The sequence below is a fragment of the Pantherophis guttatus genome, chromosome 1 (genome assembly GCF_059756535.1).
Source record: "Pantherophis guttatus breed Tessera chromosome 1, ASM5975653v1, whole genome shotgun sequence".
Taxonomy (NCBI): domain Eukaryota; kingdom Metazoa; phylum Chordata; class Lepidosauria; order Squamata; family Colubridae; genus Pantherophis; species Pantherophis guttatus.
The window spans coordinates 109966264-110027211 of NC_142063.1; the positions used below are offsets into that span (position 1 = coordinate 109966264).

Sequence of the window (60948 nt, forward strand, 5' to 3'; positions counted from 1 at the left end):
CACTTATTAGTAGAATTGGTGTCCAGTTTATTGGGTTCCATTAATAATTTAGAAAGTCCAAATGAAATTAAAAGCTTGGTTTTCCAATGTATTTTGAACTAATTCACATATACACATTTCAACAACCTTTCCAATTATTGCAGTTATGCATAATAAACCCTTTTCTCCTTTATGACTCTTAAACCTAATTAGTTTTTTGCCTGTATATAGGTAATCCAGTAATTATGATAGAACAAGGCCAATTAAATGGCTTGAAAATAGCTCAGATTCACCATCCCTAACATACGCTAGGTAGATTTCCATTCCATTAAAACTGTTTTTAATAGGTATTGGAGTTTTCCAACTCAGAATGCTGCCCTTTAGCTGTTTTCCAAGGTTGGGTTATCACAGGTCCTTTGGAATAGCAATTAAAATCATGGATGAGAATGAGGGGAAGGGATAATATATTTTAAAGAGAATGTGGGAAAGAAATGGGATCTTGACTGATGTGCTTGTTTTCAAATCCTTCATATTCCTCCTCCTCCACAATGAGTCTGACAGAAGATTTTAAAAGGCAGAACATGATGTCCTGATGATGCTTCATTAACATTCAGTATAAATAAACAAGTGAACCAATACATTGCAGGGGGAAAATACATTGCCAAATTCATACAATTCTAGAGACATGACAAAAAGACAGTAGTTATGCTAATTGCTTAGTGGAATTCTCATCCTGTGTCTACTATTTTAAACCTTGCCAACACTTTAGCCTTTTGCTTTGGTTATCTGAAGTTTGAATCCTACATTATCATACCGGAGAATTTCAATTTAAATCCCTATTTTTGTTCCCATCCAAGTTTGCACGAATATCCTAACTGAACCTTATTTTCTTATTTATGTGTTTATTTTATTTTTACTTGCTTATGGCAAATTGATGGAACTCAGATGGGAAGTTGCATTTCTTCCCCTAAAGAGATATTCTAAGAATTTTACTGATCATACAATGTGAGGTTCAGATGATGATTATTTGAAGGGATCTCATAACAACACGAAACTTTTCCTAGGAAACAGGAGAGAGCCTTGACAGCAGCCTCCTAGATGTCTCTTTAATTTTCCTTCAATAAGGATCAGGACCAAAAAAGACTTATAGACCATTCTAATGCACTTATCTTACCCAGAAGCCAAAAATCACCCCAACATTTCCATCTGTTATTTGCTCATACACAAAATAATTGTCATGATATATGGCTGTGATGGTGAACCTATGGCACGTGTGCCAGAGGTGGCATGCAATACCCTCTCTGATGGCATGCGAACCATCGCCCGAGTTCAGCACTGCTGTGCATGTGCGGATGCCTCCTGCAAGCCAGCTGGTCTTCAGGTCTCTGTCACACATGCACGGAGGGTATGTGCATGCAGGGAGATGCATGCACATGTGTGGGGGGCAGGGGGCATGCTCAGGGGCTGCGCGGCATTGCATTTTGGGGGTTTGGGTGCGTACACCTGCATTTGTGCATGCATGCACATGCATTGTGCGCTCGGTCCGGTAAAGGTTAGCCATCACTGGTATATGGGAATGATCTTGGGAGACGGGAAGAAAAGCCACAGACTAGACCAGGGGTATCAAACTCATGTCATCATGTCGTCATGTGATGTATCGGGACTTTTTTCCCCTTCGCTAAACTGGGCAGGGGTGGGGTCAGCATGTGATGCATCCGGCCTGCGGGCTGCGAGTTTGACATCCCTGGACTAGTCAATGATCCAATAAGAGACAGATGAGTCATCAGAAGGAGTGGTGATATGGCAAGTATCTCAGAAGAGACCCTCCCTCGTTCCCTGTTGACTGTAAAGGCAAGGAGGGAAGAGATACTGTATACTTTCAGATTTGCAAGATTCAGTTAATGTAACCTTGCAATAAAGTTAGAGTTGGTATTTCTGGGTGTGCTTCTTGTCTGAACTACCTCACAAGGCTGACAGTAATTTACTCTTTGTCAGAGGGCTAGTATTTCTTGTGCAACACTGACAGGGCTGGGCAACATTTTGGTAGCTTATTTGTTTTTATTTCACTTATTTATATAATGATTCATATTATTTACATAGCCACTCATAATTTATGTGAGCCACTCAGAGCCACCCCACAAGTGGCTCTGGGTGGCTTGCAAGATTAAAACAGATAGACCCACCAACTATAACCGCCAAGGATGAATGCTTGACCCCGCTCACTATCAAAAGTAAACGAGCCTGGTGGCTCAGGAGACTGATAGCATTGTGATTAACACCAGCTGTCTGCAATTACTGTAAGTTCGAATCTCGCCAAGGCTCAAGGTTGACTCAGCCTTCCATCCTTTCTAAGGTAGGTAAAATGAGGACCCAGTTTGTGGGGGCAATAAGCTGACTTTCTATAAATATACAAAAGTATGAAGGCTATTGCTGAGCACATTGTAAGCCGCCCTGAGTCTCCGGAGAAGGGCGGCATATAAATAAATAAATAAATAAATAAATAAATAAATAAATAAATAAGTAGCAGAATTCATTTACTCCCTCCCCTCCCCCAATCCCCTGTTCAAATGTCTGGGGAAACAGCCAGGTCTGCAATGTTTTGTGAAATACTAACAGTTAAGGATGTTTGAGAAAAAAAGGAGTGGGTCGATCTTGTTCTAGAACAGTGGTCTCCAACCTTTGCGGCTTGGTGGCCTGGCTGGGGGGAGAGGGGAACTGGACTGTGTGAGTGGTGCATGCACGCGCAAGGAGCACAACTCATGTGAGCAGTAGTGGGTTTCAAAACCCATCGCTACCAGTTCACTCATAGATGCATGTGTGTGTGTGTGTGTGTGTGTGTGTGTGTGTGTGTGTGTGTGCACAACGCTTCTGCGCATGCGCAGAAGCATCCAGGTGGGTGGGCAGAGCCTCCTGCCACCGCCACTACCGGTTCGCCCGATCCGGGGCAAACTGGTACCACTGCATGTCAGTGTCAGGCCAGGAAGCATATGCATGTACATGCAGCGCAACTTGTGTGCCACCCTGCCACTCATGTGAGTTGAGCTGCATGTGCATGCACACACATTGTCATGCTGCTCACACAGCCTGGTTGCAAATAAGCCACAGGCCTGGTAGTGGGCGGCAGCCCAGAGACTGGGGTTTCCTGTTCTAGAACACAAATGCGGATTAACATGGAAAAGTTCAAAGCAGGATTTTCAATTAAAGTTCTATATGGATAGGCTAATCTATCAGTGAACTTTCACCCATACTCCTTATTTTAAAAACCAAGTTCCATGCAACTGGTTTAATGAAGAAATGTGAACATTTTGGATAAGTTTTTGGTTTCAAAACTGTCATCTATCCCCAACACCCATGTAATCCTCCCCGCACCTCCCCTTCATGGAAATACCGCTGCCTCTTCTCCTTTCGGTTCCCTGCCAGACTTTCTCCACATAAGGAAAACTGAGAAGAACAATGGACACCCAAGGCAAGTTAGAGCAGATTATTCTTTAAACATTTTCAAAAGAACTTCATAAAAACACCTCCATTCTACTATCAACACTGAAAGTGATACTTGTCCTTAGCAGGATTAGCACTTCACTGCTTTTGACAGTGTGCAGGGAATATAATGTCATTTATGCTCATAACTAGTTGTCCCTGAATATTTCTGCCTTTGCTTTCCTGTTTAATATAAAACGCCTATTTAACATAAAAGTCAATGTACTAAGCCATGATAGCTGTAATTGCTAAACCACACATGGCATGACTGCTCCCTCATAAAATAAATATCCTCCTACAGTGAACTTTGTTATATCAATGAATTGCTTTGATTCACAAATTGTATCACTCCATAGACTGTAACTTTCTCAAGGATACTCGTAAGAGGTGTGTTTACCATTCTTCCTGTTCCTATTAGCCATTGGGGTAATAGTCCACTTGATTGGCATTTATACTTCTCATGGGCTAAGCACTCTGCCCTGCAAAATGTTTTGTTTCTAGACACAGGACATTCAGATTCCCAAGCAACCCTATCAGTGCTTCTTATCAGTTGTACAATAAAATGATTCTTGGTCAATGACCCAATCTCTGTAATACACAAGAACTTGGTTGATCAGTCTTCAAGGCTATTTGCTCTTAACAGCAGGAGATCAGTGATTCACTGTATGTTGCTACTTTTAATAAAATGATTGTTGTATCCTTTCCAACTCTTGGCATGTCCTTAAATGAGTTTTTCCACTACAACAGTCTGTCTAATTACATAATGGAATTATTTTTCCATTTATGTTTTCAGGCTAATAAAACAAGAGAACAATCTTGAGAGATGATGTAATGCAGCAAGGAATGTTTTCTAACCTCCTTTTGCATATCAGAGAAATTATGTCTTCAAATGAAAGACAACGGGAATGTTCTCCTAGTTGCCTATGTCTCTACTTACAATTGAGATGTATGTTTCAAATTGTTGAATGTGTTAAAAGCTTTACCAAATGCCTTGCCATTTGGCTAAATAGGACTAAAAGTATAACTTCATGGCCACCAGTAATTAGCAATAGTTTTTGAGAGGCCATTTATCAGCTTGACAGAACTGCAGCTTTTTGGACCTTTTCCCATCACTCTCACACACTTAGCAGTTTATATAAAATTTGTAAGAATAAATCAAGCATTGCCAACCTGAATTTCTTAGCTTGTAAGATTGTGTAACTATTATAATCAGTTCTATAACTTTCAACTAAGGTATGAAAGCCGGTTTGGTGAGATAGTTAAAGCATCCAGCTAGAAATTGGGAGGCCATGAAGACACCAATAAATAAATAAGATACAATAACATTACAGTTTAACTTGCAAAGAAAATGTCAATAACCACTTAACAGGTGAAAACAAGTCATTGTACATATATTTGGAACTAAGAGCAGGTGATAGATAACATGTTTATGCAACCAAGCTGCAATCAAAATATATTGGACTTTAGATATGGACTGTACAGTCACCAACATTTATGGATCACCTACATATTTCTTGTTTTTATATGTTTTATATTTGTATCCATCTGGAATTAGTGTCGTAATTTCCCTTCTGATTAGATAATACATTTTTGAAAGATCATATTATACCCTACAAATATATATAGATATGTCAACCTGGAGATTGTCACTAAGTCTTTTGAAGTGTGAACATATGAATCACTGTGAGTATGTGGAAGCAAGGATGGTTTGCCAGATTAGAAAGTTATGAAGAGGAATGATGAATCCTGTTGACATAAATGTGATTTAGTAAGAGTTCCTTTTCATCTCCTTCCATTAATTTCTTCTGCTTATTATTTTTTACTCCTTTTCCGCTTTTTGCATAAAGTTGGTTCCCCCAAAATGGAATTGTATCGCGGTTGCACACAAGTACGTATTACATATTTGTTTCTACCTACAAGATTTATGCATTTGCTGACAAGAAAGTGACTTCAACACACACATTCAGATTTAAAGTAATTTTATTTCATATACTAAATGGAGATTGTGTATCCCAGCACTTTCTGGTTTAAGAAGATAATGAACCTCTCTCTCAACCTCCTGATTTAGCAACACCACCTGGTGGAGCACAGAGTTATAGAAGTACCCACCAGTTCTTTTGCAGATTAGTATGAATTGCTCAGAATAGCCTGGGCCATTTGTTAGTATCTTAAAATATTGGGAGTGGGGATTTATTACTAGAATAAAAGTCTGTTTCTTAGCAATTTTACTACAATTTCTATATTAAAAATACCATACAATTGATGCTACCTGAGCATGGTGGGGTAGTTAACTGGAAATGGGGAGTCCACCTCCAACCATAGAAATTCAGTGGGGGATTATGGGGCACTTTTTCACTAACCATCGAATCTACTTCACAGACTTTTTACTGGTGGGGGGGGATGTGAAAGGGAATACAGTGTATAATCAGCCCTTTAAGATAGGCCAGGTAAAGAACAGGCTTACAATGATTTTTAAATTAATTTTTAATTAATTACAAGGGATTACAAGAATGCTCTTTATTATTATAGGACATATTATCAGGAGCCTGAGATTCTGTTCAAAGCCTTCACTGTCCCCTTTTTAAGGAAAACACATTCAAGGCAGATCTGATCTGAGCCTCTTTCTCTTGCTTTTTACTTTGTCAGGACTTACCAGCCACCTCTCTCTTCCTCTTCAAGACTCCAGCTAAATTCCTCCAGACCTTTAGTTCCTCCTGGAAAGACAAGATACAAATTTAACAAACACAAATAGTAACACTTACAGAACATGCAGAATTTAGAACTTCCGGCTGTACTTCTGGCACCTTCAGAAGCAGGAACCGCAAGCTCAACGGTCCCATTCCGAGCTCTCTCCCTTGGAGGGCTCAAATCTGAGTCATAGCCACTCTGGAGGAGTGGTGAAGTAAAGGGGGACCACCTGGCAGGTCGAGGAGAGCCGCATCTCTCCTCCCTGATCAGGAAAGCCTCCTCATCCAAAGAGCAGCAGCAGCAAAAATGGCTGCCACAAAGCTGGGGACAGTCAGAATACCTAAGACTGTGCTGGAGCAGAGAAAGTGAATGGGGAGTGAACTGGATGGGAAATATTTTTAATTGCAATCTGACCCCAAGAAAATCACAGAATATGCAGAATTTGATTGATGCCAGTACAGAAAACTCATTGCTATGACCTGTAACAGATCTGGCAATCAGAGTTGGCATTATTAGGAGACTTCCAGCTGACGTTGCGGCAAGATCAGATGTGAGGAGAGGGTCTCTGCACTCCCGTGCCAAGTTCTCTTCATTGGAGGGCTCTGAAAGGAGCTAAAGCCACCCTGTAGGGGTGCTGAAGTAAAGAGAGGCACCCTGCAGGTTGCGGAGAGCTGCAACTCTCCTGCTTGACCCAGGGCTTCTTCCCTCTCACCCTCCACAAGGAAAAGAGGCAGCCATCATGGTTGCTGTGAAGCTGGGACAACCAAGACAACAAAGAAATGTGCAGGAGCAGGGTAGATGAACACTGGAACTGGGTGAGAAGATTCTTTTTTTATTTAGACCCTAACTTTAAAAGAAAAAAAAATCCAGGAAAAGAGACTCTTAGAACTATTTCTTAAAGAAGCGAACAACCATTGAGAGAAAAAATCCTAGACCTAAAAGAAAGGATCTAAGGGTAGAAAAGCTAAAGACCTTTTAAAACATAGAAAATTGGATTTTTAAACTGGGTAGGTGTTGTTTTGGAAAGGCATTATAAAATGCTGGAACTATCTACTTGAATAGCTGACTTTGTTTCCATAAATTGAACTAAAATTAGATTAATCAATGTATTAGACTCCAAACAATGCTGAAACCTAAGCTGAGGGTGCCATCTACTGGTGAATGAAAAATATGCCATACCCCTACAAGCCTGGGAATAAATAGCATTCATCTGGAGGACTGTGGTGATATTTACTGTTCTATAACTATTTACTTTATGACTACTAGGGACTCTATTGTGAGAATAAAGAAGACTCTTGTAAAGTAAAGTGATTTTGATTTGTGGAAAGCTGCCTGGACTATTTAAATGGAGCTGATTAATAATCCTGAGATGTAAAGAACTATGATTATTGAACTTTCTGAGAAGCAACATTGGACTTGAATATGTTGTTTTTCAACTATTGAGTAAGAGCGGGACTTACTAAAATAACACAAGATGCTCCACCAGGGGGAACTGAGTGAGATTTCAAACGAAATACTGTTGATGTTTCAAAGCATTAGGGGCACTATGACAAAGAATCACAGAGATATAAATTTGCAAGGCATAAATGGGAAAATAGAAAATATCCTACAACTCATAATGAATGAAGATTGGCGGGACAGTCCCGATTTTTAGCAATTTGTCCCGCGTCCCGCGGCGTTTCAAAAAAGTCCCGATTTTTCATTCTGCCTCCTCAGTCCCGCTGCCTCTTGAACCCCAGCTGATGGCTAGAAGAAAAAAAAACTGTTTAAACTCTTGCCCGGGGCTTCAAAGGGCCGCCCTATAGGCAATCAGTGTAAAGAGTTTTTTTTCCCCCTAGCTAAGCTGCAGAAACGAAACCGAAACCAGGATCTTTGGTGGAACGTGACAAAATGAGGCAGAGAGAGATTTATTTTTATTTTTATTTTTCCTCCCCAAAAAAGGTAGGTGAAAAACTGCAAACAATGGGAAATTTAGGAGGAGAGTTCAAGATTTTAAAACACAAAAGAAAAAAAAGCTGTATTTAACTAGGGAATTGTAATAATTGAGATACTATTAATTGTATATTGTGTTGAAAGCAGAAATGGTTAAGTTGTGGTTCAGAGGAATATATGGGGGAAATTATTTGGTTTATTATTATTGGTAAATATAATTAATTGATTTGTAAGAAATTGGATTGCATGGAAATAATTGGAATATTCATGTTCATATTGATTAATATACAAAAAAGATAGTTTTATAACTAATTGATTTATATTAAAATGTTGAATTTGTATTAAACAACTGTATTACATAATTAAACAATGTGAGGATGGATATAAAAATAGATGACAATGGGAAGAGGTATAATATAGAATAGAAGGGAAAAATTGAATTTGATTAAGATTAGAGATGAGGATGAAGGGTAATATTGGTTTTTTTTAAAAAATAGATGAGGAATAAATATGGCAAAAAGGAAATATAGAAATTGTACATTTAATTGAAGTGACTAAACACTGTTTAAATTTGTGAACCGGCCAAATACTCTGTTCAAAGAAAATACATTGTATGTTTGTATGTGTGTTTCTAATTACTGCTATTTATTCATATTTGTTCTGTTTTATTCTTTAAAGTTTAACCATTCATCCTTTATCTTAATATCTTTATATTTGCTTGGGGTTGGCTTTCTTCCCTTTCATCTTTTTTATTGTACAGCAATCTTTCTCCTCAAACCTACCACCTCTCTTTTTTCTTGCCTTCTTACTTTCTCTTCCCCCCTCTTCTTCTCCTCCCTACTTCCTCTTCCTTTCTCCTTCTCCTCCTCTCTTCCTCCCACTCTTACCCTCACTCCTACTCTAATTTCCCTTCCCTTCCTTCATCCCTCTCTATTGCTGTATCCTTTTATGCATATGGACTACTCAGAGGGCTGAAAAAGTTACTTTTGACTGGTCCTCACACTTTTGACCAGTCCTCGAACTTATGACTGTCCTCACATTTTACATTTTTGCCCTATCTTGTCATCATGGTGAAGAGAAGCAGTTGTGAAATGAGTGACATGGTTGTTAAGAATGCTGCACGGGCATAAATATGAGGATGGTCATAAGTGTGAGGACCAGTCAAAAGTGCGAGGACCTGTCAGAAATGACTTTTTTCAGCCCTCTGGTTAGTCCTTTTGTGCATATGGACTACTCAGAGGGCTGAAAAAGTTATCTTTGACTGGTCCTCACACTTTTGACCAGTCCTCGAACTTACGACTGTCCTCACATTTTACGTTTTTGCCCTATCTTGTCACCATGGTGAAGAGAAGCAGTTGTGAAATGAGTGACATGGTTGTTAAGAATACTGCACGGGCATAAATGTGAGGATGGTCATAAGTGTGAGGACCAGTCAAAAGTGTGAGGACCTGTCAGAAATGACTTTTCAGCCCTCTGAGTAGTCCCTATACACATAGCTATGGCCACCCGGTCACATGACCAGCTAGCCACGCCCACCCAGTCACATGGCCTCCAAGCCACGCCCACACAATAAGTCACGCCCACAATGGTGTCCTTCTTACCAATGTTAAAATCTGTTCACCTTACCCTATACACATAGCCATGGCCACCCGGTCACATGACCAGCTAGCCATGCCCACAAAATAAGCCACGCCCACAATGTCCCTCTTTACCAATGTTAAAATCTGGTCACCTTACTCTAGTCCCATCTGGACACAACTTCTGCCTTAAAAAGAAGACGCCTGATCAGAGATGGTGAGAGAAGGTGCCTCAACTTTAAGACTCAACTTTAAGAAAAGGAGATAATTCAGTTAAATTGTCTGTACAGCCTTTAACTCTCTATATGGACACAACTGCTTTTGTATCAGTTGATTTGGGGAAAACTTAAAATAACACAACATTATGCATTATGGTACATAAACTATATAGTGTAGGTAGGTAGGTAGGTAGGTAGGTAGGTAGGTAGGTAGGTAGATAGATAGATAGATAGATAGATAGATAGATAGATAGATAGATAGATAGATAGATAATATTTGCTGCAAAGAGCTTGTTTCTATGGGCAGGGGGTTACTGACACAATCAATAAGGAATGAGCTTCAGAAACTTCTTTTCGTCTCTGAACTTCCCACACATCTAAATGTAACACATTCCAATTTATGTTTACCAAGCCACTGTGCCTGGAATCAAAGGAAGCGTTTGGGTGGGAAAGACAGAGAGGAATTGCAACCCCGTTTAAGTGATTCACCAAAGAGTGGGAGAAGACCATCAGTTCACCCCACCAGTTGCTTCCTGCAAAGCTAAAGCCCAGCTGCTTCTTTCTTTCTAGCCCCCAGAAATGATCCTATCACAACATTTTGTTTTTCAACATTTTTTAGTTTAGGAATAAGGAGAAGCCTAGGATGTGATGCAGGTTCATAAAATTGTTCAAGTTAAAGAGAGACAACTGTTTCTCCCTTCTATGGACAGTTACTGAAATTGGTAAATAGTATAGCCTTTATTGTCATTGTACATCATGTATAAAACGAAATTGGTTTTAGCCTCACTGGTGCAATCCATGACAAAAAATACAAACAACATAAATAGCATAAAGAATAATCCCTATGCAAGTAATTAGGAGGAAAAAAGAAAAAGAAAGAAAAAGAAACATTAGTCATACGTTTCCACGTGTGTGTGGAGTGATTGTGGTTGTGTTTAGAGTCTGACAGCCCAAGGATAGAAACTGTTTTTAAACCTATTTGTTCGGCTGGCTGTGCTTCGATGTCTTCTGCCCAATGGTAGAAGTGTGAAGAGACATTGACCAGGGTGTGAATCATCTCTGAGTATCTTTCTTAGTCTGCTAAAGCAGTGAGAACATCTGCAGAGAACATCCAGTGGTGTTAGAGGGCAACCAATGGTTTCTTGTGCCGAATTGATCACTTGCTATAGTGCCTTTCTATCCGCAGCAGTTAAACCAGTGTACCATACTGTAATGCAGGATGTGAGGACACTTTCTATCATGGACCAATAGAAAGAGGTCATCAGCCGTTGTTCTACCTGATTTTTCCACAGGACTCTAAGGAAATGAAGTCTCTGTTGGGCCAATGTAAGCAATTTAAGTAACATTAATTAATTATTTCACCTCTGCCATTGCCCCTTGGCCCCTTCCTTCCACCATCCACTAAAATAGCTGTTTATATATAATAAAAATATATTAAAATATCTTCGCAATTCTCTGTTGGTTTTCTTCCACACAAGCTGAGATGCATGAAAACCTCAAAAGATTTGATCCTTTGCTTTTGCTCCATGGGGGCATATATCAGACATCCCAAAAAGTAAAAATAATCCTACATTGTACCATTTCTTCTTTTTCCAGATGGGGCAAAAGGCACAGCAGGAGTGCCAGGGGCTGATGTTTGGGATACAAGCCAAGGTTACTATGTTTGATTCTAATTTTCTTATGAGGAACTGAATAGCTGTGCTCTTTTAATACTTCTCTTCAAAGCATCTTTATGCGCACAACAGGTTTTTTTTTTAATGGAATGCATTACACAAGAAGTAACTATGGTTGCAGCCTAAGATGATTTTTAAACAGGATCAGGCAGATAAATCTTTGAAGGACTGACCGATCAATTATTTACAGTGACAGTTAAATGAGACTTCTGGTTCAAAGGTGTTATTCCTTTGAAGGAATGTTGCTGGACGTTGCCAGATGACTCATGGAAGAAAAGATCCATTGCACACATACAGGTTAGTTGAAGAGAGACAGGATGACCTAACTCCTGACTAGGCTTCTTGTGTGGTAAATTTTTATGGACCATAAAGAAACCTAGGACAATGGAGATAGGGCCTAGGGCTAAATGGGCAAATACTTAGCATGGATGTATTTGGAAAATAAATTCTTCTTTTAAATCACCTAGGGCAAAAATAATTTATTTATACCCTACCTGTTATTATTTTTGCAAATAATTCAGGGCAGCAAACATATCTAGTATAGTATAGTTTATTGAATAGCCCGAAGGCCTTTTCAAACAAAACAGAAAAGAAAAAGGGAAAAAGATACAACAGTTACAAAAATAGCAATCTAAAAATATATGATAGATGACATTAAAATTTTACAATATCAAATTTCAATAGCTAAGTTGCCAAGACTAGATAACCCAAATAGGATAGCTCCTCTCTAACTGAGCTCATCTTCCTTACAATCGATAATTTTTTTTTTGATATAACTGGCTCGTATTGCCGTCATTCTTTTAGGGTATCGAGTGATCGCTCTTACCAGGGGAGGAGAGTCAGCCCTAAACAGAAATGCTAATTTTTGGCTTATATTCCAGTGGGGAAATTTATTTATAATTGGGGACAGATATTGTTTTCTTACTTCTTGATAGAGACTACATTCGAATATTATATGCACCGTGTCCTCCATGACATTTACCCCACATATGCATATTCTTTTGTCATACGGGATTTTCCGATAACGGCCGAATCTAACGTTGGTATCTAGAAGTTCGAATCTAAACTTAACAAATAACTGTCTCTCCACTGATGGCATTTCTAAATGTAAATACTTTTCCAGAGTGAAAGTTGTTTTAACTGCTGTCAGCAGTTTAAGGGAATGATTAGTTGAAAGGGTTGCCATGTCCGTTTGCCCATGTATATCTTTAATCCATTGTTTAACTTGGTTCAGTGTGTCACACAACGGGACAAACATATCTAACACACCTTTCTGCTCCTGTTTTCCCCACAACAGCAAACCTGTGAGGTGGGTTGGGCTGAAAGAGAGTGACTGGCCCAAAGTCACCCAACCGGCTTTCGTGGCTAAGGCAGAACCTGAACCCACGGTCTCCCACTTTCTATTCTGGTGCCTTAACCACTAAACCAAAACAGCTAAAATCATGTCTGCCTTTCTAAAATGCTTTATTGATCATGCAAGATCCTCCGCCCCATCACGTAATATCAACCTGCACTTTCTTCAACTGAATTTGCATCACTTTCAGATGATGAAATACCAACTTCTTGTTGGCAGCTTGTATCTTGCAACAAATTTCAAAGCTGAAAATGTCTATTTTTTTAGATGTGCTTGGACAACCACCTCCAGAACTTATAACAAAATTGGAGAAAATCTCAAATGTGTTAGAATAGCTACAGCCAAGGATCCCACTTCAAAGCTTTGAGCAGTTTAGTTTTCTCTAGGGCCAAACCAAGAATATATTATGTACGTATATATGCAAGAATATGTGTATGATACTAGAAATCACCAGGGTACAGATCTAATTTAGTAGCCCTGTTTTGACGTTGCCTAGCAACCTGGAGTAGACAGGAAAGTTTGTATTTGGACTTGAATATCTTAAAAACTTATATTCTTGTTCTCTGGATGCTTTTGCAGATCAGTTCCAAAGATGTGGAAAACTACCCAGTTGCTTTGAATTTGCTTCTTTGTTGAATTGTTGCTCTCTTAACATTTCTACAACTTACTTTGTTTCTAAAAATTCTTGACTTAAGTTATTTATAGTTAGCTTGTTTCTAAGTAAAATTTGCCAAACTTATTTCTTTACTAGATTTATTACACACACACACACACACACACACACACACACACACACACACACACACACACATATACAGTACATACATACATACATATACATATACATATATAATGTAAAGCAAAAGGCCAAAAGTAGGAGTTGTGAGAATGTGAGAATGATCCTACAATATATAAAGTATTGGCAAAAATGTAGGAAATACATAAAACCTTCAAACTTTGTTTGAAAAAACTCTTGCACATTAAGTAGCAAGCCTTTGGGTATCAATGTTTCAGCTTTGTCCCTCTGGAGAGTTTGTGGAACAGCCGAAGAGAGCCTGTTTCCAGGTTACGTCTGTTGCTCTCCTTGGGAGATGTCCAGAGACCTGCCTCATCGATTTGGCATTTTCTCCTTTGCTGATTTTTTCTTCTGTGCTTCTCCTTGGGGATCTTCTGCTTTCAGAGTGGAAGAACTGTGCAGCAGACAAGGTGCAGGTTATATCACTGATAATTCAGTAGGCCAGATTTATTAACATTTTACTCTTCACATCTACGGTATACAGTGTGCAATAAGAAAACTTTATTGTTCCATTCCTTAGGCTGGGTTGACCTTTCACATGAAACAGGCAATTCCCTGGATTAAGAATGAGTTTTGTTCCCTAATTCTGTTTTTAACCTTTTTGTAAAGTTTAAACTGATAACATTAGTTATCAGGGGACATAGTTAGTTATCAGGGGACCAAGTTATAGGGGACATAGACTTTCAGCAAGGAGAACCCAATTTAAGGATAATCCATTGGAATTTAATAATTCACCATCCTGAAGGCAAAGTGTTCCAACTCAGAATAGTAAATGGCGTTCTCCTTCCTTAGCCCATGAACCACTGAAACCATGCAATGCTTTCATGAATCAACTGTTGCTATTAAGATGCAAATGCTACTTTGTGACACTCATGAATTATGGATGAGAAGCAAAACATCTTCAAAGAAAAATCAGAAAATCTAGTTGCCTTTTGGAAAAACAACTTTGGCTCTCTCTTGTAGAATGCAGATGCTTCAAGAAGATCTCTTAGCATCATTCAATGCAAGCCCGTAGTACTAATCTCTGTTTATTTCAGATTGGTAGGTTCATTAGAAGTTTAAGCACTGGAATATGACACTCATGGAAGTATTGATTGTTGGCTCAAGGAAGAATGTTGACCATCAATTTGAGTTGGATCACCTTGCCAGCCAGCCATCCACCATATTAAGCACTTAACAGGACAGCTTTCCCCCATTTTGTAACAGGAAGCCATGTTTGTATCTATGGGTTGTCTTTAAGTTAGATGTTCTTAACCCCTGGGTTGCCTGTAGACCACATTATGCTTGAAGCTAACCACTGCAGTTTATTAACTATGAATTATGACAATATTTTGCGTGAAGCAAGTTTTTGTATGCTTTATAATTCACAGTTTTAAAAAAAATCCATGGCACCATATGATAGGTGAACTTAGTATATCAGTGTTTCTCAATCTTGGCAACTTTTAAGATGCTGGCTAGGGAATTCTGGAAGTTGAAGCCCACACATCTTAAAGTTCCCAAGATTGAGAAACAGTGTAGTTTATGGAAGCCAGTTCCTATGATCTAGGCCAGGGGTCGGCAAACTTAAACACTCGAAGAGCCACTTGGACCCGTTTCCCACAGAAAAAAAACACACCGGAGCCACAAAACCTAGGTGGGCGTGGCCAACTCGATATCACTCACTCACCTCCTAGCCACGCCTACCCAGCCACAAAACCATTCTCTCTCCCCCTCTTCCTATTTCCACCTCCCTCCCCCATGTCTCTCTCCCTCTGTCTCTCTCCCTCTCTTCCCCTCTCTCACCCCTCTCTATGTTTCACTCTGTATGTGTCTCTATGTCTCTCTCTCTCCCCCCATCTCTCTCTCTCTGTGTCTCTCCCGCTCCCTTTGGGTGACCATCCTCCCCCTCCCCCTCCTCTTGTGATGTCCTGGATGGCTGTGGCTGAGCCAGGAGCGTGTGCATGGGCGGGGTGATCCTCCCCAAACGAGCACCAAAGCACAGCAAAGGCACCCGTGGGGTGAGCGGCTGCTTGATTAGGAGGGTCTTAACAGGATGGGGCTTCTTTCCTGCACTAATGCTCTGGCCATCGCCTTGCTGTTTCATCCCCCATCCCAGCAGCTCTTCGGCTGAGTGCAGAGGGTGCGAACTCCAGCCTGAAGCGGCAGGAAGCAAAGGCTGCCTTATGTGCAAATGTGGCGTGAAGGTAGGTACAGGGCAGCTTCTCTCTTGCACTCTCCTCCTCCTCCCACTCTTGTGATGCCATGGCCAGTTGTGGCTGAGCCAGGAGCATGCGCACACGTGGGGAGACCCTCCTTAAGCAAGCTGCTGCCCACCCTGCGTGCACCTTTCCTGAGCTTCGGCGCTCACTTGAGGGGGGTCTCCCTGCACGTGTGCATGCTCCCGGCTCAGCCACAGCCGGCCAGGGCATCACGAGTGTGGAAGAGCCACACTCAAGGGGCCAAAGAGCCGCATGTGGCTCACGAGCCATGGTTTGCCGACCACTGATCTAGGCATAAACAATTTTGGCCCTCACAGGTCTTGTTGGACTGCAGTTGGCCTTAGTGGCTATGACTCCTGTGAATTATTACCAGCAACTCTAGAGTAGGTCACACAGTGTTCATTGCTGTTGTACAGAGTAGTCCCCAAGTTGTCCCCTTTCTTAAATAAGGTAACTACTTGCCTCTTTTAGCATGATCCCCATTACTAAAAATAAGTGGTAAGAAACCGCCAACAAATCAAGAGTTTGTTGCAAAATCTCTGGGTTGTTGATTTTGTTTTTTCAAATGGACAATATTGCTTACAACCACAAGGAAAGGCACAAATAGTACCACAGAAGAGGCTAGCGGAAGAATACAATTGGCTTGTTACAACCTAGTCAGAGCCACAGGATATAGATTAGAACTCAAAGGTATTTAGCTTCAGAGTTTCCTGTGATGGAGAGATCATAATATAAGAAGATTAGAATATTAATAGGTTTAGTAATCTTGCCAGCAAATGCTGATTGACATTTTTCAATACTGCAACTTTGCCTAAGTTAGGGTTTTTTTTTTTTACACTAATTATAGTCAAGAAGGGAACAAATAATCCTTTGACATTTGGAAGAAGCTTGAAAGTTGAACTGGCTTTTAGTTTAAAATGCAGACCACAAAGGACTGTGAAAGACAAAGAACAATGATGACATTTCAGTTTCTTTTCAGAAGATTGTCATCCAGCCAAATGATACTGTGTGTTTGCACATGAGTGAACAGGTATGTTGCCACAGAATGATGGGGTTTACATATTGGACAATGAGGATTATATTCATTTTATAAATAAATACAAAATAATGGGTTGGTTTTTTTTTTTTTTTGAATAATCTGCGATTGGCTGGGTTTTTACATAAATCATAAACCATGGTTAAAAAATCATTATGATTGACTCCTAAGCCAGAAAAAATTGAACTACATTGTAAATTAGCAGTACCATGAAGCCAGTCAGTGTGTGCATGTGTGTAGTAGAAGGTAACATGCCATAATGGAGTCTTGAATTAGTAGATGAACGAAGGCAAAATCTGGAGTTATACAAACCCATGAATCAATGAATGGCATTTGGTGGTCTTGCAATGAATTTGGGGAATGTACTTTTTAGAATTGTTCATGTTGGCCTGAGGAAAGATGGTTGGGCTTACACAATGTCTTTTTTCAGAGTTGAGAGGAACATAAAAAGGAAAAAGATCATCATCAACATTCTTAGCAGCAAATTCTTGTCCTTGAAGTTTGAAAAACAAGGTTGTTGTTCCCTAAGGAATGTATACATATGGCATAATGGTTGTCAACAACAGCAACATTTTTGCGCAATCCAACTTTTGTTTCCTCCAAGGCAGGAGATGATTACAGAAAGATTAGGTGACAGAAGACAAATATGAGCTGTCTCTCTTCAACTTCTTCCTTGGGTCAGAGTGTGACTATAATGTCCTTCCCAAATTGACTGCTACTGAAATTATCATTGTGACTTCACATCTTCTCAGTTGTGTGAATTGCAGTTGAACTCAGCTAGTGACAGTACCATTATGCATAGTTGCCAAAATTTTAATTTTCCTATCATCTTAGCAGAGCAGTAGCTTTCTTTACTGTAGGAAAAGTTTTCCCTTGTAGATGTCTATGGAGATTTCAGTCATCCAGGTCATGGTTGTCCCAAAGGTGTTTTTTCAAGAGGCAACTGGACTTTCTGTTTTTTCTTTGAAGCCATTTCGCTTCTCATCCAAGAAGCTTCTTCAGCTCTGATTGGATGGTGGGGAATGGAAGGGTGAGGAATGGAAGGACCCACCATGCAGTCAGAGCTGAAGAAGCTTCTTGGATGAGAAGTGAAACATCTTCAAAGAAAAATCAGAAAATCTAGTTGCCTCTTGGAAAAGCAACTTTGGGTCTGTCTTGTAGAATGCAGATGCTTCCCAGAAAATATCTTAGCATCATTCAGTACAAGCCCATAGTACTAATCTCTGTCTCGGCCTCCGGTAGTCCGCGCTCACCAAACCACGAGACACACTGGGATTCAGCAAGGTAACTCGGTTTATTAAGTGACAATGGCTTTTCCAGGAAACCGGAATGCAAAAAACAAGTCAAAAACGCAGCTATCAGTTGCTCCCAGTGGCACTTTTTATAGCGCAAGCCAAAGCCGGGCAGCTCGGGCGCGTTTAAAATACCCGCTGCTCACTTCCGGGCGCACACTTCTGATGTCATCTTCGCCTCGTCTCCTCGGCCATCCTTCGCTGGCGTTGCCATTGCTTGCCTGCCGCGCCTTCCAGGTACCCCTCACGAACCCCGCTAAGCACCCGTGCGGCATATGTTCCTAGTCGCAACCTTAAATCCCTTCACCATCACCCTGTACCCCATCCGCGCCCGCACCCCCCCCGGGCGGCTGCTGTCTTTTGCCGTTCAATGGACATGGTGTCGAGTGCTGCTTGACACTCGACAGGCGGCTCCCCCTACCAGGTCTCCGCCTAGGGGAGACAGGAAAAGAAACACATGTTATCGGTTACGTTTTGGTTTCGGTTGTGGTTTTTGAGGGTTATGCCTATGATATTTCTTTAACAACCATGGAGCGTTTATATCGGTTAGGGGAACCCAGGATGCGTCTGAATTGGGATACCCCTTCCACCTAACTAAATACTGCAAACATCCTCTATGGTACCTGGAGTCGACAATGTCATCGATTTTGTAATGCGACCCTTTTACTGGTCCCGGGGCCTCTTGGGATACAGAAGGGTGGCTGACTGGTTTGAGTAGACTGGAATGAAACACTGGGTGGATTTTCCCTAATAAGGGTGGTAGTTTCAACTTGACCGTTACTGGGTTTATGATTTTTAGTATGGGGAAAGGACCTATATATTTGGGGCCTAGCTTTCGGCTTGGTAGGCGTAAACGTAGGTATTTAGTTGAGAGGTATACCTGGTCTCCGGCTCTAAACGGTGGACAGGTAATTTGTTTCTTATCTGCTTGTTGTTTATATTCTTGTGACGCCTTGTCTAGGGCTTCCTTCACTTGTGACCATGTTTTCTGTACATTATAGGACCAGTCCTGAGGGGTCATAGCTATCGAAGTGTGGGGTTCCAACTCGGGGATGGCTGTGAATTCCCGCCCCATAACAACCTGGAAGGGAGTGTACCCTGTACTACGGTGGACTGAATTGGTATTAGCAGCTTCAGCAAAGGGTAACAGATCCGCCCAGTTGTTTTGCTGATACGACACGTAAGAGCGTAGGTAACGCTCCACCATAGCGTTAGCTCTTTCTGCGGCACCATTGGTGCTGGGATGGTAGGCTGAGCTTAATCCTTGAGTGGCTCCGATGTCATGGAGAAAACCCCTCCAAAACCTGGCTGTGAACTGCACCCCTCTATCTGATATAATCCGCCTTGGTACCCCATGTAGACGGTAGACATGTTGTAGAAAGAGTTTCACTAATTGTCGTGCTGAGGGTAGGGTAGTCCCTTACAAGGGACGAAATGCGCTTGTTTTGAAAAAAGATCCAGGACCGTCCATATCACGGTATAGCCTTTGCTGTTTGGGAGATCTACGATGAAGTCCATCGAGATCTCGTCCCATGGTCTAGTGGGTTCAGCTACTGACTGCAGCAGTCCTAAAGGCTTTCCGGGTCCTGGTCTGGAGAGAGCACAAGTATGACACTTGTGAACATAGTCTTCGATCTCCTTTTGCATTTTAGGCCACCAGAATTGTCGTCTGACCAAATGCAATGTTTTTAGGAAACCGAAATGTCCTGCAGTTTTCACATCATGGCATTGTTTCAAAACCTGCTGTCTCAATGCAGCGGGGACATATAACTTAGTTCCCCACCATGCTACCCCATTTCAGTGGGTCAGTATTGACCAATTTTTGAGTAGCCATTCATCGGACGCTGACGCTTTTTGGAACATAGGAAACCAGTCATCAGCTTGCCGGTTTCCGCCGGCACAGGTTTCCGTTTGCACTGACGGTATTAGAGCCTGTAAGGGGCTAACTCTCTTACTTCCATATTGCGGCATTCGGGACAGCGCATCGGCTAGGAACATTTTCCCTGCTGGTTTATACTTCAACGAGAACCGGAAACATTGGAAGTATTGGGCCCATCTCACTTGTTTCGGGGATAATTTTCGTGGTGTTTGGAGTGCTTCTAAGTTTTTGTGGTCTGTCCAGACCTCGAATGGGTGCTTACCATCTTCCAATAAATGTCGCCACAAGCAGAGTCCCCCGTCCTTCTTCTCACGGAAGAGTACTGGAGCAGCCAGACGTGAACGACTGGGGCGTATGAACCCTCGTGCTAGATTCTTGTCGATATATCGTCTTATCTCTTCCAATTCCCTTGGCGTCATCAAGTACATTCGCAGTTTTGGTAGTTTCGCCCCGGGGACTAATTCGATTCCACAATCGGTTCCACAAGCGCTCCATGGCTTAGGGCCAGGGTACTTACGGGACCGCCTTCTGCCACCAATAGCCTCCCACCGGCCGGTTCGCTCCCACAGAGAGGGCCTCCTCAGGGTGCCGTCGGCCAGACAATGCCGGCTGACGACCCCCAGGAGGAGAGCCTTCTCTGTGGTGGCACCTACCCTATGGAACAATCTACCCCCAGAGATACGAGTGATCTCCGACCTTCGGATTTTTCGTCGGGCCCTAAAAACTTATTTTTTCCAGTTAGCCGGTCTGAGTTGATTTTAGGGTTAGTTTTAAAATTTTAATATTGATTTTAAATTGACAAGTTTTAAATTATGGGCCAAATTTATAAATTATTTTAACTTTATTTTTTAACTGTGATGTTTTTGTATAGATGTTTTTATCTTGGCTGTTCACCGCCCTGAGTCCGAAAGGAGAAGGGCGGTATAGAAATTTGAATAAAGTAAAGTAAAGTAAAGTGGCAGTACATCGCTTTATTTCAGATAATCGTTTATTTCAGATTGGTAGGTTCATTAGAAGTTTAAGCACTGGAATATATTTGCATGAACTGTCAGAGCAGGATAATTGTAGAGAATGTACAAGTGCTAAGAATCTAATTGGATTGTTTTAGGTAATTATGGACTCAGTTTAACTATCTATTAATTTCCCTCACCTTTTTGTAATGATACCTGATTTATATTATTTCACTTTCTTCAAAATATAGTAATCCAGTTCTGTTACAATTAGATTCTTCTACTTCTATTCAGTGGATACTTAGATAACTGCCTCAATGACAGCACTTTCTTTCTCTCATAGGTATTTTAAGAAGCAATCTGACAGATGTGTACACACATACACAAATCTAGAGGTTTCCAATCCCTGAGAAAATGACAGGTTTAGTTTTAAGGCCAAGATGGCCTTTTGAGCATGTATCAATATTAAAATGAGTCAATAGCAACCAGGCAGTTTATCAAGGAATTCTCTGCATAGTTTACCAGAAAGGAAGTCACTTGTAAACTTTCTATATTTAAAGGAGTTAGATAAACCCTAATGTCATAAAACAGAACTTGAAAACTGTGATATTCATCCATGTAAAGAAAAGCTGCCTTTCACTAGAGATTTTTGCAATTGAAGTAAAGCAAATTTTGTTTGTTTGAGAGATTGACCCATCTCATCAGACTGTTTTGAACCTTTTCTGCATGAACTTTCAAAATTGCCTACACAGCTCCCTGAAAAATTACCTTGGGTCCATGACATGCGAGATGTTATTTATTTATTTATTTTCTATAGCTGCCCATCTCAACAAATGACTCTGGGCAGCACACAACATAAACTGTAAAAACAATTAAAAACAATTAATACAATTTGTAAGGAGAGCAACAAGCAAGTTTGTGAAATCACATCTCTTTCTATTTTCTCCCTGAATTATGTGCAAAAAATAGAATGGTTCTTCAGCACTCAGTAATATCACAACACTATGGCCTACAGATGAAGCCACCAATTAATAGCATCAAGAATGTGGTGATGAATACACTGGATATGTAATAGAATTCCAGTTGCTACCTGACTCATCCAGAAACTTTAAAGATTAAGGATACTAGAACCTCCAATAATGGGCTTCCTAGATGGTTTTGCACCCAAGCATTTACCAGGGCCAACCTAAATAGGAGAATTAAAGAAAGCCAGGCAGCATACAAATTTAAAAATAAAATAAACTATACAAGAAAGCTACATTTGATATTGCTTACATCGGCCCAATGTCTGATTTTTTCAACATAGACCATCCTGTTCTTGAATGGCTGGGTGGACTGGACATTAACATTTGAACTACTATAAATCCAGGTATTTGCATTACACTAAATAAATAAATTGGTATTGCTGTTATAAAGGTGCATGAAATTATATAGGTCTATTGATCTTTTCCCACTGAATTAAGAAAAACAAATATTTAATAGAACACAAAGTATCAATCAAATGTAATTATTTTTGAATACTCCCTATGCCTAGCAGATTAAAAGAAAATTTTATTGACAGTTTTCTCACATGGAAACAATATCTAAATTAGAATAAACTTGTCTGAGAAAGATAACATTCCCAAATAAGAGGAGAAAACCAATAGCAGACAGTGGTATAATATTATACTGTAGAAAAAACCACTTAAAAGCATATATGATGTTATACATAACACCCAATGGTCCCAGATTACTTTTTTAAACAATGGAATAGTGTTTATCATTATTTTCCAAGTCCTGGGCTGATGATTCATTTGCTATATAAGACTTTCCTCTAAATAATCATTTACAGTATTTCATATTTATCTTTTCTTTGATTACTTTGGAATAAAGGGGAGGAGGAAGCCGACATCACTGTTTCTGAGCTAAAAACTACAGAAGATAAATACAATGCTCACTTTTATTAACTTGGAACAACAATAATAAAAGGGTTTCTTTTACTAATTATCCTATAACATAAGTGAAATAAACTCATAACAGTCCACTATTAATTATTTGCATGTGGATTCACGTAAAATCAGTGTGAAAGATTATTAATAGTTTTTCATACTGATTTCAATGAGATTTAAGTGCACCTTTATTTGTTTTATGAAATGTAGAGATCACCTGATTCCAGATGACTATGGGCAGCTTAGAATTTTAAAAGAAAGAGGAAAAAATAAAAACATAAAACACAGTAAAAGAACTATGCATGTAGAAGGGGAAAAACCAATACAAAGAAAAACAGCCAATAGGCTCAATACCCACTCTTCCTCAAGGTCTGACAGGTTTTCATAGACGTTTCAAATATCATCAGAATGGAGCCATATGCATCCCTAGGATAGTAGTGTTCCAGAGGACAGCCACTGCAATAGAGAAGGACCACTTCTGGGATCCCACCAGATGCTTTTAAATCAACTATTAACTGAGAGCTCCTAGACATGATAACAAAAGCATCCATTCTTTTCCTTCTTTATGTCAGCATCAGGATGGTTTGATAGCATATGACATTTCCTTATTCCCACTGAAGCACCAAAGGATTAGCACGAATGGCATTAGCACTGAAATGGAAAATATCTGGAACTGGAAGATTCTTTCACTCATATGCTGGAAATATTTTTAATGGGAACCATTCAAGAATCTCTGAAATGCATGTTGTGTTGTTGTTACCCACAATTTCTATGCTATTGTGGACATGTCTCAGAGTGGAGGCAGTGAACTTTTGATTATAATAAAAAGTCGTCCATATTAGCTAGTTGTTTTTAAGAATCTGGGTGCTGGAATAGCTATATACTGAACAGCAGAGAATTCTGGCATCTAAGTACTATTTTGATATGGCTGTTTTACTTAATTTCTCATTTATTGATTTATCACATTTTCACTCTCTTTTCATGATCTCTGTAACATTCCCAAAGTGTGTATCTAAAAATACATATGCATATTCCTTCTCCATATGTTAAGTTAATATTTTAGTTAATAGTAAGTGTAATAATTCTACAATGCAAATTGTAACTGTAAAGTCACACGGTGCCAAAACAAAAACATACCCAAAACTTCTGTCTCTAACTTGAGAACTAGCTGGAGTGGATAGTAATCAAGAGCCAGAGAAATTAATACAGACATATTTATTATTTCTAGAAATACAGAGCATCCTTCAAGGTATATGTAAAATATCTGCATGTTTAAGACATAAAACCTTTTGTTTCTGTGTGTTGCATTGCAAAGAAGCCACACAAACCACTGTAAAGAAGTGAGTAGTAGAAGTGAGCAGGCGGCTATTTAAATAGTTTTCCAATGCAAAGAAGCCATGTAGGAGCCTTAGGGAAAAACCTGAACCAACTAATCTGTCATCTCTCCTTCCAGAACAACAAGTGCCTTGGAGTCTGAGCAATATATTGGCCTAGTAGATGAAGCTCCCAGAGGGGGGAGGGGGGGATAGGTTGAAGAGGGGCAGTAGATCTGTGGCAAACCATATATGCTTCAAGCATTTCTCCAGTTATTTTTCTTCAAATAAGGAACATTTTATTTGCTAAAGCATCTCAGGGAACAGTGAAGCTGAGATGTTAAAAAGTTCCTACCTGTCCAAATAGAAACTCATAAGCTAGAAGGAACTTCCCATGAGGCAGCTTCATACATTCACATTTTCAAGCAAAATCTGAAAAGGGGGGAGTCAGGTGGACACATTTTTGTCTCCTATTACCCACACTATCTGAATTATCTGAATTCAAATTACTCTGGTAAAGAGTACCCGGAATTTCCTGGCAGTAGACTTAATGGGCTTTTAAATACTAAATTGTAGGATACTGTAAACTTGCCCAGTTCATCTCTTCCCTCTGGCCACAAAGTCTGATCTCCTTGTACCTTCTTATGCAAATAAAGCACCCTTTTACCCAAGCCTATAGATCAAGCAAACATTTTCAGTGGGCTAAGTATATTTGACTAAATTAAGGGTAGTTTTTACTGCATCCATCAAAAAGAAATGATAACAATGGTCTTAATCGGTCTGTAAAAGATGCACACATATTATGCTTGTTGGAAAAGACAGATCAGTAGTAAGAACCAAAGAGATAACAATATATTTAAGACCTTGTAAACCACTGTTGTAAACCACATAAAAGAGAGATCAACACTTAACAAGGCTCAACCATTGTTGAATTCAGCACCTGAATTCCCATTTGCAAAGACATTTAGTTTTACTGTTTTTCTTGTTGTTGAAGAGAAAATAAAAAGGCCCCAACCCAATGGAGCTTTATAGTGCTCTTAAATCCAAATTTAAAAGACGCTACAGGAGAACACGCTACAACTCACTTACTTTTAGAATTCTCTGCCATTAAGATGGCTACTGGCTTCAATTAGTTTTAAATGAAAGAGAACAAATTCATGGGGAAGGGTATGTGGAATAGTTGTTCTGTTGCCTCACATAGCCTTGTGCTATCAGCTAAGAATCAAACTCAGATACTCCAATTTTGATGGATTTTTTTTTTTAAAAAAAGCTTTCCTAACAATGTGCAGGCTTCTTGCCCTTTGTGCTAGCAATTCTGCAGCCTCTTCCTTGTTATCTTGAACTGGCTCTGTGTGCTTCGAACATCACTGTATAGCGGTTTAGACAAATGTTCACTCTGGGATGTAGTCCCTGAACGAATTGAAGCTGAGACTCCTGCCTGCTGAAGTTAGACTTGAATTGGCATGAATTTTGGGAATTTTTTCCATTAACTTAGATGATGCGCGCCTCTTGAAGGACCCTGGGGAAAAATGCCCTTGCTTCATCAGCTCACCATATAAGGTGTTGAAGACCACAACAGTCTCTTCATAGCTGTCCCTGGTAGAGATCTCATAGAAAGGATGCTTCAAAGCCTTGGAGAGATTTTCTCCATCCTCAAAGGTTACCATTCGGTCAAACTGCAGGTCCTTCTTGTTTCCAACAATCACAACTGGCGGTTCTCCACTGCCACTGTTCCGCTTTGGGCTTGAATGGATATGGTTGATGAGAAAGCACAGCCTCATCACCTCATCAAAGCTACACCTGTCAGTGACAGAATAAACTACAGCAAATCCATCTCCCCACTTTATCTTTTCTTCAATTTGGAGAGAATCTTCCTCCTAGTCCAGAAAGAGAAAACACAGATCAGTATAAAACTGGCACTTTCTCTAAAGGAAAATCAGAAATCCTCTACATCACTGATTGTGACAAATAGTAGTTGTACAAAGAAAGTCAGACAGCTCCCAGAAGGGAAACTGACAAGGTCAGACATTCAGGGATAATAAAAGTTGGAAAGCAGGCGAAGGAAGGGTATCCCTGTAAGAGAGTACCCAACCTTTCCTCCACTTATTGTGACTCTCTTACAAACTGTCTTCCTTCATAGGGTTTAGTACATTTAGGCGCCTACCATTAGCTGCACTCACTTTGCCCCCATCCACCCACCCAGGGTAATTCACAGCCAGCTTTCCTCCTCCGGTGCCTCTGCCCCTGCGATTCTCCACCACGCCTTGGCCCTCCACCCCCAGCCTTTTGTCCTGGCATGGTTTGACCCAGATGTTTGGCTCCATGGGACCAGATGCTTCCAGCCAATCGGACAAGCCTCACACCTGCTTTCACTCCTCCTGTGCAGCGTGTGAGTGGTGGTGGAGGGCAATTATGAGGAGTAGGGGACTAGCAGCCTTTCTGGCAAGCCTTACAGCTGCTTTTCACTCACAAAAAGCAGCTGTGAGGCTTGCCAGAAAGGTTGCTAGCCCCCCCCTCGCAATTTTCCCCCTCCACCACTTGTGTGCTGTGCAGGGGGAGTGAAAAGCAACTGCAAGGCTTGCCTGGTTGACTGGAAGCTTCTTCTCCCTTGGAGCCAAACACCCAGATCAAACCGTGTCTCGGCCAATGGGCCAGGACAAAAGGCTGGGGGAGGAGGGCCAGGGTACCACTGGCAGTGGAGAATGGGGCAGAGGCACTGGAGGAAAGCTGGCTGTGAATTGCTTGAGTGGGTAGATGGGACTGAAGTGGGCATGGCTAATTGTAGGCGCCTAAACATCCCATTCCATCCTTCACAGGCTTCTCCCTCAGTCTACATTGTCTGTGTTTGTCTATTGGGGAAAGCAGGATTGGGTACATACATAGTGGAATATGGACAAGTGCAAGAAAGGGAGTATCACTACTTCCCACTCAATTCTCTAAAGCCGAATGTGTGTTCTCTAAAAATATAGTCTTCATTTAGGCTACTCCCTTTCATTTCCCTCCCAGTTTGAGGTTTTTCAGAAGAGATGGGACAACCATTTGTTTGAAATGGTATAGGTCTTCTGCTTGAGCAGGGGTTTGGACTAGTAGACTTCCAAGGCCCCTTCCAACTCTGTTATTCTGTTTTCCCCTCTAACACTCAGTTTGGAGGAATTACTGAACATATTAGATTGGCCATTTGGTAGAGGACAGTACATTTTTAAAACTTTTTTTTTCAGTTCTCCAGATTTTGCCATTTTCCCTAACCGAGTGATTCCTCATAGTACCATTAGAAGAGGCTTCAAGTGAAGTGGATGAACATTAAACAACAGAGCAAATTTATCCAGCACCCTTCCCATTATACATCCATTATATTCAAAATACCAAACTTCTTTTTGGCATTCGTACAATGCCATTTGGTTAATGCTTAGATTGCTAATACTTTGAAAGTGAGTTTGATTATTAATAAATCGTAGCATTTCCTAAATGTGGTTCATGACTCAGGACCAGTCTTCATTAAATGAATAGAAAAGCCCCCCAGTGCTTGGAAAATATTCAAAACTTGTTTTCTATGTCCTTTACTACATTATTGCCAACACCCTAATCAGAGAGGAAACTGACAATCAATCAGTCTGACCCTTTAAAAGCTTACTTTGCATGTGCAAAGGTGATCTATTTTTTTATGCACAAAGAGGAAAAAAAGGAATAAAAAATGGGCTTCCAGATAAATAAAACTGAGAAATCCGAGTATATACTGAAGGATTCTATTAGAACCTAACTGCTTAACAGTATCTGCTACCTATCATAGAAGTAACTGAATGAATATTTAATTCAAATTACATATATCTGACCTGTTACTTTAAGGGTTACCGTATTTCTGTTGCCAAAATGGTAGGGCTGGCTTAATTCAGAATAAGAAAAAATGTTCCCTTGAAATACAGTACAGCATTAAAAAATGACCACCTAGGAACTAATATTGCATGATTTGATTTGGTTCTTTAGAGCTAATGTCATTCTAAACTGTAGTAATTAATACCCTCAGCACCTGTGCCAGAGGGCCTTTAGGGCATCCTAACAAGGAACTACCAATTGATCAAAGCGCAGAGAGGCAACCTGCGTAGCCACAACAAGCTTCACTGATGTTTACAAATTCTTATTATATTTTGCCTCTCTGTGTATTCCAGATTTGGAAATTGCAGTAAGAACTCAATAAGGCAAGTAGCCTTCATTTTTTCCATTTTCCTTTTCACAGACAGGCATTCTCTAGCTATTCTGGCTAGTTGTTCCATCTTGTTGGAAATCAAAAAATAAAATAAAATTTAAAAATGTGATTTTTTTTTAGTCATATTACTGTTGAAATGTTTGTTTGTTTTATTAAATTTGTATACCGCCCTACTCCCGAAGGACTCAGGGTGGTGAACAGGCACAGGATAAAATATAGAAGTACAAAAGTTAGAAACAATTTAAAACCAAATTAAATAATTTAGCCCACGATAATTTAAAATCCCAATAATTTAAAAACAAATTAAAATTTCAGTTTAAAAATTTAAAAGAAAGGGGAGAAAAATTAGGCCAGGCCGGCTTGCTGAAATAAGAGGGTCTTAAGAGCACGGCGGAAAGTGTGCAGATCTGGGATCCTCCGTATCTCCGGGGGGAGCGCGTTCCAGATAGTTGGTGCCCCCACAGAGAAGGCCCTCCCCCGGGGGCCGCCAGTCGACACTGCTTGGCTGACAGCACCCGGAGGAGCCCCTCTCTATGAGAGCGTACCAGCCGGTGGGAGGCTGTTTGTGGTAGTAGGTGGTCCCGTAAGTAACCAGGTCCTAAGCCATGGCGCGCTCTAAAGGTGATAACCAAAACCTTGAAGCGCACATGGAAGACCACTGGGAGCCAGTGCAGCTCGCGCAGGAGAGGTGTCACACGGGAGTGCCATGTTGCCCATAACCACCCGCGCGGCCGCACTCTGCGCCAGTTGGAGCCTCCGGGTGCTCCTCAAGGGGAGCCCCATGTAGAGAGCATTACAATAGTCCAGGCGGGAGGTGACGAGGGCATGAGTGACTGTGTGTAGGGAGTCCCGATCCAGAAAGGGACGCAACTGGCGAATCAGGTGAACCTGATGAAAAATCCTCCCGGTCGCGGCCGTCAAGTGCTCTTCTAAAGACAGCCGTGAATCCAGGAGGACACCCAAGTTGCGAGCCCTCTCCGTGGGGGCCAGCGATTCGCCCCCAATAGCCAGCGATGGCATCAACTGACTATATCGGGACGTCGGAAACCACAGCCACTCGGTCTTGGATGGGTTGAGCCTGAGCCTGTTCCTCCCCATCCAGATCCGCACGGCCTCCAGACACCGGGACATCACTTCAAGGGCATCGTTGGGGTGGTCCGGGGTGGAGATGTACAACTGAGTATCATCAGTGTACTGATGGTACTTCACCCCGAAACCACGGATGATCTCGCCCAGTGGCTTTACATAAATGTTGAACAGAAGGGGCGAGAGGACCGATCCTTGTGGCACTCACATATGAGGGGCCTCGGGGTCGACCACTGCCCCCCTGCCAACACAGACTGCAACTGGTCAGAGAGAAAGGAGGAGAACCACCATAGTACAGTGCCCCCCACCCCTAACTCTTCCAGCGGGTGCAGCATGATACCATGGTCGATGGTATCAAAAGCCGCTGAGAGATCTAATAGGACCAGGACAGAGGAGCAACCCCTGTCCCGAGCCCTCCAGAGATCATCGACCAATGCGACCAATGCCGTTTCCGTGCTGTACCCAGGCCTGAAGCCCGACTGGAACGGATCCAGATACGTCGTTTCATCCAGGTACTGGAGGAGCTGTCGCGCAACCACACTCTCAACAACCTTCCCATCTTCTAATCTTTGCAAAGATACTGCTTTTTTTCTGTCACATGAACTGTTTTACTTCTAAATCGATTCTAATTTCTTACACACAGCCTTACACCACATCTTTTGCATTCCTATTTCTTCTTTCTCTAAGGATCTGAATGTCCTGTGATTTTTGGAATTTGTTCGTTTATCACATCTTACATGTTATTTCCCATCTCCTTACTCCATGATTTTATCATGGCTAAGCTTATGTCTGTAACCAAAACCATTATCTATAGGGAGAAAACTCATCTCATGGGGTTGCTATTGTTGTGGAAAAATAGGACGGAGTAATGGATATGCTGACTGTCTTGAGTTATTTGTAAAAAATAATAAAGGCGGGATATAAAGTGATAATCTTGGAGTTCGCTAGCATTTGTTTCTCTTCATACAAACTGCATGCATTTTAATAAAGCACATTATAGTTAATAACAATAAAACAACATATTAGGGACAAATGCATCTAAAATACCATGTATTACAAAAAATTATACATAACCCAAGTTACTTTTATATGTTGTTGTTTTTTATTTGTCACATAGTGTATTCATTTCTTATTCTTTAATGTTCAGAGGAAGAGTGATCCATACCTCCCTACCACAGGCCAAAGCTGCCTTTTGGCATTTTCAGTGTTCACTGCAGTACTTTTCCTTTTCTACAGGACCATTCCCCTCCCCCCCTTTTTTAACAATGAAGCCACTAAAACCATACCTGCCCCGCTGTGTCAAGAATTTCAAAATGAACCATGTCTCCATCTATGATTGCTGTGTGCCTGTAAATCATCTCTGTGGAACAGAAACATTGTGTGAGAAAGCAAATTTATAAATAAAGCTTTTTTTTATGCTACATGCAGTCTTTTGACAGTCTGATATCTCCAGAAGTGTTTAACAACCTTTCTTTGCTCCCATGTTATCTGAGACATGATAAGAATTTAGTCGAACACATCAGGTGGGCACCAAATGGGAGAAGGCTAATATGGAACACACATTTGGCCTTTAATAAGTCTTAGGGTTGTATATTTTTAGACATTTCTAACACTTCAGTGCAATAATCTTCAGTATATTTATAGTAAAAACATACAAAAATATAAATCATCAGATGATAAAGATTACCGGACAAAGAAGTGGTCTTTTTTACCAGAGGTTGATTGTCTACTTAAACTAATGAGAGTTAGGAAGAGTTGCACAGACAGAACAATGTCATAATAAAAGCTTCTATCTTTATATTTTTTTTAAAAAAATACCTGACATGGCCTCCAGATGTCATCTAACAGTTTCCATTAAGTTATTTTAAATACATGACTCAACTCATATTAAATGTATTTAACTCATTTAGAGGTTTATTTAATTTAGTATAATTTATGTTTTGTCCTGGCCATGCTGCTATTATTAATATTAACATACCATTCAAAGGTCAAGTATAGTCCTCTGCCTAAAAGAACTGTATATCCTTATGCTGAATGAGAGAAGAACATAACATGGGAATACCATGGCTTGGAGGAGGCACTGGTGACATTCCTGAGAATTCACCAAAATGTAAGCACAAATAGTACTGGAGAAACACAACCACGGCATCATGTATATATATTTATGGAAATAACAGTTAAGACATAATTGAAGGAAGCTAAGTGGGGGGGGGAGGAATGGGTAGCCACTGTTCACAAGGGACTAGGCTTAGAGCATAAAACATGCAAGACTGAATAAGGAAACATCTGGGAAAACATCCTGCGAGTGGTTTAATATGAAGGCATAACAGCAATAAAAGTGCACATAAATCCCTCTGGTATTCATAAGGAGGAGAAAAAAACAAAAGGAGGCTCCATCTTCTGGAAATGCATTCTGGAAATGCATAATATGGAGGAGATAAAGGAGACAGAGAAGTTTGTTAGGTGAGGATGGAGCACCAGTTCTAGGCCTCATCCTACCATCATTGGTGCACTATCATAGCAATGATGATGGGTAGAAATGTGACTGCAAAAACATAATGAGCTACTGAGCTGTCCTTTAACTTCAGTGAAGCAATTCTGCATTAAGCATGGAGAATCTGTGAAGGTATCAGAAATGTTTGCCATGGGCTTTAAAAGAAAGCATGTCAATAATGCTATAAAATGAGGCCCTGTCAGAACTCAGCAGGAGAAAAGCAGAAAGTTTACCTGCTTAAAAAAAAAAAAAACATGCCTGGAAGCCATCTTACTTTCCAATCATTTTGTTTTTTATTGAATTCTCATCTCTACCTTCTGAGTTCCACGTGACCAAGCCACTACAAGCCAGATTCATTCATCTTGGCCCTAAAGGCATTCTTCTTTTTCTCTAGACAAAGAGGCTGGTACTGTACTTAACAGTGTGGAAAAGGAGGGGAACTGCTATATTCTGCCTAAGCATAATATCCACCTTTGGATTTATTCTTTACCTCCTAACTATTCATTACTACTAAAAAAAAAAATAGAGAGAGATTTCAGATTCCATTCCTTCCCACCCATAGCTCCCTCCAAATAGTTAAATCTGTGATGTCTTAAAATATATGATGAAGATTTATTTGGAAATACATCTCTATCTCTTTAATATTCAGTGGGGTTTTACCACTCAGGGATTATATTCTTAGAGCTAGAAAAGAAAAGAAAAAAAAAGTGTTTAGGGTCCGTCCGTCCCCACGCCCCCCCTTGAGGCAAGGACAATTTCTTTTAAAAAACCAATGGAGACATGTTCAGTAATTATCCAGGAATTTATAGTTCACAAAATGTTGCTCTCCATCTAGAAAAGTTATCTATCAAAATAATCTCAAAATGTAGTAATTCCAGTCATGGATTTTGCCTTACTACTTCCATACAGTATAGTAATGTTTCTTGGGAGTGTTTCCAAAACTATAATTGCTAATTAAAGCACCTCCCTGAAGTTGTTCCAGTTTTCACAGCAAGCTTCTTTGCTGCTATATTTAAAATATCTGAACTTTTACTGTTACAAGCCTATATTCAAAGTAGTTATCTAAAGAACAGCTTTTACTTTTCTGAGGAATGCTTTCATGGTTCTAACAAAGCAAGGAAGTAAAATTGAAGAAAAAGTAGGGCACAATGAATATTAGTCTAATTTTCTACGAATTACTTTCAAGTTCACTGCAAAAATGAAAAAAAAAACATTATAAGTAGGTCGAAGACTGCTAGCCTGAAACCTAAATGAAAACATGTTCATCACAGCCTAAATGTGCAAAAAATCAGAGATAAAATAAGCATCATACAGCGTTAGATTTGTTGCATCACCCTTTATCAAATGAGATGTGGACCTGAGCCTACACAAATTTTTCAGGGAAGAAATTGCAACCACCAAAGAAAGCTGAGAAAATTCTAGGATATTTTGCAAGGCAATATTGTAATGAATCATTAGGTCTTGATAATATCACCTAAATAATTGTTTTTTTAAGAATTCACATTTGAAATTACTGCCCTTATAGCAACAATATGTAATTTGCTTTTCTAATCGGGGTTAGTGTCTGATGTCGCCAATGTTACACCTATTTTTTAAAAAAGGACCAAATGTAGATCCAGTAAATTATAGAATGAGAATGTTACCAGACAGATTTATGTCATATACTTGAATTTTCAAAAAAGTCTTGACAAAGTTTCTCATCAAAGTTTCCTAAGTTAGCTTCTCTGTTGTGCAATAAGAGGACCTATTTTATTATGAATTGCTAGCTGGTTAAAAAGCAGAAAGCAAAAGTTGTGAATACATGAACAACTTTCTTAGTGGAGGGAAGCAAGGGTGGAGTCCTTCAAAGATCTATATCGGGATTGATTTTTTTCAACAGTTCATAAATGATCCCTATTTAGAATAAGCAGTGAACTGGCCATGGTTTTAGATGATTCTACAAGAAAATGTGAAGAGCTTCAGAAGGGTCTTTTCAGTTGATGAATGATCAACCAAAACAACCAATGAAGAAGTTTAAATACAGTAAACATATAAAGTGAAGCACACTGGGGCAAAGCAAGATAACTGCACATATATAATGATGGAATATAATAGCAATAGCACTTAGACTTATATATTGCCCCATAGTGCTTTACAGCACTCTCTGGATGATTTACAATGTCAGCATATTGCCCCCAGCAATCTGGTCCTCATTTTACTGACCTTGGAAGGATGGAAGGCTGAGTCAGCTTTGAGCCCTTCAGGATCAAACTCCAGACTATGGGTAGAGTTAGCCTGCAATACTGCATTCTAACCACTTCACCACCTGGACTCTTACAGTCTAAACTATTATATAGGAAAAAGAGTAGTTGAGAGTCAGGGAGTCATACATTTATATTATTATGGTTGGTCCCAGAGTCCCACGGTCAGCCAGTCTTTTACACTGGATTTGATATTTTTTTCCACCTATCAATTTTTTCCCAAGGATCTGGGGGGAGATGTTGTTTGATGTCGCAGGATGTAAGCTGTTCCAACTAAAGCTGGCTTTTGCAATTAATTGATGGTAATTTTGTCAGTGCTGATGGTATTCAAGCGATGTTCCATTTGTTGTTATTGTTATAGATGGGGAGTCATAATAGATGATTCAATTAAGATGTTGACTCAATGTGTGGCAGCTGTGAAGAAGGCACATCCAAGCTAGGGATCATTAGGAAAAGAACTGAACATAAAACTGCCAACAGTATAATGGTTTTATAACAGATCTATGATATGACAATATTTGAAATACTGGGTACAGTTCTCATTGTGACATTTGAAACATATAATAGGGTGGAAAAAATGAAGAAGAGAGCAACCATAATGATCAGATAGCTCAAAACCTCCCTTAAAAGAAATGGTTAGGATATTTGGGGTTGAATTGGGTAAATTCATGGTAGATAAGTCTATCAAAGATTCTCCATCCTGAAGATTTAGAGTTGTCTTTGGATCTCCAAATACTACTATTAGGGAAACAATGGCAGGCGAAGAATATTGTCTCTACTTCAGAGTACTCTGGCTGGCAACTTAGCAAAACCAAATTGTGAATTAAAATAAGAGTCTCACCTGATCCAACAAGACAAGTTTTAAATTACAGCACTGCAATTCACCTGAACATCAACTAACTGGTCCTATGAATATGTACTTTCTATAACAGCTTTCTCCAGTTGGTGCCTTTCAAATGAGTTGGATTCCTTTTCTCATGAGTCTAAGGCAAGGGGTTGATGGAGAATTGTCTTTTGACCTCTCTGAAGGACACCAAGTTTGCAGAAAGCTGTTCTAGGTTATGTGAGCTTGACCAATGAAGGTAAGATGGCAGCAGAGTCAATCATCATTGATAACCATTTGACTAGTTAGTTTACTAGTTTCACTTATTTATTACTTATTTTATTACTTATTTTATTTCTTAATTCTTCTGCCTAAATATTTTTGATCTGAGATCCAATGTTAACAGCAACTGCCTTTGATCAATAAAATACAAATTAACACACTGATTTGACAGAGCAAGTAACTAAACTTACCTAGAGTAGGGTCATAATCACCAATAAATCGCTTAGTGATGAATCTTACTGTCAATGCTTCATTGGAAAAAGAAAAAATAACAATTAGCAGAGCAAATCAATATAGATATACAATAGTTTAGCTATTAATCAACTACAGATATCCACCTTATACACGAATCCACTTGTCATAGAAAAGATATATGTCATAGAAAAATTAAGGTAACAGTTTAAGACATTCAGATTGGCTTATACCCCCACCTAAAAATAGCAAAGTTTGAAGGGCATAAGAATGACAGGTTCTAGGTGAAGTGGCAGTTCATTTCTAGAATATAATGATTGTCCAAAATGCTTTTTTAAAACAAGGTATTTATGAAATTTGAGCTAAAATTTCCTCGTGTTAGCAATTGGCTTCACTTAACGTTTACTTAAGAATGAGATTCAAGACATACTTCTGAGGGAAACTACTACATACAGTATCAACACTCAAAGAATTGCAACAAATACCAAACTGAAATGAACAATGCCAGGTTGAGGAAGAACAAGCTGTAGCTTTCAAAATGATTGTGAGAAGAATATTTAAAAACAGGAGCCAGGTAGAGCTGGCAGCTCAAGAAATCACCCAAAGTGCAGATCATCATTCTCTTACTCCCTCTATGAAGGAACCAGATATCTGCTAGAAATATACCATAAGTACGATCCACATGTATGCCTGAGAATCTGTATCCGCTGCAGATATTTTGCAAAAAAGAACAACATAGATATTTTGGGTCGACTCTTATGTGAGTCCCAAAGAGAGTTTGCCTTGTTTCCTGGTAGCAAATAGGAAAACATAGCTAAAGGCTTTTTTTAAAAAAAAAACTTTCTTTCTGTTTCATTTAAATGAGAAATGTATGTGAAAATCAGTCAATGGGATGTATTATCTAAGGATCAAACCTTTCTTCTGTTGAACTTCATCAGGCAAAGGCTTCTGTTGAAATCATAATTTGGACTGATAATAGATAAATCTTCTTCAAAGTCCATATAATTTTCTTGCTAATAATATGTTATTTGTCACTGCCTTTGTCTGGGATGTTTTTTGTTTAACTTCCCAGTCTAGTCTAAGGATTTCTGAAATCCCGATGTTGTTTCTGTCTTTCTTATACCATGGAAAAATACTGCTTTCTGTCTTTTTTCCCAGCAAACACAATTCATTTTAACCAAATTCAATTTTCACTTCCAAGGCTAGGACAGGAGCAGTTATTCCCAGAGGAAGACCACTTAAGCATAACTATAATCTTTTCATAAGCACAAATGAACTAGGAAAGAGGAGTTAGATCTACAGTTCTCAATAGGGTGGTCTTTGGAGGCACTAGATATAATCTCTCATTGTACATACCCAGCATAGCTTGTAGGCCCCATTGGGTTTGAGAAGACAGATCAGGCGACCAAACTAGCACTATCAGAAGTGTTATGGAAATTATAAGCTCTTGGTCAAGGAGCAGGAAAGCAGAATACTGTTTTCTGAAAATTGTTTACATATTACAATAATAGAATGGTTTGAGAATTCATGTTGATGAACTGAATCATTCCGTCTATCTGTAATTTGCACAAAGTGCTGTACTACATGTGACAGCAAGAGGGAGAAAAGACTGAAAGAAATGTAATGCACATTTGTGGGTGGCAGGAGTCTGAATGCCTGGTGTAAGTTTACAGATGGAATTGTTTAGAAAGGCACACTATCATCTTCTCAGAACCCCAAGGAAGTCCAGAATCCAGGAGAATATAGATTCAATTATGTAAAGAACACACAGGATATTATTAGCATCTAATTTCAAGGTCTACCACCAAAATAGTAGCTAAGGAGGTGGAAACTATCCTTCTAGAATTTAAGGCAGAAAGGCACTTCTGAGCATTTATTGAATTCAGCCTAGGAATTTCAGATCAGAACCCTAACTTTTTCTAACTCACATCCCAATTTAGAGAATAGATAACAGGGATTTATAATGTCTTGCTGATATATTGCAAATTGTTCTGAGCTGAACAATCTTGTGCTTATCTGTGATGGAGAAAACTTTTGGGAAACAACTGTTTTTTGTCCTGCTACAACTTAAGATAATTTCTGGGCAACAGTATAAATATTCTAGATTTGTATCTAACAATAGCCCCAATAAATGCTAAGTATTGTACACACTTAACATTTATTTTTGCAGAGCACAAAGTAAAGATTTGCCATGATGTATATCGGAATAAATGACAGGAAAAAAAATGAAAATTGCAGAGGAGAATGTGCTCCCTAAGGCTATACAGAGAGAGATAATTTCATCTGATGCCCCTTTCCTCTGGGTTAAATCCTAAGTGGTAATTAAAATAATAGTGTTCTTCTTGTTGAACCTGATTCCTGGCAATAACACAGAGGAAACCATGCTGTTTTCTTAAGCACAGTACAGAAAGAGTTTGCCATTGCCTTCTTCTGATCTATTCTACAGTCATGAGATTTCCTGGTGGTCACCTTTCCAAGCACTACTGAGGTCTGGCTGTTTGCTAAATGCTGCAGTTATGTTCTTCATAGCTGCCATACAGAGGTCATAGTTGGCTTTGTTTATGTAAAAAAGGATCTCATATATGATAGAGTCATACAGGAGCATATTTTTCCACATGCACATTTTTATTTTTTATTTTAATTTAGTAAGACTTCAAATAAATTACAGATTTCCATATTGATACAGATTAAACATTATCAATATAAATAAAATAAAATGATTATTATAAAATATGATAGTTTTAGACCATCAGAACTATTTACATATTCTTCTTCTAAATCAGTTTTAACTATGTGTTCTGCAGATGTTTTAAAAATAGGAAGACTAAATTTAACAGAATGTCCAGGATTCAGAGATTAAAGAATGTAGGTGGCTTTGGCAGACTGGAAGAGAGAGAGGGACGGGCTCCTTGTTGAGAAACAGTTGTGGCTAAAAACCAGTTTAAGCACAAACTCTGTGGACTGTTATTTAGGGAACAGCTTCCTAACAAAAGGATGAGCTGGGGGAATCATACAATACTGACTAATGGACCCAAACAAGTGGTAAAAACTAAAATTTGTTACTACCGCTTCTGTGGGCATGGCTTGGTGGGGGTGGTGGTTAATGTGACTGGGTGGGCATGGCCAATTTTTTTTTCTTTTAAAACCATTTTTTCTACAACCTCTTCGGTGAAGAGGTTGTAAAAAAATGCTTTTAAAAGGCTCTGACGATCCCAGCTGAGTTGCCTGATCAGCAGAGGCTTTTTTTCTTTTAAAAGCCTCTGCTGATCAGGCAACTCAGCTTGGATCGTCAGAGCCTTTTAAAAGAAAAAAAGCTCTGCTGATTAGGCAACTCAGCTGGGATCGTCAGAGCCTTTTAAAAGAAAAAAATAGCCTCTGCCGATCAGGCAACTCAGCTGGGATCATCAGCTGATGATCCCTTTGACAATCCCAGCTGAGCCGCATGATCATCAGAGGCTTTTTTTTTTACTTTTAAAAGCATTTTTTGGCCGAAGAGGTTGTAGAAAAAATGCTTTTAAAAATTCAAAGAAAAACCCTGTGATGATTGTGTGGCTCAGCTGGGCATGGGGGGGGGGCAGGGATTTTTTGCTACTGGTTCTCCGAACCACCTGCCTCCATCACTACCGGATCGGGCGATCCGGTCTGAACTGGGAGCATTTCACCCCTGACCCAAAACCACAACTCCTAGAAATTCAACCATCGAAATACAAACATGAAAGCATTTTAAATTCTGGCTCTGTCCTACCCAAAAGACAAAGTTTCCCTGGACAAGTTACTCAGAAACTAAAGTCTAAGCAGAACGTGCCTAAGGAAAGGGCCACAATGATAAATTAAAAATCTTTGTGGGCTGCAAAATCTGGAGTGCTGATCAGCTGTTCTGTGGCTAGTGGAGCAGAAAGGCTTGGAAGTACTCAGCAGCAGTGGCTGTAAATTTACTATTTTATTTATTGGTTAAAAAATAATCTCTGGTTGCAAAAAACTGCTTGGTGGATCTCATGTGATCCGCAAACTTGTTGCATGACTTTTCTGTTTGCACAATAGCATCAGGGAGAAAAAAATGTTTGTCATTGCTTCAGAACTGTGGAAATTCTTTCTTTGGAATATTTGAAGTCATTTGGGCAAACTAAGTATTTATTCATGGCAATAATAATTTATTAAGCCAAGAATAAGCAGTGTAACGTAAAATACGTTCTCTTTTCCTCTTTGTGACTGCCTTAATACTTTAATCTTACCGTATTACTATTCAATATTATGAAAAACTACTAGCCATATCAAATTGGCTCAAAATCAATAGCGAACCATAATTATTTGTTTCAAATAAAAGAGACAACTGGTTTTTAAAAGTTCATGACTGCAATGTTAAATCCAGGAGCCAAAGAAAAGATTTTAAAGATCTAATTTTTTTTGGTCTTTTATACCATGAAGCCAAAACCACAGTGTCTTCTCCCTTTTAAGTGTAAATTTTAAATTTTTAATGTATTTTAAAATTATGGGTTTTTTAAATTACGGGTATTAATTCAGCCAAATTTATTTAATTCATTTAATTCGATTTTAAATTTTGTATATCTATGTGTTTTATTTCATGGCTGTGCACCGCCCTGAGTCCTTCGGGAGTAGGGCGATATAGAAATTCAATAAAATAAATAAAAATAAAAAATAAAAGGACCTATAAATCTGAGATTACCTTGTTTTTCAAATTATTACTTATGTTTTAATGTTCTGGGGGAGATTTAAACTTTTATGTTTTTTTTTAAAAAAAGACTTTTAAAAGCATCAAATAAATAAATAAAACCAATAACTTGTTTATATTTAAAACCACAATATCTAAGGTAGCAGTCATACCAGTTAACATTATTGTATTATTTCTTTTATACTGTCAGACGCCTCGAGAGGTTTTGTAGCACCACAGATGGCCAAGGCAAATAAACAAATTATAACATTGACTAAGTTTTATCCAATGTCTCTAAAAGCATTTCAGAAGAAAAAAAATGACAATGGTTATTAATAAGCTTGTACAGGCCTTTGAGGTCTTTGCTCTCAAAGGACCCTCTTGAAACAATATTACAATATGGATCCCTGTGTTTTTAAAAATGAAATAATCGTGTTGCTTCAGTTCTCCATTGCCTCCTTGAATACTTGCCATATACTAAGAAGAGGTTTTCAGTGAGTTACTGTCAGCATGTGGCAAAACATGCATAGAAGTCTCTTCCAGCTTTGGAAAGTGCCAGGCAGGCAGAGTAAGAGGGCAAACCGCATCCCATTTTCATCTTGAATTGCACCATCCCTGCCATTATGATATAAAGGCATGGTTGTTCTGAGGGAGTAATGAACAAACATCGTTCCCAACCTAGAAAGGCCCAGCAAACACCCTAAGCCATCACATTTTTAGAGCTCGCCTTGAAATCGGTTAGGATAGGGACCAAATGATCCTTCAGGGAGCTTCTGTCATAGAGGAATGATGCTTTTTAGACCTTGCTGGATGATATCCCATCTTCAAAAATGGCAGTTAGCCACCATTTATAAAGGAATTTAAGGAGCTTCCCCCCACTAAACTACAACAGCAGTCAGAAATTTGTTTATAACAACATGGCTATCAATGGATTAATCAGTTCTCCAATTCTATGCTTTTTTGAAACAACAAACCAGAGAACAGCTTGGAAAAGTATCAGAGGCACCTCAGCTGGCAAAGGAAAAGTGATACAAACTTAGATTTGGATACAGTAAACTGTGTATATTTTAATTTTTGAGTATGAAACAACACTATTTTTTCTTAGATTTAATTATTTATTTTACCAAATGCAATCTGGTGGGATTTTGTAAGTTAAAAGGAATTAAATTTAGGGATGGAAAGCAAATTGTGATTCTTGATTAGATTATTATTATTATTATTATTATTATTATTATTATTAATATAATTATTTGTTTGACAAATAAAATGATTACACAATTTAGGTAATCATGCTTCTATGAACAAATGTCACCTTGGCCACAACTCAGCTCAGCAGAGAGAGGTGGTGGTGAGTAACCACATACCCATTAGTTCAGGTTCTTCACAAACCCTAAATACAAAATTGTAGATTCACCACTTAAGAAAATCACTATCATAAGCAATTTGCAAAAGGCATACATATCTTCAGTTTTTATTCACACAAATCACTGTTTTTAAAAACCATGTAGGTTTGCACCTGAAGCTCAGCATTTCTTATTAAGAAGGCAATGCTAGTATGTGTTCTTCTCTTTAAAAGTGGCCAGTGAGCACAGAGCAGCCACAGACATTGGGATTCAAGGGAAAGGCTCCAGTATTTTTCCCTTCAGGGCTCATTCTAGGGGACTTCTGATGAGCCAGTCTGAAGTTTGACAGAAGCAATAATAAGAGCAGTATGCCAATCACTGTTTAGCTTCTGAATCCAGGAGTTATGGTTTCACATGACCAGAGTGATGCTATACCCTGGGAAAATTAAAATGTGACTTCCCAATCTTCTAATGAGTGATTTATCACTGGAAATTCTGCCAGCAGCTCTAGCAGCTATCTAAGGATGCTGTAAGGTTGCTTGGGTTATACCCATAAATTTTAAAATTCCTCCAGTTAGGAAAATCACATGAACCATATTTTCACCAAATTTAATGGGACTATATAGGACTGCTGTTTTAAAAACTACAGACCTGAGCCAAAAGCATGCACATGGTTGCTCTTGGAGGAGGCCCCATAGAAGCGCTACCGTGTTCTACTTTAAGGAATCCATCAGTACTGCTGAACATTTGTTATGTTTGATAACGGGCTGGACAAGAGTAAACAGGCTGATGTTACATCCTGATAAGATGGAAGGACTGTTGGTCAATAAAGGGACTAAAACTTAATTTTGTTTAGAATACGTTTGCCCTTCCTCAAAGGATTATGTCTGCAGTCTAGGAGTTCTTCTAGATTCTCCAGTCACTAGATTCACAGAGGATAGTTATGGCAAGGAGTGCATTTACATAATTACTATTTGGATCCAGTTGAGAGCACTTATGAGCCAGTCAGATTTGGTAATGGTTAGCCACATTTTGGCTATAATACAACTTGACTACCACAACTTATTATATGTGGTATTACCCATTAAAAATATCTGGATGCTGGAATGGTGCTGTCCAAAATGTAGCAGCTAAGGTGTAGAGACGATTCTATGGAAAGCTCTGTGCACACTGCTAATTACCCAAAGAAAGCAGCAAAACACCGAGTATATTTTCATGGAAGTGGGCAATTGCAATTCTTTCATTCATCATATTTATACGTGACTCCGGGCAGTACACAGTACAAACTTTAAAAAGCAATAAGATTTTAAAAAATCAACAATTTAGAAAAAGACAATTTAAAAAAGACAAAGAGAGAATAACATATAGTAACAACAGTGGAGCCACTCCTTAGCACCAAGCCTGATGACACAGCCAAGTCTTGAGGGACTTGGGAAAAGTTAACAAGGATGGAGCCAGCTTCGCTTCAGGGTGGGATAAGGTGATGATGTTCCATAAGGTAAGCACCACAGGGTCCTGCTAGATTTGCTCTAGAACAGGAAAACAACTGGGTCAATTGGCACAGAAAAGGATCCAACTACTTTGTGTCCAGTTTCTTAGCCAAGCAGGATGAAGGCAAACACAGCAATTCTTGTGCCTTCTTGTCTATGCAAGTCTGCTGCCTGTGCATATAGCATCTTGGCCAAATCCAGCTGTTTTCTTATGAGAGGTTGTGCTGACTGTAGCTCTTGGAAAAAATCAGAGGAACCACAGAGACAAGAGTTCTGGAGGACAAGGAGTACAGGTTATGCCCATAAACTGTTTGGAAGGGAGACATACTGATGAAGGAATGAAGAGAGATGTTACATGCAAATTCTGCCAAGGGCAACAAGTCAGGCTAGTTGTCTTGTCGACATAACAAAAAGCAACACAAATATTGTTGTAGTACAAAGTTTGTCTTCTCTGTCTGCCATTTGTCTCTTGGTGTTGACAGATGGACATGAATACCTAGTAATTGGAAGAGGGCTTTTCAGAACAGGGGTGTAAATTGAGAATTATGATCCAAGTTCATAGTCTGAAAGAGAAGAGTGACTGGGGAGCCTTAGCCTAATGGACATTACACAAGGCAACGGAAGACAGCCCTTCTCAACTGCACACTATTTCAACTTAACCTAATTGTGTTTGCATAGGAGTTCTAGCACATTTCTGATATGAGTAGAATGCAGGCAAGGATCTTTTGGGGGGGGAAAAATCAGAATGTCATCTAGGTAAACAAATATAACATATTTGTTGTCCAAAATATCTGAAAATACTTCATGAATCTGGCAAAAATTGTGGCACAATTAGAAAGTCCAAAAGGCATCTCATAATGTCAAAGACTGTTAAGTATTTATGACTCTCTTTCATCTAAATCAAGCTGCAGTTTCAATAAATACAATGAAACCTGTGTCTTCTGGAGGTAACCTACCAAAATAAGAGGCAGTGGTTACTAATCCCTAATGGTTCAGAAGTCTATATTCATGCATAACTCTCAAGGGAGTTTTACAAAAAATGTTGGCAGAGGTCCAGGAGACAAAGGAGGGAAAATAAATCCTTTTGCTAGAATGTCATCCAAAAATTCCTGTAAAGCTGCCAATTCTTACACAGACATGGGATACTGCTGTTCAACTAGGATCTGGACTCTAGGCAGCAAGTTAATTGTACACACACACACACACACACACACTTGGTGGGGTGGCAAGGTCATCACTTCCTGCCTGTCCAAAAATCAGCAAAATCTGTATATTTTCCAATCAAGGAAGGAAGAACAGGAGAAAAGCCCAAGGCCTGGAAATGGTGCAGCTTATAATATTGAGAAGGAAAAGAAATCATCCTATGTTCCAATTAATATCAAGATGATGCATTTGTAGCTAGTCTATCCCCAAGATAATCGAACTGTGCAAGGAAGCAGTCAAATATAGTTGGAAGAATTATTTGTTGTCATTTATTTTCACTGCAGAAGACTTCTATGTTGGAGGATGGGACTTGATCTGCCCTCTGTCCTCACGAGTTGCAGTTGTACGTGCAAGATGAACTGATTCACAGTATGTTCATTCATCAAAATAGCAGCCAATCCCAAATCCAAAAGAGCCAAGAGGCACATCCTAAGTCCCATTGTTTAAGCAAGATCATCTTGCGGAGCCCAGGAAGCATGTTTTGCCTGCTGCTGCGCCTGCCCTCTAGAATGATATCCCCCCAGAGATCCAGATGGGTCCCAACCTAATAGCATTCAGAAAACCATTAAAGACCTGGCTTTGCTCCCAGGCTCTGGGGCAAAGAGAAGGTTGAGCTCCTATTGGATGTATTTTCTTTAATTTTCTGTTGTTTCTGGAGTCATTCATGATTCTTTTTTCTTGCATGTTGTATTTTACTTTTTATGTATAGTTTTTATTAAAATGTTTAAGCAAGAACATTAGGGCTAACACAAACTAATAGAAAATAAGGAAGAGAAAAGAAAGAGAAAGAAATCAAAGAAAAAGTACAAAGAAAAAGTTTTTAAAAATAGGAAAAAATATACAGAGGCTTCTGATAGTCTTCACAGCAGTTTTAAATATATTTTAACCTCTATCTATAAAGTTACATCATATTCCTCTTCTTTCTATAATCTATCCTACTTTATTTTTACTTTTAACTGCAAGTCACCCAGAATTGTTGGAAACTGGATAATTTATAAATTATATATAAATGAAATAATTTTAAAAAGTACAAAGATTGATGGGAATAATAAAATGCCTAGCGTTGGAGCTTCCTTATTTGCCTGAAGGCCTCCTTACAAGAGCTCTTACGTGGGGGCGGGGGTGGGTGAGCTGCAAAGTTTCCTGGTATCAAGGCTTTGGAACAATTTGGAAACTTACTCACAAGGTGACCGAAATCTTCATACCTTCTAGCTGCCAGATTGGCAACCCATCAGTGGGTGCCCAAAAGTGTCATACTAAAAATATAATTTTAGGTCACATCTTCTTGTTTATCTGTTGCAGGCAAGAATCTCTTCCTTGCTCCAATGCAAATTGGCTCCATATCACGGACATCCAAAGAGACAACGAGGAAGGAGGGAGGGAATAGGTGAAGAGCCAGTTTGGTGGAGTGGTTCAGGCACCAGGCTAGAAACAGGAGACTGTGAGTTCTAGTCTCATTTTAGGCATGAAAGCTGACTGGGTGACTTTGGGCCAGTCACTCTTTCTCAGCCAAACCCACCTCACAAGATTGTTGTTGTGGGGAAAATAGAAACAGTAAGGAATATTAGGTATGCTTGCTGCCTTGAGTTAATTATAGGCAGGATTAAAACAAATAAAAAAGAAAGGCTATAAAATTGCCTGCTATTTCCTCCTCTTCCAACCTATCATCAATGACCACATCAGGGTGGGTTCCACTTACCTTTACTACGGGTTCGCAAAGGGAGTGGGCGCATGCGCAGATCGTCAGTGATGATGTCGGGGCAGGTGGGCGGAGCTCCCACCACCATTACTACCGGTTCGTAAGAACCGGTCCGAACCAGGAGCAACCCACCACTGGACCACATGATGTTGAAATAGCTCTGGTGTGTCCTGTATCACAAATTCATTTCTTAGTTTAAAGAAACTAAACACTTTAGAAAGAAACATTCTTTCTAAAGTGGTCATTTGGGGCAAAATCATCTGAGTCTATGTTCAAAAAGACCCCCGTTAAAAATGGTAAAAAAATCTAAGTACCATGTGCTTGTGTACTTGGCACAAATTAGACATTTATAGATTATAAATTTTCATCAATTTTCTGATGATGCTGTCAAAGGCAGCTCCAAATCTTTGCATAAAATCTCACAAATTGTCCAAGATGGCATCATTTGCAATGAATGGAATGCCCGCTTGGCTGCTACTCTGCTGTCAACTAATGCCACTTTGCATCAAACTTCAGGGACCTTTGCTGGCTTAATTGCCATAAGCAGCTCATGTCAGGTACTGAAGATTAGGACTTGATCCTGAGACCAACAACCACAACCCGAACCTCTCCAGTTGGTTCTCAGGGGAATGAAGTGTAACTGGTGGGAGACAATCCTGCAGCACTATTTCAGATTGAAGCAAACTTTGATCAAATGCCAGCCAACAGCATCAGAGCATTGTGCAAAGCTGTTTTCTGTCTAAGCTGCAATAACTCGCTCTGAAGACAATGGACTGTCATAAGGCTTGGTAACTATGACCTAGTTCTTTGCTAATGAGGATCAATCCTTTTACTAATGGGAAAGCAATGAGACTTACAAAATTGTTGTTAAGCAATTTGAGATAAGTAAACTCAGAAAACAAATTTTGCTTGGATTTTTGAAAAAGTCTTTATTGCCAGTTGACTATTGTAACAAAATCATGAAAACCTTAAAAATAACATCACAGCTCAACTTGTGCCTAGAATAATGGAGGTCAAGTCACTTGGAGACTCTTTCTCACACTGCTCTCTTCCCCTGGGCTGACATGACTCTTTTGCAATGGTCCTATTTCCATTCTTGAATTCTCAGGGCCTGCTAGATATTCCACCATAGAACTTGGCCAGTTATACAATCTGCAGGAGAGATTGTAAAGATGCCGCATCAGAGGTTCATATATCCAGGAAACAGGAAATGGTATTTTTTTAAATTTTCAGCCTGTAGAACACACAGCCATGGAAGCTGCATTTAGTACCCCCATCTCCTAATCCAGTGATGGCTAACCTTTTTGGCACCGAATGCCCAAAGTGTGCACGTGCACACCCATAAATGCAATGCATGCATGACCCCCACCCGCCCCACACATCCCGTGCATGCACACGTGGCCCCCTATGTGCATCCTGCTCCCTCGAGCATGCATGTGCATCTCCTGCATGTGCCCTGCCCCCCACGCATGCGCTGCAGAGACCCAAAAACCAGCTGGCCAGTGGGAGGCGTGCACGCATCCACAGTGGAGTTGAGCTGGGGCAACGGCTCACATGCCCACATGCTCTGCGTGCCACCTGTGGCACATGTGCCATAGGTTGCCATCACAGTCTTAATCTTTAGAAAAGCATGCAAGACTCATTTCCTTTTCTTTCTTAAGTTGTCAATTAATTTTACAACAATTTAAACATTCTATTCTGTATTTTAATTTTTGTTAGCTGCCTTGTAAATCCAATAAATACATGCCTACAATTCTAAGTACAATTACCAGTAGCTCTTAATGGGGAGGCGCATATTCCTGAAGAGCTGGAGTTGTACACAGAGAAAGGGTAATTACATTTCTCCGAGTTTAAAGGCATTCACCCTCCTCACATTGTGTCTTGATTGCATTTCACAGCAGTGGCTTTCAAGCTGATACAATGAAAGCAGGATTTTTTATATGACATTTAGTATAGAGGTTTTGAAAATCATATTTCACTCAATAAATTCCACATTATAAAACAAGATTCATTTAAAATTTTAAAGCCAAGATAGTCAAAAAGTTGATTCTAGATTTCCTTTAGCATTTGCCAGAGACAATTTATATAAACATGTTTGCTTTGCTACCTTATGAGAAAGCCCATGGAGATTAACTATAAAACATATGCTTTTTTATGCTGTAAAACATATGCTCTTTTAGATGTGTTTTGTATAATGTTATATTAAGAGAGAAAAGGTAGCAAGCAGAATATTAAAAACCACAACTGCAAGATTTATTGTATACTCAAAATCTGAGCATGGGAATTGCAATGAGTTTCTCTCAGGAGAAGGGAAAGCTGTGTAAACCATTGTCTAACCTTTCATCAATTTTACCCCACAACTAGCTAACATAATTTTATTTATCAATGTTGATAGTTGGAGAAACTTATAAAAAACACAATTTATCAGAAAAGCTATCTGAATCGAATGATATGAATTTTAAAAGTGGTATGTTTTTATTTCACACACACACACACACACACACACACTGTTTCCCCCAAAATAAGGCATCCCCTGATAATAAGCCCAATTGGGCTTTTGAGTGCATGGCAATAATGCCAAACGCTTATTTCAGGGTTCAAAAAAATATAAGACAGGGTCTAATATAAGACAGGGGAAACACAGTACACACACACACACATACACACACACACACACACACACACAGTACACACACACAGTACACACACATACCGGTACATATATAAATATATATGACAATATAAGCTCATAATTAAAACATAAAATATAAATATTAAAAACAACCTAATAAATGCAATTACAAAACTAAATGCAACCATTTAAATAATATAAATCAATTTTAAAGGGCCACACCAAAGTTTTTAATAATGTGACCCTATACATGCATGTATCTGTACATATACATATGAATATATTATATACTTCAATTGGAATAGTGAAGCTAACTTTCTTATTTTAAGTTGTTTCCAATTAAACTGCTATAATATATACTGTATTATTGCTGTGCACGTCTAAAAATTATTTGGAAGATACACTTTGGAATTTGCACGGGTGCAGCATCTCTGCTAATCATTTAGGCAGCCACATCACTTCTTTTTTAGACAACAGCTACATTTATTAGAGACTAGAAACTCTTTATAGATTTTTTGCTGAAAATGAAAAAAGACATCTTGTGATTTATGGGTTGATGATTAGAAAAGGTAGAATATGGAAAGAAGGGAACCATGATATAAATGACAGAGAGAGAGGATAAAATATAAATGCATTTATAACCACTATAAAGAAGATTGGAAGCTATTTCTTTATGGTAGAGCTTGAATTATGGCAACTGGGACTTGAATTTCTGTCATTAAATGGTGCAGTTATAAAGTATGATGTCATGTGACCACATCGCTTAGCAATAGCAATCCCTGCAGCCCCTGCTGCCATTGTTAAGTGAGGAATGTGGGTCATTAAGTGAGCACCTCCTTACAATTACCTGTTGGCTTCCAAAAAGCAAAGTAAGTGGAGAGACCAAGCAAAAGGGGGTACAGGTGTCAGAGGCATGGTTTTAAATCAGAGGAATTTGTGGTGGCTGCTGCTGGGTGGGGGAAGGCATGAGTAGCTGGGGAGAGTGCATAAGGCTCAGGATGGTACATGAGTGTGCATGTGAGGAGCGATCCAGGAAAAGAGGGGCTGGAAGAGACTAATCTGAGCAACTTGCAACCTTCCCTGAAATCTTCCTCATTGATTGCTTGTGCAAAGCCAACAGGGAAAGTTACAAATCACGATCATGTGACTGCTAGATACTACAAGCACCATAAATGCTAGCTGGTTGCTAAGTGCCCAAATCATGTGACTGCAGGGATGTTGGGACAGTTAGAATTTCAAGGACCGATTGTAACCATCACTCATTCAGTGCCATTGTAACTGAGTAGTACATATATCACCTCTCCTGAGGGAGCTGCATTGGCTGCTAATTTGCTTCCGGGTGCAATTCAAGGTGCTGGTTGTCACCTTTAAAGCCCTTCATAGCTTGGGACCAGGTTATCTGAGGGACCATCTCTTGCCGGTCACATCTACCCAACCCATCAGAGCAGGGAGGCAGGGAATGTTGCGGATCCCATCCCTGAGGGAGATGCACTTGGTGGGACTCAGAAGAAGGGCCTTCTCTGTGGTGGCTCCCTCTCTCTGGAACATTATTCCCCCAGAGATTAGAACGGCACCCACTCTAATACTCTTCCAGAAGATGCTGAAGACCTGGTTTTGCCAGCGGGCCTGGGGAACCCAGAGCGGGATGGAGCCCATTAAATGGCTCGTGTGATCTGCTATCACCGGGGCAGGTGGGGTGTGTGTGGGGTGATTTTATTATATTATACTATATTAATTTATTTGATTCTTTTTATTAGTTTTATTGTTTTAAATGTGGTTTTATAGTCTGTAAGCTGCCTTGAGTCGTCGTGGGTCAATAGGCGGCAATATCAATTCAATAAATAAATAAATTCAATAAATTCAATAAATAAATAATTTTTTTCTTATTTACTGATTATCCTTCTTTTACTTTTCTTTACTTTTACTTTCCTTGTTTATAATTTTATTGATTTTATTTTGTAAAAAATAACATTGAGTTAAAAGAATATAGTTTTATAGGTTTTTTTTTCAAATTTCCAGGAGGGTCTAAAAAAAGATATGGCTATTTAGCAAGTAGTCCTTTGCTTGCATATGTTGCAAAGCATTTTTTTCCAAATCATTTTCAGAGCATGTCTAGTGTTAATATACAACCCTTGGTAGGCAATTTCAGAAATTATAGGGTCATTACCAAACACGGTCTTCTGCTATATTTGCCATTAATAGATCCTAAAGGCTGGCAGATACGGTCTCAATGGCTAATGGCCCTATGAGGCAATAAGCATTCAAACAGTTCTTTATATATCTATTTCAAATACCTTAGGTCTTGACTAGAACCACAGAAGTCTATCTGATCACTGGGTCAAACAAAGAGACAGAAATGAGGGCCCTAAGACACTATAACAAGAAAATAAATAAAGCATAATAAATAAATAAAGCTCCTCTCTCTCACACACTCCATTTTTGCTAGAATATTTCCTACGAGAAACATTAAAGGACAATATATGGTTACAGGAAAGGCCAATTACAAACAGCTGTTTCACAGAGTCAACTCTGAAATAAGGAAGGGCACAGATATCTACCTACACACCATGATAGCAACTAAATAAGGAACAGACCCCAAATCACCATCCCACACAATTACATCAGCAGTTTACTGTGAAGTTGCTGCTCTATGTTAAATCTTAATAGTTTGCTGGTTTAGTAGGAAGAACCAAGCAAAGGTAATGAAGGTCAATGTTAATTGAAGAAGTTTCTAGAAATAGATATCAGATAACAACACATGGTACACTGTGCCATATATAAGTAAAACCAGAGTATTACGTACAAAATGTAGCAGCCTGTAATTATCTCCATCTTTAAGGACTTATTGGTAAAGGGCAAGACCACAAAACAAATCAGCCTGGAGTTCTGGGAAGTGCTTCCACAGTGGGAACTAGGCAGCCTCCCAAACTGAAAGTGCATGAGTCTCTATTAAGAAGGCAAGCCAATTAAACTGATTAGAAATGTCAAGAGAACGCAACAGAAGGCAACATTGCAAGGAAGGAGTTGAGGGTGAAGAGGCACGGGATGATGCCAAAACTGAGCACAATCCCCCCATTTTGGTTCCTGTTGGAAGACCTCACGGAGGGCAAAAAAACCCAACCCAAACCAAAAGGATTTCCAATGAGCACAGATAAACGGTGTGCATGCATATGTCAATCACAAAATGGTTTTAGACACAGGAACCTGAGGCTCTCCAGATACTGGTTACCTACCACAATCCCTCAATTTGTAGAATAATCCTAAAACACTGGTATCTGGTCTGCAGTGGTGTGTGGCCTGCAAAGGCATTTTTTGGCAGCCCTTGGTCCCTTTTCCAGAATTGGATGATAATAATTTTGGTGCCTTCAAATCAGCATTCACTGCTAGTAACAATGTCTACAAAGTCCCTGCAGCTTTCTTGGCAAGATTTCAGAAGTTTCCCCTTTCTAGAGCTAAGTGAGAGCGACTGGAACAAGATCACCCAGATGGTTTTGTGCCTGAGGGAAGGACAAGAACATTTGATCTCTTGGTGCTTTAACCGAGACACCAAACTGACTCTCAGCTGATTTTAGTAGGTTAAAATTAAATTTGATGATTTACAATTGGTAATGGGGGAAATGTACTGCTCAACTTACTAAAAACAATTGATGTTTTAAAGTACAGCTTTTATTCTATATATGCCCATTTTCTGCTGTAACTTGACTATTTTCACAATTAAGAACCAATTTTTATGGGGAACAAACAGTTACCAATATCTAAATTGACCACCTCAAAACTAGGGGTTTTGCAGAAAGGATCATTATTCTCTATTTTCAGCGATTCCACTGGTAACGATTTATCATTACCTTTAGATTCTTTTCTATCCAGCTGATACAATTCAGTCAAACTGAAGGACTGGACTTTTACTGTCCATCTCAAATATTAATCCCACTGGCCTATTTTATAGAAAACACTAAACATTTGATTGTGGATTAACGTGTTGTGCAAATCCTTATTGTAGTTTATTTAATGAATCATTATTAAACCATACTTGAGCAATGTGTGGACCAAATTAAATATTAGACAGGGTTTACTTCTCTGAATAGGATTAACAGAGTAAAAGAACCTAAAATACATTTTGCTTTTTTTCTCTAATGTAACATTTTAATGATCACTAATATATTTGAATTCAGGTAGTTCTTGATTTATGGCAATTGAGCCCAAAATTTTGGGTGCTAAGTGAGACATTTGTAAAGTGAGTTTTGCCCCATTTTACAACCTTTCTTGCCACAATTGTTAAGTGACACAGCGGTTAAGTGAATCTGGCTTCCCCATTGACTTTACTTGTCAGAAGTTGCAAAATGTGATCGCATGATCCCGGGACACTGCAACTGTCATAAATATGAGTCAGTCGCCAAGTGTGTGAATTTTGATCATGTCACCATGTGATGGCTGTAAGTGTGAAAAATGGTCATAAGTCATTTTTTTCAGAGTCATTGTAACTTCGAACAGTAAGTAAATGAAATGTTTTAAGTTAAAGACTACCTATAGTAGCAACTCAAAGGTTGTTTCACACGTCATGTGATTTGTTTTAAACAAGATATGTTCAATAAGCTATAATAATTGGCTGACGATCATTATATTATATTAAGAAACACTGCTTAGAGCCACCTAAGCTCACCCTCAGTGCACAATTCAACTCCTATTTTTGAACTTACAACAGCAAAGCCTGAAGGACTGAACTAATTTACCTGCAATATCTTCTGTAAGGTATATGGCTCCCTTTTTTTCACTTTTATGGCAAGAGGTATTTCCTTTGAGAGTTTCATAACAGATGCAAGTGAAGTAAAATATTTCCTTTAAGGTAAGCTAAAAGGTAAAAGTGATTAATTACTACAAGGACTCTATCTGCATTGTTTCATAGCTATTTTCTACTTGTTCTGACAGATTTCCAAGTGATTTCCACTAATAAGAAAAAAATTCACAATGTAAAATCTGTACAACAGGGTAATAATTTATCTATATAAGTTGTGTGTTCTCCATTTCTGGAGATTTTTAAAAAGAGACAGGACAGTCAAATCTCATGGATGGTTTAATTGGTCCCTTCCAACTCTACATTTCTGTGATTTGATGATTCTATATCTATACCATGTGCAAAAGCTAAGAGATCAAGTCAGATTTTTAAAAAGCTGGCATCCTTCTGATGCCTTTTCCATTTTCTCTGTAAAGTGGAATTTTGAAAGTTGTGGTCCTACTACAATTGCAGTACACCAGGATGGAGAAAGCTAGATTGAATTTTAAAAAATCAGAAATGGTAGGGCTGACTACTCCCTTCTCTCTAAGCCAATTGTTTTGTCAGTCAATTCATATTTCAGCATTGACAATGCCTTAGGATGCTCTATCATGCTTGAATATTGTTTATTTGTTTATTGGCTTATATAGCCACCAAACTCACATGATGACTCTAGGTGGCTCACAACAATTCATTAAAATAGTCATAAACAAAATTACCCTTACCCCCAGGTGTAATACACAGGTCAATTGTCATACTAGCCCAATGGTTGGGGGAAGAACAGGTCTTCACAGCCTAAAAGGGTAGGAATCCATCAGATCTCAGGTGGGAGGCTGTTCCAAAGGATTGGGAGGAGACACCAATAATTTAGAATGGGGGGGGGGTGTGTTTCTATAAAATCCTGGCATTCCAGAAGGACTTGAAAGGAATAGGGGGAACCTGTCTCTGGAGGGCTCTCCCCCCCCTTACCTTGTAGCTCTTCTCCCTTAATCTCCATAGTCAGAACAGAAGAGAGAGGATTTATCCTCCAACCTTCAGAGGCTGCAACCCTTCTTATCTGGGGTCCCAAGATTATTTTTTTAAAAAACAGCAGATTCTACAGCCTGAAAAAGTTTGGAAACCCATGTTTAAGGGATGAAGAAACAGGCTGTGTGGTATACATAACTCTGCCTTTCAAGAACATAATAGCTGTGTGGGGTAAAGATCAACTTGGGAACTACCATTATGTCCCCACCTCCGGTGACTATTGCCTGTGGCTTCGTTACCTAATTGTAGGGTTGATTTACAACCAGAAGCAAAAATAAATGACACGATACAGGTAATCTTGCCATGAAGAACTTTTTAATAGAGATCTTCCTCTATGAAATAGAAGTGATTGCAGGATTAGACTGTTCATGAACTTGCATGACTGAACTTTAGACAGGCAGAGACAAGGATGCTTTTTTTCTCACATAAAGGCCACAAAAGTTCCAACATATCCTTAATTAAAGCTGGCCCTTTTTTTTCTTTTCTGGTGGCAATCAGGGTCTATGCTAGAAAAAAATGAATTTTTATAAAAGAGTGAAAAAGGCTGTAAGTGTCCTTTCAAGATACTTTTTTATCCTATTTCACCTCATCCCCAGCTCTAAGCAGCACATCGGAATGTCTCTGACAGCCACCAGTAGAGTACAGAACAAGTCTGCTTAATTGGATGTTGTTCCTCGTTACTCACATTTCCTCCGTGGCAAATCTGGCAAACTGCAAGCCCTCAATGCTGTGATGAGGGCATGATATGTGGGCTGGAACTATAAAAGTTGCTTTCATCACAGTGGTTTTAAAAATGTATGTGCAAGACTTTATTTTGTCTTGGTTAACAAGCCTACAAGGTACGCTGCTGAGTCAAACAGGTACAGCATTGAGACTGGCATCACTTGATTATCAGCAATCCCCTCACTCTTGGGCTTGGCCACAATCCAGTCAAAACTAGCATCATTATTGTAGGTTTTGTATGTATATGAGTAACTCAGCCTGCCTGGTATTTTGCAAAGTACAAGAAGAGAGATCCCAATCCTCAGTAGCTTACGACTTAAAACCTTCCCCCAAGAAACTTGCAAGTTAAAATCTGAGACAAGAAAGACAAAGAAAAACATTGGAGAGAAAAAGGAGTTAATGAGGTGATATATGTAATTTTCTTTTCAAAAGTACGTGCTTAGGCACATAGTTACAGGAGGACAGGACGATATGGGAATATGTTCCCACTCAGGTCTGAGGACCATTCCTGCCAAATCAAGTTTTCTGTTGTATTGTTGAAGATCCCTGTTCTTCTGTAGTCATGAAAACTAGTACCTAAGCTCTTAAATAAAATGGAATCCCAGAGCTATTCTTAAAAATGATTTGCTTCCTGAAATGTGATCACTTTGATGCCAATAATCATGGTCTTCACAAAAAGGGTACTGTTTCCTACAATGACTTAGAGGTTTACTGAAATGCAGCTGTGAAATATTACCAAATTCAACTGCACTAGTAAATCATAGCTTGTAGCATAATATGTTATTTGAACCCAGTCAAATATCACTTATTTTAGAAAATGTTGCTTAAATCTGGTTTACTATATGGTATAAACCTAACAAATGTGGATTATTCATCCAACCAGGTTGAAAACAAACTATATATGTGTATATTTGAAAAAAGAAAATAAAAAGTAGAGGGAAGCAACTGTCTAGCTGGATTTATCTGAATCTTGAGGTATAATGGGATGTCTATTCCTTTTTTTATATAAGTGTAGCTATGTAAAAATAAAATAGTTTGATTGTTATAGCCAGTATGTTTATTGGGTTTTGTATATGGGCTTTTACTTCTATAGGCTGCCCAGGGTCACCATGAATTGGGCAGCCCTATACATTTTGTTACTAAATAAATAATCAATAAAATTTGAAGTTTCTAATATTTTTTTCATTAAAAGGAATTAAACAAGACAAATTCACTTCCCATCACTCTAGGAAATAGGAATCCATAATGATATTTTGGCAATAGCACATTATTTCTTTTGATAGGTGAGAACTGCTGAGTCAAGATGTAGGGCATATTCCAAGCAGAAAGTACAGTAACCTTAAATGTTGCTCAACAAAACATAATAGCCACATTGAGTTCAACAATTAAAAGAAATAAAAGCTAGCTTGGAGGCAGTAGTATAAAGATTCTACCAGGGTAGAAACTAAGGAGATCCATATGGTAGATGAATTGGCTTTTTTTTTAAAGTAAGATTTTTTTCCCCTTCAGAACTCCATAGGGATTAGAAAAAAGATCTGAAATAGGATCTTTCTTTTTCAAATAAAACATCATGTATACCAATGTGGCGTTATGTGTACTGGTGATGCTTAGAATTGCCCTAGGTACGATGCAAATCTGTGCTCAGGGGAGAGAAGAGAGCAAAGAAAGAGCAGTAGAGCAAACAATCTCCAAACCAAGAATTCCGAAGCAGTACTGATCAGAAGGAACGAGAATGATACTTCCCAATATATATGCAGAAAAAGACTCTTGTTATTGACAAGCGTCCATGGGATGAGGTTTTATAAAAGCCAAGACTGCAACGATATTGGAGTCCTCTCTTTTTTTATGAGTGTCACACTTTTTTATGCTCCCTTTTTTTTTGCTGGGTACTAGAAAGAGGTTAGGGCTTGAGAATGGCTGGTGATCAGAGAAAGAGAACTGGTACCATCTATGAGACGTCCAGATTTGGGTAGCTACCCTATTTGGATTGTATGGAGATTATTATTAGACTGAGATACAGTTCTTTGCAATATGCAACTCTGTTGTAAACAGACTTTTGATTCTCTTTTAAATGAGAGGCTAGTTGGTGAAATAGAATCATAAACTTTTCCCTACGAATTAATTCACATCTTTCTTAGTGATGAAATCATTTATTATTTCAAGTTTTAGTTACAGCAGTGGAATTATTAAATTATCGCTGCATTTACAAATTGCAATTCATAAATATGATAACATAATGCTAGTTATTGTAAAAATATATTTCTTGGAAAAAGGTAAGCTTTTCACTTCTATTCTGGTAGAATTCTTGACAGTATTACTAGTGAGACTTAAGAAACAAAAGGGTCAAGAGCCACTGATGCAAATACCTGTCCCCTCATCAAAGGTTCAGAAAAATTCAGAAACGAAGTAGACTGAGAAGTCTACCTACTTTATTCTGAAATCATAGTGAGTGTAAAATATGAAGGAAAGTGCGATTAACCAGGTGGTGGTTGCAGTAGAGCAATACTGCATAATTTAATTCCTCCCCCTCCCCCAAACTATGTTTTCAGGAACCTTTGCTTTAAAATTTGGATCAACTGAGTCAAGTATCAAAAATCAGTGCAAGAGTAACAGAGAAAGGAGGAGAGTGGGACAATGTGTCTATGTTTCAGAAGCTTAAGGCAGGAATGCATATATACCCCAGGAAACAGATTCCATCAAAGGATCACTTTACTAAAACAATCTGAATGGAACTTTCATTGAGCTTCATAGAAATGTGCTTAACCTCTTTTGTCCTTTAGCAGAAAATGCAAAAGGAAGGTATTAAATCTCTATAGATTTCTAATTGAACAGAAATTCACCAAAGGAAAATATGAAGGTGTAGAGAGATAGGATTAAAAGTTTCAATAAATTCTATACTGTTAAAGGACTTGCGTGTCTAGGAAGAAAAGAAACTTGCTTCACCTGGTACAAAGTGCCTGAGGTGATAGTGCCTGAGGTGATTTTTTTTTTCTGGAATGCAACTCCAGTACTATATCTTGAGATTCTTTGTATATTTGTCTTGCTTGTATTAACAAAATGCTATTGATTTTAAAAACATTATTTTTTAAAAATTGTGGGCTCCGCAAAGTCATGCATATGAGATGGGTAGCCAATTAATTTACTAGATAAATAAATAAATAAATACTACCATGTTTCCCTGAAAATAAGACCCTGTCTTATATTTTTTTAAACCCTGAAATAAGCGCTTGGCCTTATTGCCATGCGCTCAAAAGCCCGATTGGTTTTATTATCAGGGGATGTCTTATTTGGGGGAAACAGGGTATAAGTGACGGAAGGCTAGGATTAGGATAACTGCACTTCAAACTTTAATTTACATTTTGACAGCAACATGAAAGAAAGTGATCCATGCAACATTTATCTGCATTTCGCCATGAGCCCACTATTAAAAGAAAATTACCGGTAACCTTCAGTCAAAAAAAAAAAAAAAAGTACATTCCTGCTTTTTATCTCCTTGATTTTTGTTAGCCTGTTCTATTCCCTTTTATACAATCCTTTCACTTTCTTTCATGTTGCTGTTGGGGTATATTTTCGATGAAGAGTTGGTTAGATGCAAAGACACACTATGGACAAGACTGGAGCCAAATATAGTGTTACCATATTTAAACCCTTCCCTAAATAAGTCTAAAAAGAACAGTCTTTTTTCTTCCTTTGCAAATGTAGATCAACAAGTATGATTTAAATACTTTGGGAAAGACGTTTGGTGGCAAACTATACCAGTGGAGAATGCAACTATGACACAAGTCTAACTTTTAATTTCCTCCACAGTTAAAAAGAAAAGTGGGAATAGAAGCCTCAATATGACAAATGTAAAGCAAGAAGTAGAATGAGCAGCTGACACTCTCTTTGATTTCAGCCTGGGAGATCTGGGTTGAAGTTCTTGCCACACACTAAAACTAAGATTCATGGGACGGCAGGATTTAAGCCTTATTAATAAAAGCAAATAAAACAGGATTGACAAAGCCACAGCTACTCAGGCAACTCTTAAATCACTTGTGAACAAAACCTGTGTTTTATTACCTGTGTTTTGTTCAGGTAACTTCTTTTGACTGAATTTCTGATCCAGAATGCTGGAGAAAGCAATCCCTGGTCTGATTCCATTGGGAACATCTTACTTTCCCAAGAAAAAAGGAAGGATATTTTTAAAATAATTCAATACAGATATAGGCAAATAATTGCATAAAAGCTCAGGTTTTAAATAAGTCTGTTAATTCAAAAAGCACTAGCAGACTCTTCCCAAATTTCAACACAGACGTTGAATTAAAGAGCTTCTATACTAGTCAAGCAGTGGATTATTGAAGGCTTGTGGATTTTGAGAAATTGAATAAAACAGTAAAGGACAAATAGAGGTAATGCTTCCCTATCTAACTGAAAATCAAATGTATATTTTTTTTCTGGAAGGCAGCTCCAGCACTATAGTTGGAGATCTGAGGGTTCACTTTGTACAACTGCTCACGGTAGAGCAATGATGTTGCAGCACTACATGAGTTTCTGAGTTGGATCAAGCACGAAGGGTCCACATATCCGCCCTCCCCCCCAAGGGCTCACCCGCGGGCAGCCAGAGGAGTTCAGCGCTTCCTCTCCTTTTCTAACCTCCAAACCGCACCACGCACCTGGCATACTAACTGGTCCTTGGACGAGTATGAAGTTTTCGCTTTGAAAAATCTCCGAATAAATTGGCGATGGGAAGTCGCTTCCCGCTGGCAAGGTAAAATATGCCACGACGGAGCAGTTCCACTTTTGACAGGACAGGAGACAGCGATTTCTCCCGGGAATTGGGGTGGGGGGGGCGGTAGAGACAGAACTGCAGGACTTCGGTAACTGACGCCCCGACCTGGAGGGCAGAGGCGGGTTGCCTGACTCTTGGGAAGGAAGCGTCGGATCTGAATAGGGAAACAACACCGGCGGCTCAAGACTTTCCCGCCCCCGAAGATAAGGATGGGTACCTGTTTTGCCCACGGCGCCCTGTCCCAGCACCACCAGTCGGAGAGTCCGCGCGGGGGTCAAGCTGACGGCTCTGCGTAGCGGTCGCGGGAAACTCATGGCGAAGACGGCGCTCGACGGCGCGCAGGACGCTTGAGGGGGATACCGCTGCTCTCTGCCACCGGGAACCCCATGCACAGCCCGGGCTCCAACTCACGGCACTCGGCAGCCGGGCGTCGACGGCTGTGTGTGTGTGGGGGGGGGGGCGGCGTGGAGCTCCGCCCAGGAGGGGCTGGTCAGAGCCGTCGGCTCCTCCTGGGATCGCGTAACCCAGTTCTGGGGCCGCCGACCCCGCCCCTCGCCCGCGCGAGAGGCTGCGGTGCACAGAAAAAGGGAAAGCCTGGGCCGTCGGGCGAGCCTCGGCTAAAACTAAAACTCAGTCGCGACGGCAAACTGGCACCGGCTGCGCCCTCAGTCGCCGCTTCGGGGTGGGGTGGGGGGCTCTAGGCATTAATTAGTGGGGGGGGCGTGAATTCCACACAAAGCGCGGTTACTACCGCTGCCCCGCGTGGCTCTGAGGCGCTCCCAGTCGGTTTCAGCGTCTGTGGAGATTCTCAGTCATCCAGGACATAATTGCCTCAAAGGTGTTTTTTTTCCCCCAAAAGCCCACTGGACTGCCTTTTTCCCCTTGGGGAAGACGTTTCGCTTCTCATCCAAGAAGCTTCATCGGTTCTGACCTCGAGGCAAAAAAAACCAAAACAAAACACTGTCCAGTGGCCTTTTGAAAAAGCACTTTTTGAGACGGCTTGGTTCCAATGGCGC

General features: G+C 39.5%; 1 protein-coding gene across 1 annotated transcript; it reads right to left on the minus strand.

The window, feature by feature from the left end:
* Positions 1 to 24177: 24177 nt before the first annotated feature.
* Positions 24178 to 60581, minus strand: LOC117665160 (ras-related and estrogen-regulated growth inhibitor-like). The gene is made up of 4 exons (XM_034416725.3): positions 60150 to 60581; positions 35608 to 35664; positions 30864 to 30937; positions 24178 to 26167 (listed from the first exon to the last, which is right to left on the minus strand). Exons 1-4 carry the CDS (start codon positions 60244 to 60246, stop codon positions 25682 to 25684), a joined length of 714 nt encoding a protein of 237 aa, XP_034272616.1. The 5' UTR covers positions 60247 to 60581; the 3' UTR covers positions 24178 to 25681.
* Positions 60582 to 60948: the final 367 nt, after the last annotated feature.

Excerpts from the sequence above, each read along its gene's own strand:
- LOC117665160 (XM_034416725.3), bottom strand. The coding sequence starts at position 60,246 with ATGAGTTTCCCGCGACCGCTACGCAGAGCCGTCAGCTTGACCCCCGCG. Across the intron at positions 35,665-60,149 it reads GGGCGCCGTGGGCAAAACAG|CATTGACAGTAAGATTCATC; the intron begins GTACCCATCCTT and ends TTTCCAATGAAG. Across the intron at positions 26,168-30,863 it reads TTCTTGACACAGCGGGGCAG|GAGGAAGATTCTCTCCAAAT; the intron begins GTATGGTTTTAG and ends TTTCTGGACTAG.